Genomic DNA, 70899 nt, shown 5'->3' on the forward strand with positions numbered 1-70899 from the left:
TAATTTATATAGATGAACTGGGTCATGACCAACAGATGTTAAAAACAAGATGGCTCCTGTGAGAATCATGTGTGATATATGGAGAAATGTGCTATTTTGTCAACATCATCAGACGTCAACACCATCAAAATTTTTGTCTGATGGTGTTGACTAATGCCATTTTAGTGTCCAATTTAAGCATTATAATGTAGTTAAAATCAATAATATCACTTCCTATGCATTTTATTGCTATTGTAGTTTCATGTGTCGACTTCAAACTAGTTTTGATGTACAGTAGCCTACCTGAATGTGTTTAACTGAATTTCATTGAAGTTGCCTCTCAACCTGATATGTAATCGTGTTGCATGCTTATCCATAATAAAGAACTGATTGCAGAATGGTATGCATTTCAGGCTAGAATGGCTAGACAGAAGTTGTCAGTGGAGGAGCAAAAGAGAAGAAACAGAGAGTATCAAAAGAGAAGGAGAAGGAAAGAAAAACAGGGTTGATAAGGGCAAAATCAATGATTTGGAAAAGAGAGCAAAGAGGCAAAAGAGAAAGTATTGGAAACAGGCACAGAAAGAATCAAGAGATCGAAAGTCCGTTTCCAGCAAAAACAAGGACGACCGGATATCTGCTTTGTGCCATTTCCAGATATTATGGTTAAGCTGAGTGAGCCATCTTCCCCAGTTCGTATGAGCAGCACCAGGGACATATATCAAATATCTCCTGAGCTCATGGATTTCATTGAAGGGGAACACCTGAATCATCTCTTACCTGGTGTTTAAACTCAACTTCAATGAGATGCTCACATTGAATATATGCAATGATTTAGAATTAGTTTGTCAGTGAGATCTGTTTTTTAAAAGAATACAAAACAGTTTTTCAGTGCCAGTTATTTTTGAAAGAGTTGATTATTTGAATTAGATTCTGCACAAACTTGAGTTGCTATAGTTCACAATACTTTTTTTTTTCAATTTTGAGCCCTTTTTCAAGAAAATAATAATAAGGTCACGTTTTCTTCATTTATTCCAGTATTAGAGTTTTGTGAGAGTTCAGAAGACATTTTGAATGAGATTTTTCCAGTTCATGATCTGTGTGTGTCTGTTTTCATGTACTGCCGCTCCATGCACCGGCTCTCTTCTGACTCTCTCTCTAAGGCTCTGAAGTGCCCACGTTCAGAGTCCCCATGTGTGCCAAGTCTGATCTGATTGGTCGGCCTGTCGGCTCTGCCGTAATTGGTCAGTCGCTCAGCCACTCTGGCTCCGAGGGCCGGGGATCAGTAGATAGATCAGTGATGTCACACTGACAAGACGTCACACTAGCACATTTTTTTCGAGGGGGGCTAGAACCGAGCGTTACATGCAGCTAATGCTACAGCTAGCAGGAGGAGGTAGGAGAAGCCACGTTTCCGCGGACTTTGAATTTTTGCAAATAGATGTGCCTAAACATGCACAGGACACTTGGAAAACACACTAGAGCATATAAAACAAGAAAAAGCATAATATGGGCCCTTTAATATCAGATGTTATAGGCCTACATATAGGCTACACCATGAAGTCATGGCCCATGAGCAATATTCTCGGCAACTTTAAGTATAGAGGCAAAACAAAATTCATTACAACATGCAAATTGCCCTGAGCAGAATACGACCCTGTAAAACCGTTCTTCTCTGCTTTTGTGAACAATTTATTTCTGAGGAAAGGCCCCTTGAGATGTACATCTTGTTTTCAGGGGGTCCAAACAGAAGACAAATTTATAACATGCCATTTAACAGAGAAAGAAACAACGACAAAAATGGACAACAAAAAGCCACCAACCAAGATATAAAAAAAGTAGGGGATGAAAAACAAAGGGGGGGGGGGGGGGGGGGTTCATTGGGGAGAGGCAGGGTACACCTCGGACTGGTCACCAGTCAATCATACGGTTGATATACAGAGACAGACAACCATTCACACTCACAACTAACAGCAGTGTAGGGATGTAAAGATGTGAGGCAGTTAAATATCAATTCAAAGGTGTCAAGGTTCACATTGGTACTCTGAAAAATACATTTTAAACAGCAGAGGGAGCTGTCTATTTATGCTTCTCTTGTTTGAAGTCCTGCATCACTCGAGTGAGCATCAGCAGGTGCAGAGCAGAAGAAGATTTTGATATTGAGGACGCACCATCTTGGTTTAAATCGGAGGCGTGGAAGCATTTTGGCTTCCCCAAGACAGAAGATGAAAGAGGTGAGAAGAAAAACAGACGAGACAAAAACTGTGTGCAGATATTGCAAAAAGACGGGGAATTACACAAATAGCACGACCAACATGATGCAGCATTTAATCCACACCACAATGAGAAGCTTCAATCACCTCCCCTTGTTGAGAATAAAAAAAAAAGAAGGCCCAAACCACACAGACAAGCGGGTTTGCAGCCCCGCTCGCCAAAAAAATGCAAGAGCCAAAGAGATTACGAGGTGCCTTGGTGTTTTCATCAAAAAATTAAAGGAATCTTTTTCAGTCATCTCATAATTCTTCTTCAGTCTCATTTTGTAAAATACATCGTGAGAGAATCGTATTGTGAACCCAGTATTGTGAGTTGAGTTAATCCCTAGTAGGAAGTCAGAGTATGGGCACAGGGAGAACATGCAAACTCCACACAGAAATGCCCTGTCGAGCAGGATTTGAACCAGGAACTCTCTCACTGTGAGGGAATAGTACTGCACCACCATGCAGCTCTAGATCTGATATGCACAGGTAAATTATTCCAGACCACAGGAGCTTTGAACCTAAAAAGTTTTGGGCTATCAATCTCTCAACATGTGGAACAACAAAATACATCTGACTGTAAAACACAAAAAAAACATGTGTGTGTGTGTGTGTGTGTGTTTAATTGATACTTTTGATATTAATCTCCTTGTGCGCATGTTGTGTGATATGTGCTCAGGCAGCAGTGTTGGGGCAGGAACTACCGGATTACAGAGGGTTGGGTGTCTGAGGGTTCTTAGTTCAGCTGCAGGATGAATGACAGGGGGATGTTGACTGTTTGTTTCGCTTCAGTGATGGCTTTCTGGAGGTTGTTTTGTCATACCAGGGCTATTGTTCAGTGTCTTCGTTTAATGGTCAGATATGGAATGGATGTAGTGGTTATGATAGTAGTATTTGGTCCAATTTAATGCTTTGTGCGTTGAGCTGTATGCGTTGGGGTTGATGTATGAGAGTTAGACTTTGATTACTGTGGAGGATGATGCACCATGCTTTCAGCAGAGGGCGTCCACATGATTCAGTCTGTTATTGGCTTTTTCTTCCAGGTTATTGATTGGTCCAGGTCAGGTTATTTTGAAATGTTATGCCGATAAATGTTGCATCCTTGATGATTATGATTTTGTGGTTGTGTGTTGTTGATGTTATTGAACTGCATCTGTTTGTTTCTGGTGAGGATGACACATCAGGCCTACCACTAAAGGTTTGCGTGTGTGAAAACGTGTATAATCTTGATATCAACTGCAAAAAATGTGAAAACAGATCTACTAGTGGCACGCACTGAGGATTGCCACTTTTAAATGTGCAAGACAACACGCATTGCCAATTTAGTATGTTTGCCTTGAATTGTCAATAAATATGCATTAATGAGTGTTTTTACCCGAGTGTGTAAAACACTGGGAGGGGAAAATGCAAATAAGTTAGTAAGAGTACACAAATTTCGGTTTATCAAGCTTTAAAAAAAGTGCGGCGATCGTGCCATCGTCTGTATTTAATACCTTCAAAAGACGTGCTTACAATGTACTGATAGGATACTTTCAGGACTGCCACAAACAGTCTGGATGAGTACACAGGCTACAACGTCATGCATCGGCTTCTGCCAGGACTTGTGTGTAACATCACGCACTGCAGTGAGTAACAAAAAACGACAAGCCCCATGGTTCACAGAAAAATGTAAGAGTGGGGACGGAGAGAGTTTTAAAGAGGCTAGGCACTTCAGTAGAGCGGTGAGAGAAGCCAAGCAGCTTTACTCTGAGAAAGACACGGGCCCAGTCTGGAAGGGTCTCAGACCACTCACCAGCTACGAGCCTAAAACCCCCGACTCTGTGAGTGACCTGGAAAACAAACTGAACGAGTTTTGCTGTCGCTTTGAAAGACATTAGGACAGCCCAGAAAGCATCCCTCATAAGGTCTCCACTCCACAACTCAACACCCTCAATGGAGCAGGGGCTCAGGACTCTCTCCCCCACACCCCAGCGACACCTCTTTATGTAAGTGACAGAGATGTTAATATGAATTTAAGAGACAGAACCCCCACAAAGCAGCTGGACCGGACTCTTGTCTATCCTTCCTTGTACTGTGCTGATCAGCTGTCTTCAGTCTTCATAGACATCTTTAAACCCTCATTAGAGACATGCCACGTGCCGGCCCTTCACCATCATCCCTGTCCCCAAAAAACATGAACCACTTTTACACCAAGCAGTTCAGTTCAGTTCATCACGGCACGCATTTTGTGACGTTTCCACTATCAAAAGTCGGGAAAGGTCCCCAAATTACCGCCCCATACCATCCTACTTTTTGCTACCCTTCTGTTGGGGTGCCAAGTCTACCGATCCGACCCTAAAAGCTGGAGCTAAACACTGCAGTCCGTTGATTGGTCGAAAGAATCGTCACTTCCTGTGCGACAGCAGTAATAAAGGAGGGCTGTATTTTTCCTCGCGGCACACAGCCTCGCCTGGCTTTAATGACTTCAGAACCCGTCGACTTGACCTCTGTGGTGACGAAGTCTTTTGAGCGTCTTGTGCTCTCCCACCTCAAAGACATCACAGACCCTCTCCTGGACCCCCTGCAGTTCACCTACAGAGCCAACAGGTCTGTCGACGACGCTGTCAACCTGGCCCTCCACCTCATCCTCAAGCATCTGGACTCGGCATGAACCTATGCCAGGATCTTGTTTGTGGATTTCAGCTCTGCTGTTAGTACAACATTCCTGGCTCTCAGAGGTGTAAAGTAATGAATTACATTTACTCGCATTACTGTAATTCAGTAGTTTTTTGGTGTACTTACTACTTTTTAAGTTGTTTTTTAAATCTGTACTTTTACTTTTACTTAAGTAGGTTTTCTGTTTAGTATTGTAATTCTCTACATTTAAAATCACATTTGTTACTGAGTGAAAAAAATAGGGCTGTGTTGGCACCGAATTAAATGTACTATAGTCACAAGTATTGGGGTGGCTGGTTGTCTTAGTTTCAGTCACCAATCTCTTGATATAAGAATTTTGTGAAAAATCAATGGAGGATTTGAATGGGGAAATTTACTTCTGATTGGCCAATCCCCCTCACACGCAGACGCACAGCGAGGGGAGGAAAGAGAGGGTGGGGGGAATTTCTACAAGTACAAATTTGTTTTGCTACAGTATACACGCAATACACGAGTATTAAAAATACATGTGAGTAAATGGTGGATTACAAGTTTGCAGCTATCATTTTTGTATGTGTAAAAATGACTTCACTTTTTTTTTTCCATTCGTGACACCAAATTAATTTCACACGTGTGTGGATTTTTTATACAAGTTCACTTTTTTCCTTCAAGTTTTCACATCACATTCTACAAGCTCTCCTGTTTTGCAACATATCTACCTTCATAAAAGGTGCTAATGCAGGTGCCCAGCGTTATGCGAAGATGGCTGCTGTTATTGTAATGAAGAGGAGATGTGTTGGCACAATTAAAAAAGGCATAAAGAAATTGTTAAAAAAAAATTTAATGACTAAAACGTGCATTTATTTTTTGTATTACCACTCAATAACCTTGATGAAAAAAAAACACCATGGTTACTCTTTCATTTGTTGTGGCCTATAGCCAAAAGAAACTCAACATTCACAGTCACTGTAGCCTAAGAAAATGAACATTGGCATTGATGTCTTCCTATTTCCCCTTTTCCGCCAACAGTACATTTTTTATTTTGGGATTATTGGGGAAGTTTAAGAGGATGGATTGAGTGGGTTTGGGGAGTCTGAGGTTATTGTAATCTGTAGATGAGTCCACTATGCCATCGTTTGCCAAAGCTTTGACTACTGACTAATTAAAACATTTCATTGGCTCTTCAAAACAATGAAGCTCACACATCCTAAGTGCTCTGTATCTCCTGAACTTTCCTCATGGTGTCAAAGTATATCATACTTTATTAAACAAATCTTCAGCACACCATACGGCTATGAACACTAAAGTGTCTCTCTGTGTGAGTTTGTCTTTGTGAACATGTGTGTGTATTTGAGAAAGTGTGATAAGGAGGACAACCCTGTAGGGTATTTGCAAAAGTACACAGAATATTTAATGTGTCTGTCAGTTATCGTCAGAGAACAAGGAGACCTAGTGAAACATTTCACTGAGATGGTGAGATTATGATGAACATGTGATATTAACTAAGGGAACAAAAGCAGCCGAACGCTGTGCTTAATGTTTAATGTTTGTTTAATAAAATATGATAAACTTTTGCACCATGTGGGAAATTCAGGTGATACAGAGAACTTAGGGTGTGAGCTTCATTTTCCTAACTCAATAACCACCTTCTTAAATCTTTAGTGGAACTTTTCTCTGCTTTCATTTAGTCTTTTGAGTTTTTTTGACTGGAAGTCATGTAGGTTGAACTTTGAACATAGTTTTATATTTTCCAGTTCCTTCACTGAAAAGAAGAAATGCTAGGACACACATGAATTATAGATGTTCAAGCTCTCAGTATCACATGCAAACATTGAAAAATCAACCCAGCAAGCTGAGCTTAGTTCAGGAGAAGTTTTAGTGAAGGGGATACTTCAGTCTTTAAGAATACAAACTAAGACATTTCTGTTCATCTATGAATTTAATCAATATTCCTGCTATTGAAAAAAGCCCAGCAACACAGTCACCAGAGGAAAATGTTGGAATTTTACGTTTCTGCAAATTCCAGAAACGTTGGCCATGAATGTTTATTTAATTTCATCATTTAATTATTCATGTATAGCCTGTTTCCTCTAAGGTTGATAGAGAAAAACAGGATAAATACCCCAAACAACCTATGTGTTCTAGGTTCCTGTAATAATACCGTATTAGCCTAGAAGACAACTCAGCCTGTGTGCGTTCCTTTTAATTTTAATTTCAACAAACCCTAAGGGATTATGGATCACGGTCAAAGTGCTTATTTTCGCACTCATTTTATTAGACTACTTTAATATAAATGCATTCAAAAGCACATCGGACGTGTTGCCATAACGATGCTGAGACACTGAACGAACAGCTGCTGTAAATTGTTTTGTTTCTGACGTAAACAATGTACCGCTGGCTTGAGGAAGGACACATTAAGTTGAAAAATCATTTTCTCTCTCCACAGGGCATGTTGTATTGCAAAAACGTTTTACCCCTCTTAGTAGGTGATTTTATAAATGAATATTATCAACATTGGAAATTATTCATCCTCTTTAAAGGAATATGCTGCAAAGCCTTTGCAGAAGTTGTTATCAATGGACTTTGTATCTTCTTAAAGCAGTTGGATATAGATCACCATCATTTTTTTCAAAAGTATATCCATATAGGTCGCTAACCCCGAAAAATCATTTCATGACTTACTATTGGCGCCTGATGATTAAGTTTGGCCCACTTATGAAATTGTGTTGTATTACATTTGCGAGTAAACATTGTCCCCTAAAAAGAAATGCTCATGTTGTGTGTTATTTCATAAATATGTCAACGACTATGGCTTATAAGAATCAAGTCCAATTTCCAGTTATGGTTGGATGTTTAGAAAAAAACTGATCATCTCATGGAAAATGTAAAAGCAGTTGGGAACGATAAATTTGCACTTGCAGCACTATTCATGTGGCTCATTCTGTCTGTATGCTTGGTACAACATATAGTTAGTTGGTTGTGTTCTTGCTTTAAACTGTGACTTAAGAGGGGATCTTTGGAGAAATTGTGCATGGCTCCTCGAATTCATAAATGATGAGTATGAATTGATCAATGTAAAAGATGTAGCAGACTTCAGACCGTTAGACTTGCTGTCACCTTTCAGTGGAAACCAACTGCAAGTCAATTCAAGATACGAATTAGTTGTCTAAATTTGCATAACCGTGTATGTTGAAATGTGCCGCCTGCCTTACGGCCCTGCAGATTTATGACAGTGTGACCTGATGTCCTCTGCAGTATGGCTAATCATTTACATGTTAGAGAATTGTTCTGTGGAATGAATTGTTTGTCTGACTTTGAACTGGTTAAAGTGTTAGCAGTAAATTGGTAAATTTGTTTATTTTACTTGATTCAAATGAAAGTTTAACAAAAATAATTCAAATGCTTTAAATAAACATTTAATTGCATGAAATTGTTTATTTGTCGACATTCTAGTAGTAGCCTTATTTAGCATACAAATATTGCATCATACGATAGCCTATATTTTTAGAAAAAAAATAGATATAAACAACGCATCTGTGTTTTTATTCTGTGTTGTTTTTTACACATTTGTGTTTAATTATTAACACACTACATGTGTTAAAAGTGCTCACACACTGTGTTTAAAGTAACACAAAGTGTGTTGTACTAAACTAGACACACGTCTGTTAAAAATTGACACATGATGTGTTCCTTTTAACACATTTGTTTTAAGAATGTACAAAGGTTGTTGAAGATATTTATCCTTGTTTTCTCAATCAATATATATAGGAGGCTATACATGAAAAAATTGATTATGGCCAAATATCCTACTGACACACTCGATGTAATGTACAGTCAGCCTTTATGATGGGGAGAGGGGACTACAAATGGATCCATCTCATTGTAAAACAGGCTCTACCTCATGCCTTTAAAAGTTTATTATTTACAATTTTACATTATTATATCAGCAGAAAGTCGTTTCAAAGCTTACACCCACACTATTTCCCATCCTAATGCCCCAAAGCGCCACAAGCAGTCAGATCTACGTTGATATGCACGTTTCAAGAAATGTACATATAATATGTATTTATCATTCAGAAACGTTCATGGCATATGAATGTTTCTGGAATATGCAGAAATGTAAAATGCCAACATTGTCCTCCGGTGCCCGGCTGAGGCGACTTTTTTTTCTTCAATATCATAATCATATTCCTTCTGTTAAAAAAAAAGAGGAACATTTGATAAGTGATTTCAAATTTGCACATGAAAATAACTTAGTAGCCAATGGGGTTGTATGGATACACGTCATGAGATGATTGGTGGTTGAGGTGTAACAGGACGCTCTGAAAACATTTAAATTGCACCAATGTTCTCCACGAGGATATTCATAGAAAGATGGGTGGCATGACACGTCTTCTGCTTTTACTCTGTGCTGGTGAGTGGCTAACTTTTTTTTTTCATGTGTACTGGTACTTAACTGTCATAGTCAGCGTGCTTTTAACAGAATTCAACTTCCTCCAGAAAGCTAGCACACTTGATTTCACCATGTCCAAACTTTGAACAACAGTTATTCTCTGTGACAATCATTGTTCCAACTCACAGTCACCTGGTGGATCTCTCTTTCAGGTGTGACAGCGAGCACAGCTGTGGATCTACAGAAGAGAATTGTTGGAGGTAGACCATGTCCAAAAAAAACACGTGATTACCATGTTTATGTGGAAGGATTTGATGGGACTGTTCACTTCATGTGTGGTGGCTCTCTGATCAGTGACCGCTGGATTCTGACTGCAGCTCACTGCTTGAAGAGGTGAGAGAGAAAAAAAGACTAAAATGATATTCTCCTGTTAAAAAATGTACTGTGGTATTCCTGATAACATTCCCAACATGAAGATGGCATTGCTTATATTCAGTAATGACAAACCTCTGATATGAAAATGTGTTCTCAGTCATTCACTGATGTGTTTATTCACCTCTGTTTGTAGAGATGTAACTGCATATGTAGGTCCAGGTCTTATAAAAATGGATATCATACAACATGAGACCTTCAAAGAAAACGGAAATGGAAATGAACATGACCTCATGCTGCTGAAGCTACGTGACTCCACTCAAATTCAACCTGTAAAATTTCCAACCACTGCTGAATGTGCTAAACGTACCAAACTGTGAGTATTGATGTCACCTCTTTCATTCATCTCAAAACTCAACTTTTGAGGAAAAATAACAAAGCAAAACAAAAGTATGTGAAAGTTGTTAATTTAATTTTCTTGTTCTATTATATTTCAGACAAACAGTCGAGATTGCAGGTTATGCATCCAAGTTCAAGGGTCCAAATAATGAAAGAGGTAAAAAATATAAATATATAAAGCAATTATTTATACTTATCATTAATAAATGTACTCTTTTATTTTCACTACTTTTGCTTGTTTTCTTGGTAGAATTACAGCACTTTTAAAAACACATAATTATTTTTTGAACAAACTTAAACATCAAATATGTTTAACAGAAAAGTTTCCTCTTTCTTCTCAAACTCAACGCAGCAGATTCAAGCTCTGTTTAGTTCAGAAGACTTTTAGTGAAGGACATACTTTATTTATTAACTCTATAGGATACATGTTTGGATTCATTTAATAAAGTATTTTTAAAAATCTGAGTCCAATGAGGAGTTTTCTTAACAATGTGAACAATGATAAAGTTTTATTTTAATTAAATATGTTCTTTTTCTATTGTCATAGGAGATGACAGACCACAAACTCTGCAGTGTGCAGACATTCCCGTTGTCAGCTGTGAGACCTCTAGGAAGTGTTTGCAGGACAGTCTTCACCCAGATGACCTGTCCAGACTCTACCAACGCTGGTTCTGTGGACAATCTGATACAGTGGATATATCTCTAGTGAGTTTGAATGGATTTTAACTTTGTTTGTTTGATACAGTCATTGGGTGTTTGACCATTTTACTGATTAAAAGTTTTTCAATAAATGATACAGTTTAAATGTCGTCCACAGGGAGACTCTGGTGGAGGAGTGGTGCACGGTTCCAAGATTTACGGGGTCAATAGTTTCACGATGAATGGTACTCATGCTTGTGTTGCACCAGCTGCATTCATGGATGTCTGTCAACCGAGATACAAGGACTGGATCAGGAGGATGACGGGTTTGCGAACCATCTAACCCTCCATGTATGAATTTAGAGTGAAATGTCCCCTCATTCAAGAGACATTCACATGAATTGGAGTAGTGAGTTTCTTTACATTTTCAATTGATAAATGTTAATTTAATAACTATTAGGCTTAAAGTTTTTATTATTAAGCCCTTCACTCTGCTAATGTTGCTGAGTGCTGTGCTCTTGATGGATTAATGTTGGGTCTTTGTCGATATAAATAACAAAGAGTAAGGTCTTTTACCTGCTCCTGTTTAAATGTGTCTCGAGATAACATTTGTTATGAATTGGTGCTAAACAAATAAAGATTGACTGACTGATCAGATAAATATAATTACACTTTTAAAACATAACTATCAATATATTATCACCTGTTCAGATTCATACTGTTATACTTTGGGGGGGGGGGAGAAAACATGTCTAAAATTGTGTATTTTGCTTGTAACTATTTGGTCTTGTTCTCAATTCTTTAAGAAATAAATCAAACGTGACTCCTTTTTAACAATTGTGAATTGAAAATAAAATGAAGATGACTCACAAATCATTGTCAATGTTTTTATGCTTTTGGACACTTTGGGTGAAGATGAAACAAGTTGGGGAAACACATAAAATACATATTTCTGTTTCCGGTCACAAGAAAACTACAATAATATTAAGGAGATGATCACACACTTGTAATATCAAACGCATGTCCATACTTTTAACTGAGATAATGACACCTTTGGTAAACTTGGACCTATTTTTGTCCGAGTCTCTGTTGAGCTGTTGTATGACCTGCACACATGGGACCAATGAGAGTTGGGGTCCAGCGAGGTTTACCTGGTCGGTTTGTTTGAAGACACTAACCTGTGCGCCATCCACGCCAAGAGGGTCACCATCATGCCCAAAGACATCCAGCTGGCCCGCCGCATAAAACTCCATAATAAAGAAAACAAAGGTTCTTTAAAGAGCCACTTCACCCCACTGAAGAGCTGCAGGTCTCCGCCACAACACTACAACTGTTCATGTCATTACACGGAAGTGGAAACAATCATACAGAAGATTTTGTACATGATATTAGATTCCCAGCAGCCATCCTTTAAACTCATTCATTATCAGTTTTCTGCAATAAAGGGTAGATTCTTGTCACTATTTTTAAATAGCAAAATATACATTTTGGACATGATTGAAACAAAATAAATGACGTTACATGGGGCACTTACACTCTATTGCTGCCCCCGGCCCCAATGTAGAAGACGAGACTTCTGCGGCTGTCAGACTTCTCTAGTACCGGGGTTAAGAGGAGAAATTAGGTTAAAGAAAACTTCAATCCGTGACTCTACAAAAAAAAAGGCCGAAAATGACATAATTTGTGATTTAAACCGTTTGGGTTAGACATTATGATGTAATGATCTATTGTAAAGTGTTAGTTAAATGAGTGTGAATAAAGCTCTCTAGGTGATGTGTGTGGCTCTTAAAAGAGCCTTTTGTTTCGTATCCAGGTGGACTGACAGGTTTAACCTCCGAAGCCGTACAGGGTGCGGCCCTGTCTCTTCAGGGCGTACACCACATCCATGGCGGTGACGGTCTTCCTCTTGGCGTGCTCGGTGTAGGTGACGGCGTCACGGATCACGTTCTCCAGGAACACCTTCAACACACCGCGGGTCTCCTCATAGATCAGACCGGAGATCCGCTTCACACCGCCACGGCGAGCCAGGCGACGGATGGCGGGCTTGGTGATTCCCTGGATGTTATCACGGAGGACTTTACGGTGACGCTTAGCGCCTCCTTTACCGAGTCCTTTACCTCCCTTTCCGCGACCACTCATTTTAATAAGACGATAATTCTTCTAGAGACAAACTAACTCTGAACTTCAGAGAGTCTGGATTTAAATCCTCCGAGCGGACGTTGAGGAAGAAAACCAGCTCGAGCTCAGCCCGCCACTTTTCTCTTCCGATATCAAACCAGACAATGTTAGCCACTGCATATCCGGTTACAAACTGAAGCCTTCAAAATAAAAGCTCCATAATTGGCGGTACTTCGTACTAACTTTCTGTAGTCCATCCATGAACTCTTTTCTTCATTTATATATTTATGTAGTGCCATACTGTTTGGTCCTGTGCCTTTGGGTAGTCAGATTCTGTCCTTGTTGTCAAACATTTAGAAGTGGAGTTTAAATTAAGTCTTTGTGACTGTTTGATGAATGAGGAAGAACCTAATTTAATACAAATCAAAATAAGATGGCAGTGTTTAATCTGTATGTGGAAATGATATGTCAGTGAGATTCAGTTAAATAACATTATTATTGTATTGAAGATAAAAAAGAAAAATTGTAAATAAAATTGATTTTGGCACAAGGACGTGATATGGATGATCAGTGATTCTGGCATGAAACTCAAATACATTTAACTTTACATTAAAATAATTATATTACTCTGCAGCCTTTCATTTGTACACTGTTTTTAAAATGACTTGATCAGTGTTATTATTACATCTATTTACAGTATCTGCTGACAGTAGCCTACAGGGTATTTGTTATAATCTCAGCACACTGTAACTGTGATCACGGTTCTTCTCCTCCCTGGGAATTATGTCTTCACTTGTTTGGTTAGGAAAACTTCAAGAACTTCAATAACTAGTTTAAGCCTTGTAGAGGAACAAACCCCCCCAAAAAGGCAAAAGTTTAATTTTTTAGAATGAAATAGAAACAATGTCATAGGTGATAATATTGTTGAAAGCAGCGGGTTGGCTCAGAGTGTCATCATATAAATCATATGTAAGATAGAAAATATGAGACAAAATGTATTAGGAGTAACTATAAAATGTTGAATTATATATATATATATTACAGAATACAATTATATTGTGTCTTGTTGTTAAGTCTTAATCTATTGTTTGTGGCCACCTCCTCCCATTGTACCAGGTCACCCTGAAATCCTGGCTGCACTAGTTTCCTGTTAGGGGCTGGTGACAGCATAGGGTCAAGTGAAAAGTCAAATAACTTGCTTTTATGTTGAGATAACAGTCTAAAGAAGATACAAATGACACATTTTAATGTTTGGTGTCCTTACTTAAAAAATGACAGACTTTGAATACATACCTTTTGAATTTTTGTTTCAATTTCCGCCAAAACTACATGTGTGTTTAAGTGTGAAAAATTAAAAATGGTTATGATAAAAACTTTGCATAATTGTAACTAATAACTATCTGTGAACATCCTGTCCACATTTGGTGAAGTTCTGATTGTGATTCCCAGAGATACATGTGATAAGGCTAGAGCAGACCCTTTTGGAGAAGCCCTAATTTGACCTATTTTCGTTTTTTGGTAAGATGTATAAAACATCCAAAAAAAGTTATTTTGCAGTAAAATATTTTTATACAACAATCCGTTTCATAAACTAGACATGTTCAAGTTATGAAAAAATATGGTCGTGCTTTGTTCTACCTCGGGTAGGGCGATCAACTTTTAGGGGCCCAAGTTCCTCTACTATTAGATCGTATGATGAATAAAAACTCCATGTAGCCTGTAAGTAATATACTGAGCTATTCATATGTGTATTTATTGATTTATATTATGCGCTTTCAGTCAGAGGTCCGTAAAGCGCATCTACCTAAACAACCAGTCTACAGAAGAAGTAGAACATCTGAAAATTTAAACCCTTTTCTGTCAGCCCCGAAAGTATTTTAAAACCTGATTTGAAGACACTTGTTATTTACTGACTACCTAATTTTCACACTAACAGGAAGAAACTCGATAGGATGTGTGTGTGGCTCTTAAAAGAGCCTTTGTGGTGTTGCGTTGAATGCCGACTTATTTGGCCTTGGCAGCTTTCTCGGCCTTCTTCGGCAGCAGGACAGCCTGGATGTTGGGCAGCACACCGCCCTGAGCGATGGTGACGTTAGTCATGAGCTTGTTGAGCTCCTCGTCGTTGCGGACAGCCAGCTGCAGGTGACGGGGGATGATCCTGGTCTTCTTGTTATCACGGGCTGCGTTTCCAGCCAGCTCCAGGATCTCAGCCGTCAGGTACTCAAGCACCGCCGCCAGGTAGACGGGAGCTCCGGCGCCGACACGCTGAGCGTAGTTCCCCTTCCTCAGCAGCCTGTGGACCCGGCCGACAGGGAACTGAAGCCCGGCCCGAGATGACCGGCTCTTTGCCTTTGCCCTGGCCTTCCCGCCGGTCTTCCCTCTTCCAGACATGTTCAATATGAATTTATCTTCTGTAAAGAGAAGAAATGTGAATTATTTCATTACCGTCGACTCTCTGCTTATATATTCTTACAGCTCCGCCTAGCTGACACGTTATTGGTCAAAGCTAGCGTATGTTGTATCGTCCAATCAGGAGCGGAACTTTATTATGCAACTTCCGTATTCGCTTCTGGGAGATTTTCAAAATACAGGAGGCTACTAACTTCTAAATGTAAAAGTGCACTTTCTAACATATTTGCTTTTGTTTTTTATTATAGTCAGACTTGCTTCAATATACAAAATAAACCAATAAATATAAAAAATAAACCATAATAATATTAAAATAAAGAGAGGCCGTGTAGAAATGAGACAAGTTCAGATAGGCTACAGATACAAGATAAGGTATTGCCCAGTTGTACAGTTGGACTCTTGAACTGATGATTGTATGTTTATTTCGAAGCACAAAAGACCATATAAACCACTCAAACCCCCGCAAGAGCTTAATGCCTCTCAGGGGATTGCTGAACAATAAACATTTGACTTGTTACCGTTCATTTTAGCTGTTTACATTTAGCCTATTCCTTTACTTTTCTGTCCCTAACAAGTTCATCTTTTCATATTCAAGCGCCTTGACAACGTTCCTTAAACCGGAAGTTTATTAATTCCCTTCAAAATAAAAGCTATTCTTTGTCCAAACAGGAAGTAAAGTAGCCTTAGCTTGATGGCATGCAAAATTCAAAATAAAAGACGAAATATATTGACAACAAACATTTTCTTGAGAAAATCTCTTGATTTCTTGGCTAACTCTAAGTGAGTTACACAAGTAGCCTAATTCCTCTCTGCTTTTTTAATAATTAGTGAGAATAAATTCGACTGAGAAATAAGTTGTTTTAAATTAGTTGTATGGATGAACAGTCATACATCATCACTGCAAATCTTTTACCTATAGGTTTATTAACTGAGTCAAGTTTCATTTTCGTTTCCCCTTCGTCATCTGAGGTATCGAAAGTTACTGCACTTCAGCATGTGCTGAGTTCAAGTGCAAGTGGGAAAGTCGGAAAATTTAAGTGAGGCAGTCTCTACATGTCTTGCTTTGATTTGTAAGCGGGTTTTTTTTATTTTATATTTTAGCAGCGAGTAGGTGAATCCAATAAAGCGATTCTCTAAGTTAAGGTTGATACATGAAAATGTTTTATATGAGTGGATAAAATACTACATTTGTCTTTACAGTGCTATAGCCTACATTGTTTATCTTTTTACATTGGATAATTGAATTTTTTAAATATAAGCCCCAAAGCCAAATGTTGATACAGCAGGTCAAGGTGAAACTTTATTTCCCACTGTTATTTACATTATTTAAGTTCAATGGATAAAAATGTATCATAATGACTGATTTTGGAAAATTTTTAATTATGAAAATGTTCGTTAACACCACAGATGTGAATAAACTGAAGTTGAGGGGTACTGGAAGTCAAATTTGTTCAGAAATTGAGGAAAATAAACTATTTATTTGACACAACTATCATTAAGCACACGACTGGTAAAACCATAAACTGTAGCCTAAATCTAAATATTAATGGACGAGGTCTGAGTGACGTCAGCAATCTGTTCCTGCAGGGCGCTCTGGAGACTGATCGGCAGCAGCCGCCATGCTGGAAATCCTGTCTCACCCTAACTTTCAGTCACCCTAATGACAGACTGATGAACCCCTGTACAGTGTGTGCCCATGATGACAATAACTAATCAGATCTATTTTTTTTGTACCAGGCTGTAAACATGTTAATGTATCATTTATTTTTATTCCTCTGGAGGTAACACTGGAGGCAAAAGTCAGGGGAGAAGAAGAGTCCATCGGGGGTGGCCATCTTCTGTGAATCTTGTATCTATCAAATGGGCATGGAAAAAACCATTGTCGACCGTAGGCTCTCGATCACATCTAAGTCACCGACAGTGGCTGACAATTTTTTAGCAGTAGCGTACCTTCACTTTGCATACCTTGATATACCAAGTACACCAGTAGCATATACAGCGTATTACAGATTCCATCTGGACCTTAGGGAACATTCATAAAACCCTGTCGTATGATCAATAATACATTTAAGACAATAACCTAATATAAGAATTCCAGTATGTCATTCATTTCCATGGAGAGTTCAATCAGTACTTGATATCATGAGCTGCGCTCCCAAAGCCAGAAAGCAAAGATGTCATCAATTTTGGAAGTGCTCCAAAGAAGAGGAGATAACAGATTTTGTGGACCCGCAAAATATTTGTTTTGTTTTTACCCAAAGAAGCTTTATTCTGTTAAAGTTTAGTCAGTTCTGAAATAAAAATGTTTTAACCTTGATGCTCTTACGTAAGATCTTTCCAAAATCACACCATTGTTGTTAGATTTAAGCGAGAGTTGTTCATTTTGTCTAAATCAAAGTGGTTCCTCTCTAATATCATTGCTGCATTTATCTGCATATTTTCAAATGGACGAATGTTGGAAAAACATTTTCCAGGGACTTCCTTTGGAAAGAAGGGCATATTATGCTGAAACTAGTGAAAGTGGCTGCACTTAAATGACTCCAGTGTCCTGCCAGCTTGTGAGGAACGTGATGGTACCCTTTAGATACAATGATGTCTTAAACTGTTGTGGTAATTATGTCAGAAACCTGATGGCACAACAACAACACTTGTGGTGGCACAAGGCCCGAGTCACTTTGCTTCAGAGCCCTTCAGATGATTACACACCTCGTACTGTCAGGGCGGACTAAAGGAAGGACCAAATGCAGTGTGAAAGCATCCCTATCTTACATCTTGGACATGAAACTGGTGGGAAAGCTGATCTTCTCTGTCCTACATTTTTTACTTCTTTAAATCTAATCTCATTTACCAAGCTGTAATGTTGGAAAGAGAAATGAGAATAGTCAAGAGAAGCAATGTCCCTTTCATCTGGTTACATCTCAGTCCCTAATATGAAATAACAATACAGGACAGTCAGTTTGAAAAGGGCACACACAGAGAAACATGTAATGCATTTATGTTTCTACATGTTTCTATTTGTTATACACTTCTGGGGATCACATGATTAAATGTTTTATTGAAAGTGTAACTTTAAGTGTCAGTATCAGTTTGACCTTGAGGATGGAGTTACTCCTCAACCCAGCACTTTACTGAGATACACTTTCTTTTTGTGCTACAAATACAGCACAACGAAATCATCCTGACACATTTATCTGAAATAAAATCATTTCTTAATGGTGCCGTATTAGCTCAATATTGTTCAGGTAATTTCAAATTGAAATTTGTACATCACTATTATAAGAATATAACAACTGTCAGAAAATCAGAGTATCCAGTCCATGAAAAAAGTTTATATAAATGTATACCTCTTTTCAAACATAAAGCTTATGAGGTGATCTTTTCTTTTTACAGGGGAAGCACACAATTCAATTCAACTTGCACCAGAGTTAGCCAATAATTTTCATCTAATTACATTTTCTAATACTACAGAATATGTAAAAAATAAATCCATGTGGACATTAACCTTTACAGGACATCACAACATATTTTAAAAAATCATGAATATGAACACACACCACATAAAACAGCACCATAAAAGTAGATCAGCATGATAAACAGTATCTGTAAGGCAATCATTGGTGATTACAATTTTGTGTTTAATGGTTCAACCTGAACAAAAAAATCATAATGAGCACCAGGTCCATTACAAAGCTGAAAATATAACTTTGAAAGTTCAACCTCTCCTCTCTTTACTAATCTCTGGTGCTCCTCTAGCTGACTCCTGTTTCATGAAAGCTTGTTGATTTGTTTTCACATCACTTTCATTTCAGCATAAATCTTACTTAACAATTTGTATTTTTAATTGTATTTCCACAATAATGGGTATGATATGCAAACTTTTTTTTATTTTCTTATGGAAGGCACCTCTCGACCCCTGTCTCAGTGACCCCCAGGGGTCCCGACCCCCACTTTGGGAACCACTATAGCCTATAGCTACTCTACAAGACAGTCTTGAAATGCTTCGGAATTTCTTGCTCTTTGGGAACAAGTTTGTTTTATTTATTTAACAAGTGTGGTCGTGTAAAACCATTTTAACTATCATCACAGATCCAAACAATATCCTGAACTCACACAATAAGAGTTGAAAGACTTGACGCGATTGTAATATTTCCCGGCAGCACTTGAATGCAACATCAAAAGGGCGTTCCACAACAGATTCCATCAACACACCAGGTGTACTCGTCATTATTTACAGTCCATGGTGTTATCATGGTGCAGCTGATCTGGTGGGGAGACGGCTCCAGTGGACAGTTCGGTGCTCAGACTGCCCTCAGCCCGGTTTCCTGGTCTGTCCCCAGGGGCATCACCGACATCTGCTGCAGAGAAAAGCAAACTTTATTCCTCACCAAGGATGGATGGGTTTTATCATGTGGTCTCAAACCCCAGGGACGAGTTGTACGAAAGAAACGTAAACATGCCAATACTCCAGGTAAAGTTTGAAATACTTCTTAGTAGACAGAACACCGCTTTGCAGCAGGAAAAGTTATTAAAAACTATTTCTTTTCTTTTTTTTTGAGTAGGGTATAGTAGGCTATTCGGCTACAAGTTTAGTATCAGACACATAATGACGGAGACGTAGTCTACTTTATTTATTTTACAAAAGTTTTTTATTTCAGAGTATTTTGAATGAATTGTTGTTGGGCTAACTTCTATCTCTCTGCTTTTTTTTTAATAATTAGTGAGAATAAATTCGACTGAGAAATAAGTTGTTTTAAATTAGTTGTATGGATGAACAGTCATACATCATCACTGCAAATCTTTTACCTATAGGTTTATTAACTGAGTCAAGTTTCATTTTCGTTTCCTCTTCGTCATCTGAGGTATCGAAAGTTACTGCACTTCAGTATGTGCTGAGTTCAAGTGCAAGTGGGAAAGTCGGAAAATTTAAGTGAGGCAGTCTCTACATGTCTTGCTTTGATTTGTAAGCGGGTTTTTTTTATTTTATATTTTAGCAGCGAGTAGGTGAATCCAATAAAGCGATTCTCTAAGTTAAGGTTGATACATGAAAATGTTTTATATGAGTGGATAAAATACTACATTTGTCTTTACAGTGCTATAGCCTACATTGTTTATCTTTTTACATTGGATAATTGAATTTTTTAAATGTAAGCCCCAAAGCCAAATGTTGATACAGCAGGTCAAGGTGAAACTTTATTTCCCACTGTTATTTACATTATTTAAGTTCAATGGATAAAAATGTATCATAATGACTGATTTTGGGAAATTTTTAATTATGAAATTTTTCGTTAACACCACAGATGTGAATAAACTGAAGTTGAGGGGTACTGGAAGTCAAATTTGTTCAGAAATTGAGGAAAATAAACTATTTATTTGACACAACTATCATTAAGCACACGACTGGTAAAACCATAAACTGTAGCCTAAATCTAAATATTAATGGACGAGGTCTGAGTGACGTCAGCAATCTGTTCCTGCAGGGCGCTCTGGAGACTGATCGGCAGCAGCCGCCATGCTGGAAATCCTGTCTCACCCTAACTTTCAGTCACCCTAATGACAGACTGATGAACCCCTGTACAGTGTGTGCCCATGATGACAATAACTAATCAGATCTATTTTTTTTGTACCAGGCTGTAAACATGTTAATGTATCATTTCTGCTGTTAAAAAGTATTTCTTACCGGTTGTGTGTACGTGACTTCTAGCGTTCCTGGAGCCAGCCACAAGCACGCACACTGCAGGATTTTGCACTTCTGCAATGGCTTCCTTTTTCAAGACCGGAGGTTGCGTCTTGGTACAAACACTTGATGCCTAATTTAGATTTGTATTTAAGACAAATAGGGCTGCTCAGTGTAGCATCGTTTTAAAGCTGTTCACACACCAAAAGATTTCAAACATTTGTGTTTGTTTTTCTCTCTGTCATCCTGATTCAGGTCGTGTGGAGGGTCTGGGTAATGTGGTGTCTTTGGCTTGTGGTCGGGATCACTGTCTGGCTTTGAGTGCATCTGGACACGTGTTCTCCTTGGGGGACAGACAGCTTGGCATGTTACCCAATCAGCAGAGACCAAGGCATGATCTCAGTCGATATATATCGAATGCATAAACACTTTTACCGAAAAGCCTCAGGAAGCCTTTTATTTTATATTTGACTTATTCTGTCTAATCAACATGCAGCCGGGTACCCACACCATTCCCAGTAACAGTGATCCAAGTGGCTTGTGGAGACGTCCACTCTTTGGCGCTGACTAAAGGTAAGACATTGAACATAAACATTTGAGTGGTTTTATAGTGGTGGCTCTAGTTTAACACCTTGTAATGTGGGATCTTTTGTTTTATAGCTTTGACTTGATTTTGTGTTAAATTGTTAAATCCAATTCATGTTTCTACCATCTGCTTTTATAAGTTACCATATCTTAATCTTACTATCTGAAGTTATTTGTATTTCCTCCACCATTTCCAACTTCACAGGAGGAGATGTCTTGTCATGGGGTCATAACAGCCATGGTCAGCTGGGCCTGGGGAAGGACGTGTCACTGAAGGACAGACCCGTCTTGGTGAGAGCTCTGACCGGTGTAGCGGTGACCCAGGTTTCAGCCGGAGCGACCCACTCCTTCTTCCTCACACTGCCCGGCCTGGTGTACTGCTGTGGGGCCAACGAGTCAGGCCAGCTGGGACTCGACAGGGTGGATGAGAAGGGTACCAATAATCTTCCTTCACTTGGTTACAGACACACTTGTTCAGGATTATTCCTAAAGGTGGAGCACATTGACTATGATCAGACTATTTCTACACGTGTCAGTCAGCACCACCTACAGGCAGAGACAGTCACAGATTTTACTCTAATACCAGCTGGCTGCTGAGGTCTCTTCTACAAGTAGCTGTTTGTTGTGTTTGTTTTTTTATGTGTTTCATTGAACATTTAGTAAGGATCAATAGTATCAGGATTATATTATTGTGTCAAACTTAACACAGCTTTCTCCACTCTTGAGTTACAGTTTTATTCTGGTAACAGAGTGATCTTAAATATACCCAGAACTATTTTTATGTTTTTTTAATGGGCTTTTTATGCCTTTATTTGAGAGACAGGACAGTGGATATAGAGTCAGAAATCGGGCAGAGAGAGAGAAAGAGAGGAATGACATGCGGGAAGGATTTGCTACATCTAATCAAAGTGCAACCGATGCAATTTGTATGTTGTTCTAGCCATGGGTAATTTGCCTTCCTTGTCCCTGGTTAGTCAGTTTTTGCTGCACCTGGGTCTCTGGTGTCTGCAGCTCCTTCTTGCGAGACATGTTTTTTCTTCCTGCACATAGACTCTCAGACTTTCACCGCTTTATTCTTGTTGTTAAACTCGAGCAGGGAAAAATAAATGTCGGTATTTCGGAGACTGAAAGCTCACTGCTGAATGATCACCTGCCTTTTGTTTACAGCCTGTTCTTTCTCCCAGGATGTCACTGTGCTGACCTTAGAGTAACCTCGTCCGCTTGTTGTCGGCTGTTTCACATAAAGTAACTAGGCTAATTTGCAGTCCTTGTTCCTGGTCAGGCTTTTAAGAAACAACACGTGATACAATGCTGTAAAATAGACATGAAAACTGACTATTTCACACCAGACGGGAAAGTGTTGTTTAGGTTATTTTTCTAATGATCTTTTGACTTAGTGACGTGTGAATAATAATGTTTCCACCAGAGGCACATCAAACATTCTTTCCATCTCATGTTAAATGTCGTCATCACAGGCAAGTTCAACATCTGTGTGGCTCCTGCCCTCAGACCTCTGGATGTGTCTTTTATCAGCTGTGGAGAGGCGCACTCTGCCGTGTTAACAAAGGTACAAACCTCACTCCACGCCTCACTCAGATATGCTGTACATGTTCAAAGTTATCACATTGTAAAGATAACTACAATGTAAGGTTTTCTTTTCCAATGCTGTGATTTTCTAGGACGGCAGAGTTTTCACCTTTGGAGAAGGAAGTAACGGTCAGCTCGGTCACAACTCCACTGACAATGAAAAGGCTCCTAGATTGGTTGACGGTCTGGACGGATCTGCCGCACAGATTTCATGTGGCAGGTAAAAAGAAATGAGGAGGATGAATCACTGAAACCGTTTGATTTAAAGGAGACTTTGTAAATAAAGGTGTTTCAGAGTTTGCCATGTCTACCTTGAGATGTTGAATTTGACATTAAAGTACGTGAGATCGACCATTAATCACTAAATAACCTTTCCTGTTCCTGACGTCCAGACGTCACACCCTGGTGTTGGGCTCCTCTGGCCGACTGTGGGCTTTTGGTCATGGGGCAAAAGGTCAAATTGGGACTGGAGGAACAGGTGATTGTCTGACGCCCACTCAAGTACAACTTCCATGGACCAGTGACAATGGAGCCGCCAAACCCGAAGGTATGAATGTATTTATAGATCAATGCACTCTGCTGTGATTTTATAGGAGGAAAGTGACAGAACTTATCAGCATTGTAGAGATGAATTCAATAATAAAGCAGCGCACTTCCTACTGCTCCTCTGAGGTGGCTGCCAAAGATGATTAGATTATAGTTTTCATAAAAAGAGGGTCTTGAATCTTGCAAAGTTCCCCAGAAATGTGCATCAGCTGGGAGTAAAATCTGTGAAAAAACAGTGGTATCAAGTAATTTACCATGTTGTGGTATGAGTGTAGACGGCTGGCAGATTTACATAACGTCTCTTTAATAATCTGTAATAGTCTTTTTCTTTATTTCACTTTCATCTGAATCTGCAGACCTGAAAATATCGACTGGTTGGAACACAAACTTTGCTTTCTCGTCACCCACGCAGGTAATGTGTTCAACTCTCAGAACATCTGTTGTTTTTTTCAGATAATGCACATTTTGTGTTAAAAATGATTTATCTCTTACGTTTCCTTGTAAACAAAGCTGATGATAATTTGATTGCTGTAAGAATATATCATCTGTCTGTATTTCAGAGCTCGGACAGAGGACAGATAACAGGAAGGCTTGATGAGACAAAACTGAAACAATGGCTGTCTGCGATACCGGAGAACGCCGAGGCAAAGAGGTCTTTATCCAGAATGTTATCTTGTCTGTACAACTACCAGTTACTCGTTATTACTATCAAACTGCATCGAGAAAGTCAATTCAGCGTTACTTTATTTGCGTCAGTCTTCATATTAATGAATACATTATTTAAGGGATACTTCACCCGTTGAAACATGAATGGGTCATATATGTTGTAGAAATATTCCCACTGAAGCTAGGGCTTTATATACAGACATATTTACTTCAACACATACGGCCGTTTCCTCAACTTAGTCAGAGATTTCTTCTAGAAGGAATCAGCATCTTGGAAATTCCTGGCAGAAAACAGACTCTGTGTCTGTGTCCATAGGAAAACAGTGAGAGCACAGACACTACCAGTCCGCCCCAGCTCGAGCCGGCTGAGTCGGCAGCAGCTCTCGAGTCGCAATGTAGCGGCTCGTAGAGACAGCCACGAACATCCGATTCGAGCACAAGACCTTCAAAATCCCCTTCATCCATATCAGTTTGAAGTTGAAACATAATAGGTCCCACCCACTGATCTGTGATTGGTCTGTAGCTTCAGTGGTCGAAAATATGAGGAACTAGCGTTGTAGTTTCATCTCGCTAACCACAACAGCCAGTGATGCACAAATCGTCTTTTTGCGTCACTGGAAGCTCCTTTTCAGACTCAGAAATACAAAGATTTCCCATCTCAGGGGAAAATGAGGACGGGATGCACGACCATTCAAAAATACTACCAGGTTTCTAATGATACAAAGATTAATGCAAATGGGTGAAGTATCCCTTTAGTGTTGCTTTGACAACTCGCACATTTCAAATAACACTTTAGTCATTTTCAATATGTAGGTATTTCACCGATTAGATCTCTGAAGACCACAGACTCAACAGCATGACGTCAACATCAAACCTGTCTATCAGTCTATAGTCCAGCTTACACATCGTGATGCAGGCCGTGTTTTAATTTAAGCCTTGTCTGTTTGGAGTGTCTCCTCTTTGGTCTGCAGAGCTAACGTGAGCTGCTCCTGGGTATCTGCGGGTGTCGGCTCTCTGACAGAAAGTTTAGTAGAAGCGTGTTGTTGTTGAGCTCGGTGCTTCGTTCTTTTGAGATAAGTTATCCTTCCTGCACACAGACTTTTTCTGAGACAGAGCGCTCACGGCTGAACGTGTTTGTTCACTACGTGCAACGTTCTTTCTGGATGCTACTGTGCTGACGTTAGAGTAACCTCGCCCGCTTGTTGTCGGCTGTTTCACATAAAGTAACCAGTAACGTGGACTTTTAAATGTCAGTCATTGTAACAGCGTTATTGAATCTGGAAAGTAATTAATTCATTTATGAATTCACATATGAAAAACGACTCTGGTGTGTACCTAAGGTATCTCTTTCTTTCTTTATTCAACAGAGAAATATGTTCAATGTTTTCTACAAGTTCCAGTCTTGTTGCAAGTTTCACAAAGACAAAGTGAGTCGATTATCAGCTGCAGCGGTTTGTGATGTAATGTACCAAATCAGTTCTGATGTTCAGAAAGAAAACTTAAAAAGTAAATATGTAACCTGAATGTCATTAACTCTTACCATTTTAACTTTGTTTTAATACTTTGCTCTTTGTCAGTAGGTCTCCAAAAACAGCAGGTGCCCTGACTGTGGACCTTGAGGCAGCCAGCAGAGCCTTCAACCAGCTGCTGGCAGTACCATGGATCAAACAAACAGTTAAGGACATAGATTGTTTTTCATCGAGAGACATAGGGCACACTCACACTAGGCAATCTGTACTGTGCCAAAGCAAATTTAACACCTAAAGTCTGGTTCGTTTGACTAGTGTGAGTGCTCAGTACTTCTCCTTGGCACTATTGGAAGAAGTGTGCTTCAGCACTGTACACAAGCACAAGCACAGGTACACAATGTGAACATGAAGTAATCGATCTCTGCCTCCATTATCGAGAAATCCAGGAGTGTTATGGCTGTATCTGATTAAAATGACTTAAAAATAGCCACAAAATGCAGTCTGTGTTGTTCTCCTCTGAGAATGCGGACTCAACCACGCTACCTTATTTATTTATTTTTTCAATCTGCCTGTCTTGTAAACTAAGCACGCTTCATGGTCACATTAAGCCATATACTTTATGTGTTGTATTACAATGTTATGTACAAGAGGTAGGGGCAGTGAGAGGGTCACACTAGCAAAGTTGTCCCGTACCGCGCCGAAGCACGATTGGCCCCCTCCCCATTCCCCTGCTGGCCTGCACTCACACTGCTCCAGAACTAACTGGGCCTGAACACGGTTACCTCTTGTACATAATGTAGGAATACAACACATGCATACGTCATCATGAAGCATGCTTAGTTTACAAGGCAGGCAGACTCAGATTTATTTTTTAAAAAGGGACGCACAGTCAAGTCTGCGTCCGCACATCAGACAACAACACAGAGAACATGACAGATACTTAATTGACTTTGTTTATTTTGAGTTATTTTTGCCAGAACACTCCAGAATTCTCCATATTGAAGGCTGTCATGTTCTGTACCCATTGTTGATTGTGCTCGCACATGAACTGTACCGTGCTGAAACATACCTCTTCCAAGCATGCCAGGGCCAAGGAACTGTACTGTGCTTGAGCACAGATCAGAGCACTCACACTAGTCAAACGATCTGGACTTTAGGGTGAAGCATGCTTAGGCACGGTATAGATTGCCTAGTGTGAGTGCGCCCTGAGTGCAGTCCAACGGGGGAATGGGGAGGGGGGGCAATCGTGCTTCAGGTACCGGGCAACTTGGCCTAGTGTGAGTGCACCCATAATCAGCAGTCTCGATTCTCTATCAGATTCAGAGGACCTCATTGTTCGAACAATTTACCCAATTGTATTAGAAACAGCACCAGCCTCAACTTACTTAAAAAAGAAACCATTTATTTCCTGCTTGGCCAATTAACCAATGCGCCATCATAATCATTCTCTGCCTTAAGAGCTTATTTTCCTTTTTCCCCTCTTCTTTAATTTGTTTTGCTTTCTTTTACACCTTATTGAGTATGTGTTCTTGTTAGCTTTATTGTTTTTGCTTGGACTACATTAATAATATGTCTCTGTGTTACATGTTTCTCTTTAGGAGGGCCACTCGACGAGCCCCTCTGGGTTTATTTGGCTCCTCCAGCACATTTCTTTCAAATTGTATATTTTGTTAATTAACTAATCATTATGTACTGTCTGTTTTTCCATTGATCTATTGTGTTTTTTTGTTTTGCTTTGCTTTTTAAGTGCAATAAAATAAAAATAAAAATTATTTTAAAATCGTTGTGACTTGAAAGGCTCTGAGATTAAAGAAAGGCAGTAGCCACAGGTTTATCCCTTTGCAAACACCTTTGCTGTGTAAACATTGTCAGGTTATCTAATAATGCTCATTTCTTTTCAGGTAACCTTAAACAACCTGGTTGAATTACTTTGGGCTTCAAAAAATGACATCCAGTCTTTGGAGATCTTGATGGTTCTGCTGACATGCCCTCTCCTCCAAGAGGGCCTTGCTGTCTTTTACATCGTGCTGCCTTTGGCCCAATTTATCGCAGATCTGAGTTTGAAGAATCGCAAAACACTAAGTAAATAACTTTTGTACTTTTATTGTCACGGGTTTGGTCAGATGTGTAATGAATCATGAGCTTACTGTCAAGAGTTAAAAAACATAAAGTTACACAATCAATGTTAAATACAACCATGAAAAAGAAAAGATTGAATATTTGAACTGTGATGTAAAGTTTATATTTCCCTCCATGTGCTTAGTATTTCTAACACATCCTATTACACAACACTTTTTTAAAATATACTACATAGTTATAATAAATCATGAGTTGTTAAAACTGATGTTTCCTTCTGAATAACTTTAAAAAGCGTGAAAATTGGACTTGATGTTCTCTTATTAAATACAGTGTCGGTGTTATTTTGTTTTTGCAGAGAGCTGGTGGTCTTCCCTGACTCGGACCATGATTACGAAGCACATCTTGGTGTTTAAAAACGCCCTGAACTTCTTGGGCACAAACCCTGACAACTTGACAACTTGTGACCAAGAAGTCAGTGTCCTGCTGGGTGCCCTCAAGCTGCTCTACAAAGTCAGTGTTGTGTTTTAGTGTCAAGTTTTGAATTTGGTATCAACTACAACTGAAAATAAATTATCTATGTAAAGTAAGTAAGGGGTGTCATAGAATTAAACCTCTTATCCTCACTGGATTAGAAAAGGGGCTGAAAAAATAAGAGATGAGATTACTTTTTAAATTTTTTTCAGTCTGACTTTTTATATATTTTCTCTGAGCGCTTTGAGTTATCAGAAAACTATATGCGCTCAAGCCGTTCAGTCATTAATATGTCTTTTTTTTTTTACAGGCAAACAAAGACGTGTTCCCTCTGGTTCAGAAGGTGGAGGTCTTTGACAGCTGTGCTGACATCTTGAAGGTACAGAATGTATTAGGGATAGACTAACAATTATCCTGCAGGTATACATTAATGCTACAGCATTTATCTTAAAACATATTTTAACTGTTTAATGTTTAAATATTTTACCTAGCTGTCTGAGTACTACGGCTTCCTGCTCACATTGAGACGCACTCACCTAGTGGAGGACACCTTCAAACAACTCGCTGCAGCCGACCACTGGGACTTCCGCAGGGGGCTTGTGGTAAATGATGAAACAAAAGTTTGTGTTTGTGATTTAAATGAAGGACTGGATCCAAGAGCAACACAATAAACACAGGAGCTGGTTTATGGTCCAAAAAAAACAAAGCAGTAATGGTGGATAATCCAGAGGTTGTGGCAGACGGGCGGACAAAAACACTCAGGCAGGAGAAAAAAAAAAGACAGAAAGAAAAACGTATTAATTTAAGGGACAGACTCTAGCTACCACTCAGGGTGAGTAGACAATGTGTCAAAGAATGGAGGACAGGCCATGGTTTAAACACTGCAGACTTGATTATAGATGGGATGCAGGTGTGCAGTAAGGAGGACGAGGAGGAGAGGCTTGACAAGGTAACGGGAAGGCAGGACTGGAGAGCCTGCCACACAGACAGACAGACAGGCAGACAGACAGACAGGCAGGCAGGCAGGCAGGCAGACAGGCAGACAGACAGGCAGGCAGACAGACAGACAGAAACAGACAGACAGACAGGCAGGCAGACAGACAGACAGAGAAACACACAGACACACAGACAAACAGACAGACAGACAGGCAGGCAGGCAGGCAGGCAGACAGACAGGCAGGCAGGCAGATAGACAGACAGGCAGACACACAGAGAGACAGACAGACAGACAGGCAGGCAGACAGACAGACAGACAGACAGACAGACAGACGTTTGGACGCCCAAAAAGCGGTATGTCTCTCTCTCTTCTGCTCTTGTCCTGTACATGTGTAATTTATGTTTTCAGACCAAAGAATGATCTCATCCAGCTTTCATGGAGGTTTATTTATCAACCCTGATAGTCATTCAGTTGGTTCAAAATGAACTTGGGCAGGGTCTTTTAAAATATATGGTTTGTTCCCTCCTAGGTGCAGTTTAAGGATCAAAATAAGTTGATGAATGTCAACATAAGGGACCTCTTCCTGCACGTGTTCGATGAGCTGATCGCTCCCGAGTCTGAAATGTTCAAGTACAACGAGAGCAAGACTCTGCTCTGGTTCCCTTCCAAGGTAAAACCAGGTGTTAAATTCTTGCTTTTACTGAATGATCCCATTTGTAGCTGACCAGTACATTTAAAGAATTTCTGACTTTAACATACAATTCTGCAAATGACTGCACATGAAAGTGAGAATTAAAAATGATCAAGTAAAACTCTACCTTTAACTGATGACTGACGCCCCATCGAACAGTTTTGCTCCGCTCTGAAACTATGCTGTAAGGGTTTATGTCCTGTTTTCATTTAAAACCTGGAAGCTCCTTGATTTATTCAAAATCCTTGTCTTGTCTTCAATCAAAAAGCCAAAAGTGGATGAGAAGACTTACTTCCTCTTTGGCATTCTGTGTGGACTGGCTCTCTTCAACAAGAACATCATCCACCTGCCTTTTCCCCTGGTTCTCTTCAAGAAGCTGCTTTGCTTCCAACCCTCGTTGGATGACCTGAAGGAGTTTGACCCTGGGATGGGAGAGTAAGATTCAAAATCATGCTGCAGAGCTTTATTGTTTATGTTTTTACCTAACACTGTGAAGAGAACAGTTACATATTCTTTTCGCTGTGTCATGCAGTTTTAAGTTATTTTATTTTGTTATTGTGTCTTCAGGTCTTTGCGTTGCATGCTTGAGGACTACACCCCTGATGAAGTGGAAAGCCTATACATCACTTTTAATGTAGGTTTATTATGTCACAGAATGACGGCTAGTTTTTATTCCATATTATCACCCAGTGTTTTTACCTGGACTTTACCCAGTTTTGATCATATTCAGGATATGGTGTTTACATGCACACAGAGAAACCGGGTTATTCGAGCGGCTTTAGCTCAGTCTGTGGGGACCTGGGTTGGGAACCAGAGGGTCACTGGATCAAATCCCGGTGCGGATCAAGTCGTGCCGAGGTAACCCTTGAGCAAGACACCAAACCCCCAACTGCTTGAGCGCTCTTTCATGTGCAGCCCCCCCCCCCCCCCCCCCCCCCCCCCACACTCTGACATGTCTCCATTAGTGCATGTCCAGAGGATCCTGTTCGTGCATGTGTGTGTGTGCAGCATGACTCAATAACAGTGTAAAAGAAATGCCCCCTTGTGAGATTAATAAAGGACATCTTCTTCATATCCCTGTATACATGATTAATACTAGCATACCAGTTTTTGATTACTGCGCAGTAGCCTGTGATGTTTATTTTTTAAAACATGAAATGCAGCAATTTTGAAATCTGAGACGGATGAGACCACCTTGTGGGCTTAGCACTATTAAATCCAACATTGTGTTGCAGAAACCAAAAGACAAAACTCAGTTTCTTCATTGCTCCAGAAGTAAGACACTCTAGTTGCCACTGCCATGTTTGCCTTGCTGAAAAGTCACTTGGCTGAGGCAGGAGTCAGCTACTGTCAGAATCCAGGGTAAGGCGTATGCCCAAGTATCCCGTTTTCCTTCTGAGCTCTTCAGGTAGCAAAATCAGGATTCTGAAAATCAGGAAATTATGCTCAAAGACAAAAACAGGATACTTGAAAAACCCGATCCATTCATGTACCTGAAATACTCCAATCTGACTGTAACTCTTATTCCTTGCAGGTGACATGGGATGGTGAGGAAGTTGAGCTTGATCCGACAGAATCTGAAAAACCTGTCACAGCATCAAACAAGTATGTTTATACAGAACTGCTGTCTATAGATTGTCTACAACACAACCTTTTGGGATGCTTTACTTTACTGATCATTTGTTTGAACAGAAACTGTACTAGTTATAAAAACAAAAAAACTTCCAGCACTTGGTCATAGCAGCTTTTGTGATTTCAATGATTTTCTCTTTTTCCAACTAGAAAAGAATTCGTAAACACCTTTGTTGACTATGCCTTCAACAAATCAGTGGAGAGGGTGTTTGAAGAGTTCAAGAGGGGGTTCTTCAAAGTGTGTGATTACGACGTGGTGGACTTCTTCCAACCGGAGGACCTGCGGGCTGTGATGGTGGGCCAAGAAAACTACGACTGGGATGTGTTCAAGCAGGTAGGCTTAAAGACAGCACTTTAAAGGTCCCATAACATGCAAAATAGACTTCACCATGTTTTTATAACACTAATCAGTGTCACTAGTCTGCCTACAAAACCCCCAGTTATAAGAAAAGTCCATCGTCATTTATCCGCTCCACTTTTCAGAGAATGTGTGCTCAAACAGGCCTTTTGGAGATTTTCCCTTCACGACATCACAAAGGGCAGTAACCCCTCCCCCAGATGGGTGTCACTCCCACAGCTAGGTGTTTGTTCTGCCCTCTGAGTCTGCCTTCTCACCGTAAACAATAGGACATGTTACAAGAAAGCCGAAGGCACCTAAGCCCTTCCAGAGAGGGGGCGTGGTCAGACACAGCTCATTTACATTTAAAGCTACAGAAACAGTCTGTTCTGAGCAGGGCTGAAATAGAGGAGTTTATAGGCATGATCAAACACAGGATCAGAGTGGATATAGACGAAGAAACTTCACACACATGTTTTGGGGAGCTCTGAGACTCATTTAAACTGGTTGAAGAGGAAGATAATATGTGACCTTTAACGAGGACATATTATCTCCCTTCTCCACCTTTTCAAACAGTCTCCTGTGGTCTAAATGAAACATCTGTGCTGTGCTTTGGTCAAAATATAACATGAATCAAGCACCAGAGGAGGTTTGTGACCCTGTATAAACCAGCTCTCTCAGAACACTCCGTTTTCGTGTGTGTGTCTCTTTAAATGTAATGACCCCCCCTGAGTTTTCCCAGGAGACATCACTCCTCTGTAGCGAGACTAAAAATGGTGGACCTGCGCAAATGTTATGCTCTAGGCTGGGGGTGGAGTCCATGGGTGGAGATACCAGGGGAGGCGAGGGTATCTTTTTTTACCAGAATCCCACTGTGACGTCACAAGGAGAGAAAATTTGAAACGGAGCATTTTTCTCTGTGTTGTAAGACTTAAACAGACCTTAAACAAAGGACTGGATGGGTTTATTTCACATTTTGTGGGTCTGTGTGAGTGCGCCTATGGTTACTGTTCACCACTGTGTATTGTTTGTAGTCACTGGAGTTAAGAATGTAAAAGCACCAGCATGGCCCTTTATGAACCTTTTATTCCATTTCTACTTATATTTGTTTATATTTTTTCAAACAGAACACAGTCTATGAAGGACTCTATCGTGCTGAGCATCCAAACATCGTTACCTTCTGGGAGGTGTTTGAGAATCTGACAGCCGAGGATAAGAAGAAATTCCTTTGTAAGTGTTACACGTGACAGTGATTATCATCATTAATTCAAATTGAAGAAGATCAACACGATCTCCTTCTTATTTTTGTTTCAAGTGTTTCTAACCGGTTGCAACCGCCTTCCCTTCCTGGGTATGGAGAGCATCAGGATGAGAGTCGCTGTCCTTTATGATTCCAATGAGACCCATCGGCCAGAGTCCCAAACCTGCCATAATCGGCTACTACTGCCCCTCTACCGGAGGAACCCGATCAAGGAGAGGATGCAGACCAAGCTCCTGCAGGCTATTCATCACAAAGGGGGCTTCGGGAAAAAAGACACTGCAGAATAAAGTTATGAAGGCTTATTTTAAAAGATTGCACATATTTGACAGTTCTTGTTTTTATTTCTTAAACCTGCCAAATGAAACATCTTTATTTTATACTATTTAAATATACACTAAGTTAAATTAATGCTCTAGAGAGGTTTGACAGTATCATGTTTTCTTTTGGTTCTTTTCTTGATTTTTAATCTCTTTCAAAACTTTCTGGTTTTACATGTCAAGTTGTTGACGATGTACATAAAGTCACTGCTTCATCTCTGCTTTAGAGTTTCAAAAAAGAGCAGATATTTTGCTGGCTAATACTTATTTAATTTACTTTAATAATCCCAGAGCATTGAGGCCTGAAATACACACATGCACAAACTATGGACATGCATTAATGCAGAGATGTCAGAGGGAGCTGCTCACAGGGAGCCCTCCTGAGCTGTAGGGGGTTCGGTGCCTTGCTCAAGGGCACCTCACAGTACTCAGGACGGGACCTGGCACTTCTTCAGCAACCAGACCAATTTGCAAATCGTGATCCAACCCAAGTCCCTACACACTGAGCTACTGCCACACTCAGTTTAGTCATTATACTCTGCTATTCTTTAAGAATGAAATACAATGTGACTCCTTTTACCAGATTGTGAAATGGAAAATAAAATGAAGATGACTAGAGATGGGATCTTATATCAGTGTCCGGTATTGACGTAATTTAGGTATGGCACATCAGACTGATGGCCTCAATCCACATCACTGATCTTTGAAGACGTTCAGACTGAACTATAAGACGTGTACACAAGTCGTCTCCATGACGACGTTCAGACAAGATGGAACAGCTCCTATATGATCAAAAGTGCAATTCTTACAATTCAGTTTAAAAGCTTTACTTTGAAAACCTGACAGTTGTTGCTGCTTCCTGTTTGTATGTGAAGCCAGCACAATGCAATGCAGGGTTTACTGTTGTGTAACCTCACTCATACCAATAACAACAAAATGATAATAAAAACATCCCAATCAGTATCTGTATAGGATTGGAACTGAAATTCTCTAATGATGACTCACAATCCCATTGTGATTGTATTTAATGCTTTTGGACTCTTGTGCAGTTAAATAAATTCTGAAAACACTGCTCACATAAAATCTTCATCTCACCATATATTGAAATGTTAACCTTTTTTTATTTTTTTACCAAAAATGTTCATATTTTTAAATGAGATATGTCCACTAAAGATGAAACAAGATGGTTATTGACTAATTAAAACATTTCATTGGCTCTTCAAAACAATGAAGCTCACACATCCTAAGTGCTCTGTATCTCCTGAACTTTCCTCATGGTGTCAAAGTATATCATACTTTATTAAACAAATCTTCAGCACACCATACGGCTATGAACACTAAAGTGTCTCTCTGTGTGAGTTTGTCTTTGTGAACTTTCTGGAGTTATAGTCCATCCATGAACTCTTTTCTTCATTTATATATTTATGTAGTGCCATACTGTTTGGTCCTGTGCCTTTGGGTAGTCAGATTCTGTCCTTGTTGTCAAACATTTAGAAGTGGAGTTTAAATTAAGTCTTTGTGACTGTTTGATGAATGAGGAAGAACCTAATTTAATACAAATCAAAATAAGATGGCAGTGTTTAATCTGTATGTGGAAATTATATTTCAGTGAGATTCAATTAAACAACATTATTATTGTATTGCAGATAAAAAAAAAGATAGATCAAATTGTAAGTAAAAATGATTTTGGCACAAGGACGTGATATGGATGATCAGTGATTCTGGCATGAAATTAAACTTACTTTAAAATAAATAAATGCGTTATTAAAACGACTTGATCAGTTTTATTACATCTATTTATCTGTTGATAGTAGCCTACGTATTTGTTAACATCAGGACAGTGTAACTGTGTTCACTTCTTTTAACATTCAAACTTATTAAAACCACCTACTGACACCAGAATTTCCCAGTATGGAGTCCATAAAGTGCATCTACTTAATCTCCGATTTCTTCTCTGATCAAAAGGATGTGTTGTTAGTTTCGAAACTAAAAGTATGTGAATACTCTAGTTTACAGACATTTTAGTTCGTCACTGACTGTATTAGATTTCTACATTAGGAGGAAGAAACTCCGTAGGATGTGTGTGTGGCTCTTAAAAGAGCCTTTGTGGTGTTGCGTTGAATGACGACTTATTTGGCCTTGGCAGCTTTCTCGGCCTTCTTCGGCAGCAGGACAGCCTGGATGTTGGGCAGCACACCGCCCTGAGCGATGGTGACGTTAGTCATGAGCTTGTTGAGCTCCTCGTCGTTGCGGACAGCCAGCTGCAGGTGACGGGGGATGATCCTGGTCTTCTTGTTATCACGGGCTGCGTTTCCAGCCAGCTCCAGGATCTCAGCCGTCAGGTACTCAAGCACCGCCACCAGGTAGACAGGAGCTCCGGCGCCGACACGCTGAGCGTAGTTCCCCTTCCTCAGCAGCCTGTGGACCCGGCCGACAGGGAACTGAAGGTCTTTCCTCTTCCAGACATGTTCAAGATTAATTTATCTTCTGTAAAGAGAAGAAATGTGAATTATTTTATTACCGTCGACTCTCTGCTTATATATTCTTACAGCTCCGCCTAGCTGACACGTTATTGGACAAAGCTAGCGTATGTTGTATCGTCCAATCAGGAGCGGAACTTTATTATGCAACTTCCGTACTCGCTTCTGGGAGATTTTCAAAATACAGGAGGCTACTAACTTCTAAATGTAAAAGTGCACTTTCTAACATATTTGCTTTTTTGATTATAGTCAGACTTGTTTCAATAAACAAGGAATTCAAATATAAAAAATAAACCATAATAATATTAAAATAAAGAGAGCCCTTGTAATTTCGTGAAGATTTGTTCGATAGGACGAGATATACTTTTTTGATCCCGCATTCGGGGAAATTACCTAATTTCAGCAGCTCCATGTCATGGGCAGGGATAATGAAGAGATGATGATGGACAAACTACTGAAAAAACAATGAAATAAGATTAAAAAAATATATAAATCTAAGAATATACACTGCATTCTTGCTTTATGGAAGAGAACAGTTTTAACACAGATAATTGCTTAATGTTATGATAAACAGTGTGCAGCATGTTGGTGTCACAGGCAATACTAGGAATACTTTGCACATGAAAAAAATATTTTTAGAGCCATGATTTTACAATATAGATTAATAGTGATACATCATAATTATGCAAAATATATATAAAACAGAAGTGTGAATATATACAACAATATTAAGATAAAGTCCATATGCATATGCTTGGAAATAAAAATGATTTGATTAGATTAGAAAACTTTATTGATCCCCAGCGCGGAAACTCATTTGTCACCTGGTCAGTTCATAAACACAACAAATAATATTGACAGTACATCACAGTACACAACAAGTAAATAAATAACAAACACCACTGAAACCATTTGAATGATCATGTGCAGCCATGAGTCAGAAACACAACTAAAAATGTTCATTAAAATATCAGACTGCTGCAGGAACAAAGGAGCTCCCGAGGCGTTCAGTGGAACATTGTGGCATCACTAGTCGCTCACTGAAGGAGCTTCGGAGTCCGTTAAAAACACTGTAAAGGATTGCCTTCAAAGATCAAAACAGTTTTAAGTTTGGTCCTCATTCTCAAGTGAGTCTGGGGTAATGCCAATCACTTTATTGATCCTGTTTTTATCATCAACACAGATGCTGCCACCCCAACACAGCACAGCATAAAAGAGGACACTAGCCAAGATTCCCTGATAAAAAAAAACATAAGACATAAGACAGAAGACTCTTGCTAATTTCAAAGGATCTCAGCTTCCTTAAGAAGAAAAGTCTTGACTGTACCTTCTTGAAAACAGCATCAGTATTCTTTTTCCAGTTCAATTTACTGTCCAGGAAGACGCCAAGGTATTTATAAAACTGGACAGTCGATCTGCTGACCCTTAAAGATCTGATGTCCTCGGCCATAATCCCCCACATTATTGATTCTGGCTGACTTTTTGGACATGTGAATATGTCTCTATCACCATATGATAAAAAAAACCATGTCTCACACAATGTAATTTGTCTTCATCACCCTATTCATTTTGTCAAACATAGTCATGAATATCCTGTAGGTGAGGTGAAAAAAATGAAAAAGCTTACAGCACCTGGTATTCCCAGGCGGTCTCCCATCCAAGTACTAATAGTACTTGGGGCGGCAGTAGCTCAGTCTGTAGGGACCTGGGTTGGGAACCGGAGGGTTGCCGGCTCGAGCTCCGGTGCGGACCAAATATGGAAGTTGGTCTGGTAGCTGGAGAGGTGCCAGATCTCTTCCTGAGCACTGCCAAGGTGCCCCTGAGCAAGGCACCAAACCCCCTCCCCACCATCAGCTCAGGAGCGCCCGCTGTGGGCAGCCCCGTCACTCTGACATCTCTCCCTTAGTGCATGTCCATAGGATCCTGTTTGTGTGCATGTGTGTGTTGCATGACTACAGAGTGTAAAAACTGAAATTTCCCCTTGCAGGGATCAATAAAGGTTAATCTTCTTAATCTTCTTAACCAGGCCCGACCCTGCTTAGCTTCCGACATCGGACATTTTTAAATAATTTTTTTAATTATCATCAAAAACACAAATTACATTTTCCATTTCAGTTTCCTTCATGTTTTACATTCTTTTCCAAATAAACAACAAACAATAAATCAAACAAACAAAAATCCCCACAACTATCATAACTGACTTATACACTCATTTTTTTTCCTTTTTAAATACACAATAAATTCAAACAAACAAAATCAAAACACCAGTCATAATTAAATCATACCTTCCCCCAAATCAAGAAATTCACACAATAAATACATTCCCAAGTGAACCAAACACAAAAACCCACCATTCTCCTTCTGTATCTTCTCCCTCCCCCATCCCTCATCAGAGTCACCCTACCCCTGGTGTCACCCTCCCTCACACTTTCCTGACTGCTGTCTCCCTCTAGTGGGACCAGCAGTCACTCCACCACCTCCCACCACATTACAATATACAGGCACCTATCAATCCCACTACTATCATACTTTGTCCTTTTGTCTTCCCATCTCCCATCCCTCCTACATACTTCACCATTTCACAAAAAAACAGACAACTATAATACTCATACAATACTTAAGTTGTACGACATCACATTCAATTCCTCCTTCGCAATGCATTTATACTGTCCCTTTCCACTCAACCCTGTTCTTCCCCTTGGTTTTGGCACCACCTAGTGTCCAGAAATAATCCCTACACCCCAATCTTGTTGTCCACTCCCCCTCCAAACCCACTCCTTCCATCCCTATCCATAATCCATCTTCACCTGTACCTCCCCCCTCTTACCCAACTCACAGATCTTGTGCCCTAACACAAACCACTCCTGAAACTCCTCATTCTTCAGGAATTTCTGGCCCAGAAAAAACGTCCTATACACTACCGACCTGAAAATGGACCATACATCAACCTTCCTATTTTCAAAATGTACCAGGTTCCTCCTACTCCACACTGCGTACCCGGCATGACTCAACATAAAGTTTAATAAATATGCACTACCTACCCTCACTTTCCCCCCAACTCCCAACACAAACAACTCCCACCACTCCCTTTCTGTGCTTGTTACAATTTCCCATTCATTCTCTAATAATGCCTTAAATTTCTGGTGAAACCTCTCCAACTCGTTGCACTCACAAAATAAATGTGTACTGCCCTTTCTGCACGTTCCAATGTACAGGATTTGACAGCCAGATAACACTCAAACAAAAGTCCTCCAATGAAAACACAAGGCTTGTCTTTTCTTGATCTTACTTGAGTTCCTTTCGTTTTGTTTTGTTTTGTTTTGTCAGATAACAAGTATACATTTACAAAGTATAAGCATTGCTATCTAAATTCAAGCAAGTACAGAAATGCATAAAAATGCTAATTCAACCCAAAGCTACATGCTATCATAACCATGAGGAAAACAGTTAGCTACTACATTTAGCATTAGCTAAGAGCACATGTAAGACAAAAACAAGTAAAAGTTTCTGACTTGAATTTTGTGTTAATATCTCGACATTTTTATAATGAACTGAACATAAAACTTACAGACAAATGGTCTCCAAGGCAGAAACGTAGCAGAAAAACCATTCAGCAGCATCATGCATCCTCTGTCTCTCTCTGTCCTTCTGACTGCTTCACTGCAGCATGTGACTTAATGAACAAACTACCCACAATGACCAATAGATGGCAGTATATACCATGTAAAAATGAAATGTTTTTAATCTTTTAAATCTAATTTTTTATGACCACTTATTTTAACATTTTTAACTTAATTCAAATTACTGACTTCAAAATAAAGGCAGCACACTCCCCGCTTGATATAACAACATTATATCACTACAAATACAACAAGACTCAAAAGGGAATGTCTTCAGTTCGAAACAAGAGTCCTTTCTCTAAGGCTCTGAAAGAAGATTCACAATTTCTAAGACTGGCCTTAAAAACACCTTTGCCGTCCCATCCCGCACAATGCGCACTTCCACCTTGCGCACCTTCTTGTCACTGCTTGGCAAAGCCTTAATCACCAGTCCCATGGGCCATTAATTTCTGTGGGCCTGGCTGTCTTTTAGCAAGACAATGTCTCCTTCCTTGACATTTGGTTTGTCTTTTGTCCATTTTCTGCGATTCTGAAGAGTAGACAGATACTCCCCTTTCCATCTTTTCCAGAAGGTGTCGGCAAGACTCTAGACATGCTTCCACTGCTTTTTGTACAACTGAGGTACTCCAAAGTTTCCAGAGGGGGCTGAAATAGTGCTCACCTTCTGAGTAAGGAGCATTGCCAGGGTGAGTACTTCAGGCATATCTGGGTCAGTTGATATAGACACAAGGGGTCTTGCATTTATAATCGCCATTACCTCTGCCATGAATGTGCTCAGTACTTTATGAGTGAGAAGTGTTGGCCCTGTCTTAAGCAACATTGCATCCAGTATGTGTCTGGAAACTCCGATGAGCCGCTCCCAGGAGCCACCCATGTGAGAAGCATGAGGTGGATTAAACACCCAGGAGCATCCTTTGCCATGGAGGTAGGTCTTGACTGCGGAGTTATCTGTGTTTATGTCCAACTCCTTACAAGCTCCAACAAAGTTAGTCCCTCCGTCTGACCTGAGAAGTTTTGCTGGACCACATACAGAGAAAAACCTCCTTAGGGCATTGATGAAACTGTCTGTGGACATAGTTTCAATCAGTTCAATATGAACTGCTCTGGTTGACAAGCATGTGAAGAGCACTGCCCAGCGCTTGCTGTCAGCACTTCCTCCTCTGGTGCGACGTGTCATGATAAACCATGGCCCAAAAACATCAAGACCAACACTGGTGAATGGAGGTTCTGGAGTAAGCCTGTCAGTAGGCAGATCTGCCATCTTTTGGTCCTTGAGCCTCCCTCAGAGTTTGCGGCAGATAACACTTGTGGATTACAGAAGACACCAGACGTTTACTCCCAACTATCCAGTATCCAGCTGCTCGGATAGCTCCCTCTGTAATGTGTCTTCCTTGATGAGCTACTTGTTCATGAAAGTGTCTCACAGGTAGTGTGGTGATGTGATGAGTGTGTGGAATAATTAGTGGGTGCTTTTCTTCATTTGAAAGATCAGCAGAAGAAAGATGACCTCCAACATGAAGTAGACCATCTTGATCCACAACTGGATTTAGCTTCTTGAGTGTGTTTTGTTTTTCGCATGTCTGTTTACCTTTAAGACTTTGACCTCTGATGGTTTGTGAACTGTCCCCAAGCACACTTCTCCAACAATGACCCATCCTAAGTCCAGTCGCTGTGCGTAGGGCGCATTATGGGGCCCGTTGATCTGCTCTCGAACCTTATGCACCCGAAGGATGTCTCTTCCTAAGAGCAGGAGGATCGGAGCATCTTTGTCTACAGGTTGAATCTTGTTAGCAACTGACTGTAAGTGTGGGTGATGTTTTGCAATCTCTGGCGATGGAATTTCGGTCCTGTCGTCAGGTACCATGTCACACTCAATTAGGGTGGGTAATGGTATTTGTAGCTTACCATCCATAGACTCAATAATAAAGTCAGCAGCTCTTTACCTGAAGTTTCTGATTCCCCAGAACAGGTTTTCAGGGTGTATGGAGCAGGGTTGGCTTTGACTTCAAAGATGTTGAAGAATTCTGTCTTAGCAAGAGATTTATTACTTTGTTCATCTAACACAGCATACATCTTAATTGCCTTCTCTTTTTTACCTGCAGGATATGCTTTCACCAAGCAGATTTTGGACCATGAGCGCGGGCTGTCTGCATTTCCACAAATGTCAGTGAACTTTGATGTAACAGAAGGAGATGAAGTGCCACCTTTCTCCCCGCTGTCATCTTTCTCCCCACTGTCATCTTTCTCCCCGCTGTCATCTTTGTCAGCAGCTACAGTCTGTGTCGTTACAGGAGGGGGACCTGGATGCAGGGCGGCAATATGTCTGTCACTATTGCACTCAAAACACTTTACAGTCGCCTTGCAGTCTTTCGCCATGTGTTGTGTAGATCCACAACATCTCAATCAGAGATGTATATCTCTGAGATATGCTTTGCGGTCTTCCAGGGATTTTTCTCTGAAGGGTTTACATTTTTTTAGTGGATGAGGATGGATTGGACACTGACGTTCTGGATCATCCAATTTCTTCAGACCAGGACTGGACTGGATGCCTGATGATTCTGCAGGGATGTCTGTTTTGTGTACAGTCACAGAAGCTTTACTGTTGAACTTCTCTGGCCTTTCTGTTCTCGGAGAGACATAACTGCTGGTGGTGGATAAAGTAAAGCTAGGATCATTTTTTATCTTAGCCTGTTGACGAATGAACTTAGAAAACACACAAAAGGGAGGAAAAGATGATCCTCCTTGTATTTGCTTCCAAAGCTTACCCATTTTTCTTGGAGATAATGTGGAAGTTTTTCTACAATTTGTTTTATTCCGCGAGCTGTATCCAAATATGAGAGGCCAGGTAGAGTACCATCTTCTTTAGCACATTCCAGCTCCAGCAAAATGTCACCTAGTTCTCTTAGCTTAACATTATCTTTATTGGTCAGCCTCGGGAAGAGTTCAAGCTTTTTAAGCAGTGCTTCTTCAATGACCTCTGGTGTACCATAACACTCTTCGAGACGTTGCCAAGCCATGTTAACACCAGCTGCAGGGTTAAGGACATGCACAGCACAAATTCTCTTTGCATGTTCTGATGATTCAGCTCCAAGCCACTTTGTCATCAGGTCCAGCTCTTCTCTGGCTGAAAGATTCAAGTCTCTAGTTGCACTCTGAAAGGAAGCCTTCCACGACCAATAGTTTTCAGGTTTGTCGTCGAATTTCAGAAGACCTGTAGACACCATTTCCCTCCGGAGAAGATATCTTGCGAAGTCTTGTGCACCTTGCTGTTCATTTAGGTTTCCTATTTCAGGCTTAGGGATGTGTTTTTGAATACTATGAGAGTATGTTGGACATCTTGCAGAGTATGTTGTTGGCTCTATTTTTATGTCTTCATGAACTTGTTGCGTGTTTTGGATATCATTGTAAGTGGCTGGTTTAGCATCTGATATTTCCAATTTATCAATTATTTTTTCTTGTGACTCCAGTGATTCATGTATGGGAGGCAGTTTTGGAGAAAACCATTCACATTGCTGTTGAATGTACTCACTGGTTCGTTGAACTGCACTGAGGGGCTCTAATTCAACACAAGGTTCCTTGCTAAGCTCCCCACTTTCAACTTCGACTTCATCATAAACTGTAGCTTCAGCTTCAGCTGCAGCAGCAGCTTGTTGACACTGAAGAAGATGGAGGCTTGCATCAAAATCAGCCTTCTGCTTCAGCAGGCTTGCTTCCAGGTCTGCTCTCTGTTTCATCATGTTAGGGTTAGGGTTTCGTAGCTGAAGAGACTGTTGATGATGAACGCTGAGAGGTTCTTGTTGTTGCTCTAGATAACTGTGACTTTGCATCAAATGCTTGATGGAGCTTTGGCTGATTTAATGTTTGTTGCTGTCCGCTAGCTTCATTTTGTAGCACAGTGGTGTAATCCTTACTGTAATTCCGTCTAGAGCGTAGACTCATGTTTGCTGAGTATTGTTTTCTAATGCTTAAGCCCGCTGTACTATTGTCTTTTTACTGTACTGCCCTTTCTGCACGTTCCAATGTACAGGATTTGACAGCCAGATAACACTCAACCAATAAAAACACAAGGCTTGTCTTTTCTTGATTTTACTTGAGTTCCGTCAAAATCTCATTAGAATTAAAACTACGAATACGATTTTGCAAAAAAAATCAGAAAATTCACTGCAGACTTTTGAACATTAGGTCCTTAGCATCCAAATCTCTTTTAGTGAATGATCTGATATCAGATCAGCATATTGATTTACTTTGTTTGACTGAAACCTGGCTGTGTCGAGATGAATATGTTAGTTTAAATGAATCCACTCCTCTCAGTCATTTTAGTACTCATAAACCTTGAGACACTGGACGAGGTGGTGGAGTAGCAGCTATTTTTAATTCTAGTCTTCTAGTTAACCCTCGACCAAAGCTGAATTTTTCTTCTTTTGAAAGCCTTGTTCTTAGTCTTTCACATCCAGTCTCAAGAACCTTTCAGCCAGTTCTAGTTGTTGTAGTTTACCGCCCTCCTGGCCCATATTCTGAGTTTCTATCTGAATTTAGTCCTTAGCAGTGATAGAATAATTGATGTAGGTGACTTCAATATCCATGTGGATGTTGATAATGATAGCCTTAGCACAGCTTTCATGTCATTATTAGACTCTATTGGTTTCACTTAGGGTGTAAACGAACCTACTCATCGTTTTAACCACACCCTGGATCTTGTTTTAGCTTATGGCATTGAAATCCAAAACCTTACAGTTATCCTAGAAAATCCTCTTCTATCAGACCATTTCCTTATTACTTTTGACTTTGTCTTACCAGAATTATCTCTGCTAAAATGTGCTCTCTAGAAGTTTATCTGACAGTACTGTAGCTAAATTTAAGGAAGCTATTTCAGCTGCTTTTGATTCAGTATCGTGTTTCAACCCAGTTGGAAACTCTTATGATAGCTTTAGTCCCTCTCAGGTGGATAAGTTTGTTGATAGTGCAGTGGATTCGCTGAGAGTTACTCTTGATTCGATTGCTCCCCTGAAACAGAAGGTTATCAAACGGCAGAGACTAGCTCCATGGTTCAACTCAGAAACCCGTACTCTAAAACAAACGTTGCGAAATTTTGAAAGAATATGGCGCTCTACCAAAACGGTGGAATCTCGTTTATTCTGGCAGGATAGTCATAATAAATATATGAAGGCTCTACGTCACGCTCGAACTGCCTACTACTCCTCTCTAATCGAGGAAAACAAAAGCAATCCTAGATACCTTTTCAGCACTGTGGCCAGGTTGACAGAGAGTCATAGCTCCATTGAGCCTTGTATGTAAGACCTAATCCCAACCAAGCTGTTTAAGGAAGTATTTCCCTTAGTTAGCAACTCTATATTAGATATGATCAATATGTCTTTACTGGCAGGCTATGTACCACAGTCATTTAAAGTAGCTGTAATCAAACCTCTACTCAAAAAACCTACTCTAGATTCAGGAACTCTAGCTAACTATAGGCCTATATCCAACCTTCTTTTTATCTCAAAGATCCTGGAGAAAGTGATAGCTAATCAGCTGTGTGACTTTCTCCATGACAACAGTTTATTTGAGGAGTTTCAGTCAGGATTTAGAGTCCACCATAGCACTGAGACTGCACTAGTTAAAGTTACAAACGATCTACGTCTAGCTTCAGACAGGGGACTTCTCTCTGTGCTCGTCTTGTTAGATCTTAGTGCTGCTTTTGACACTATTGACCATTAAATCCTATTACACAGACTAGAACAATTGCTTGGAATTACAGGGACTGCTTTAAGTTGGTTTGAATCCTACTTGTCAGACCGATCTCAGTTTGTACATGTTAATGATAAGTCCTCTATCCACACCAAAGTTAGCCATTGAGTGCCACAAGGTTCAGTGCTTGGACCAATTCTCTTTACATTATATATGCTTCCTCTGGGAAATATTATGAGGAAACACTCCATACAGTTTCATTGTTATGCAAATGATACTCAGCTTTATGTATCAATGAAGCCTGATGGCACCAGTTAGTTATGTAAACTAGAAACGTGCCTTAAGGACATTAGGACCTGGATGACCAGAAATGTTTTGCTACTTAACTCAGACAAGACTGAAGTTATTGTGCTAGGCCCTAAAAACCTCAGAGAGACTTTTTCTAATGATATGACTGTCCTTAATAACATCAGCCTGGCATCTAGCACCACTGTTAGGAATCTAGGAGTTCTATTTGATCAAGATATGTCCTTTAACTCTCACATCAGGCAAATTTAAAGAACAGCCTATTTTCACCTTTGTAATATATCCAAGATCAGGAATATCCTGTCGCAAAATGATGCAGAAAAACTAGTTCATGCATTTGTTACCTCCAGATTGGATTATTGTAATTCTCTTTTGTCAGGGTGCTCTGGTAAGTCTCTAAAGACTCTTCAACTAGTCCAGAACGCTGCAGCTCGTGTACTGACTAGAACTAGGAAAAGGGACCACATTACTCCTGTGTTGACTTCTCTGCACTGGCTCCCTATACAGTCTAGAATATAATTCAAGATCCTTCTTCTCACTTACGAAGCTCTAAGTGGCCAGGCACCATCTTATCTTAAGGAACTACTAGTGCCGTACTACCCTTCAAGAACATTACGGTCCCAGAATGCAGGCCTGCTAGTGGTACCTACAGTCTCTAAATGTACTATGGGAGGTAAAGCCTTCAGTTATCAGGCTCCTCTCCTCTGGAATCATCTTCCAGCCGGGGTCCGGGAGGCAGACACAGTCTGTATTTTTAAGAATAGAGTTAAAACTTTCCTTTTTGATAAATCTTATAGTCAGATGCCAGGTGCCAATGGTGGTGTGGTGAGCCAGGTGGACGTTGGGGAGGGTGGAGCAGTTCTGGGTGTCCATGTTAATGTCATGTATAACATGAGGTGGAGTGTCTGTACGAGGCAGGAGGGTGGAGATCACAACCCGTGATTCTGGAAACAGCCATGAGGCTCTCTCTGCTACCTTAGTGACTGCCTGGGTGGTGTCTCTGCGCAGGGAGTGTAGGTCGTTTGTCCCTGTGTGGATAATGATGATCTAGGGACAGCCAAGAGAGTCTCGTTTTAGAAGCTCTAACGCATGTCCTGTGTTCCTGCAGCGTCTGGACACAACATGTTGGCCGGGAAAGAGGCGTCTGGGCTCAACATATTTCCCATTGGAGTCCATCAGTAGTACCACATGTGGCTCTGGCTTGGCTGGTACTGTGAGTGAAGGTGTAGAGGAGGGGTCAGCCTGGGCAGCAAGGATGGGGTCTGTGTCTGAGAGGATGGCTGAGGGGTCAGGGGCAGGGCTGGGGTTGAGATCTCGTGTCTGTAGTCTTGGGGTGGGGGGAGAGAGCTGTGTTTGTGAGTCTACAGTCGGGATAAGGGATGAGGGATGTTGGAGAGGAGTATAGGGGTTCTTGTCCTGTATCTGGCTCTTCATGTGCTCCAGCTGTCTTCTGAGGCTCCTCTCTCTGCTCTCTGTGTCCTCCTTCATCTTGGTCATCTGGGCACGCAGACTGGTGTTCTCCTCTTGGAGGGTGTATGTGGTCACTCTCAGGTCGTCGATGTTCTTTTGATGTTCCCTTTTCATCTTCTGGAGCTCTTCTCTCAGTTGTTGGATGTTATCGAGTCGTGGGAGTCTGGTCTGGATCTGCTCTCTGAACTCTGTGAAGTCCAGCTCCAGTGAAGAAAGGCTGACTCTTAGTTTTCCGTCAGGGTTGAGGGCTGAGTGCAGTGAGGGTCTTTGTTTGTTGGTGGATCTTTCTCTTCCTCTTGTTCTGACTCTTCTGTGTCTGCTGGGTCTATGGTCTCTGTCTCTGTTGTTGAACTGGATCTGGTTTTCACTTCTGTTTTCAACTTATGAAACATATTCTTAAATATGTTCAGATTATTGGGGGTTCCCTGGATCAGCACCATACCTTTAGTTTTGTAGTAGGTGAGGGTCAGTATGGGGTTCTTTGTATCCAGTCCTTCATCCTGACAGATGGTCACTCTGCCACCACGGCCAATTCCCTCTTTGAAGGTGTGCTGGCAGTTGTTACAGACAACATTTCTCCACAGCTCTGTGTGCTTGATGTGGAAGATCAGGTTGTTCATTATTGTTTTGCCGTTGAGGGAAGTGTAATCTGCGTACAGGCACTCTGGGTTGTCTTGTAGGGTCTTTTCTTTATAATTCTTCTTGTACACTTTTACACTGAGACGGATATTCAATGTCTCTGCATTCCGTTGTCTCCATGGTAACCAATGAAAACAACTGTCAGCTCCTTGTTAGCTAGCTCTTTATTTTGGGTTTTAACTTCAGTTTTAAGTTATTTTCTTTAAGATAGGTAAATGTCCTTCTTTTTACAGAGAGGGTCTCCAGAGAGGGTCTCTGCTGAAAACAGGATGGATGGCTTACCATTCCTTACTTTTTCAGTCTCCAGATTGTCAGTTGGTCAGCTTAGTTCAGTTGTCCACTGAGGCAGAGCAGATCCAAACGGTTAGCTAGCTTTCTTTTTCAGACTTCTGTCTTTAAAAAGACTTGAAGTTGTCTTCAGAGTACTCTCTCTCGCTATCTCTCGCTCTCTCTCTCTCCTCTCTCTCTCTTTCTCTCTCTCTCTCCTCGCTCTCTCCCTCTCTCTCCTGTCTCGCCTCTCTCTCTCTCGCTCCCTCTCCCTCTCTCTCTCTCTCTTTCTCTCTCTCTCCTCGCTCTCTCCCTCTCTCTCCCTCTCTCTCTCTCCTCTCTCTCTCTTTCTCTCTCTCTCTCCTCGCTCTCTCCCTCTCTCTCCTGTCTCGCCTCTCTCTCTCTCGCTCCCTCTCTCTCTCTCTCTCCTCTCTCTCTTTCTCTCTCTCTCTCTCTCTCCCTCTCTCTCTCTCTCTCTCTCTGAGATGGCGGAGTGAGTGTGGAGATGAAAGCGTTTTGTCTGGAAGCGTGAGTGAGTTTAACTTTACTTAAGCTTAATTTTGTTTGTTAATGTTTTTTGTTGGTTTGTTGTTTGTTAGAATAGTTTAAGTTAGAAGTGTGTCGGTTAAGTGTGAGGGTTTGTGGCGTGTGTGGCGTGTGTGCTAATTTGGACACCATTCCAGAAGCTGAGGCTACAGTTGAGTTTGAACGGCTGTCTCGCCGACATGGCATCAAGTTGGTGCCCTCGGTGCAGTGTGGAGGAAGCCGGGCTGGCTGTGGGGAAAGTGGTGGGCTGTGAGGCTGTGAAATCGGCCTCCAGAATGAACGGGGCCATTGTAATGTTTTTGGATACCACGGCGAAAGTCGGTGAGGTGGTAGAGAAAGGTGTCGTTATCCATGATACATTTACTTCTGTTCTCCCCCTCGCGTTAACCCGTCCACTAAAATAGTTATTTCTAATGCATCCCCTTTCATTAAAAATGAGATGCTCATGAAGGAGTTATCCCGGTACAGGCAGATTGTTTCACAAATTAAAATGGTGTCACTCGGATGTAAGTCACCAAAGTTGAAACATGTTGTGTGTCACCGTAGACAGGTGCACATGGTCTTAAAAGATTCTACAGGTGATCTGAACCTGTCTTTTTCTTTTTGTGTGGTGGGGAACCGTCACAGCCTGCCCGGTCCGAGGCTGATGCTGGCGGGGCTCTGCCGGCTGCAGATCGCGCTCAGGTGTCTGAGTTACCAGAGACTCCACTCCTAGAGGTGAGAGTCCCGAGGGAAGTCTCCTCCTCAGATGAGGTGATAGAGTGTAGTGCTCAGACAGTGATTGAGAGTGAGACTGCAGAAGCAGCAAATGATAAAAACGAGAGTGAAAATTGTGTGGAAACGATGAAAGCAGATGAGTCTGTGTGTGAGATTTTAGATGAAGACATGTTGAGCGATGATGATGATTTGAAAATACCACATAAAAGAAAAAACAAAAGCTCTAGCAATTCCATCTCTAAATGTAAAACCCTGAGAGGAGTTAAAAGCAGCCAGGAGGGGGACAGTGATGTCCTCCTCGGGGCGATGGTGGCACAGTGGTTAGTACGCGCACCCCATGTATGGAGGCTGTCGTCTCAAGCGGGCGGCCTGGGTTCACATCCCACCTGTGGCTTCCTTCCCGCATGTCATTCCCCACTCTCTCTCCCTGATTTCCAACTCTATCCAATGTCCTATCTCTCCATTAAAAAAGGCCCAAAAAGCCCAAAAATAAATCTTTAAAAAAAAAAGTCATGTCCTCCTCTCACAGGAGGAGTCTCGTTTTCTCCTGTTTAGATAAAAAAGGTTTTTTAGAGCAAACCAAAGGACAGAGACTCGTCACAGACGAGGATCACTTCTCAGATTTAAAAATGTTTTTAAAATCCGCTAAATCCCTCACCAGAAAGACAGGCAACTCAGAAGACTAGTTGTCTGATCAAGAAATATAGAGACTGAGAAAACATATTGTCAGAGTGAGAGCCCAAATCATCCCCAATGATGATGAGTTTTAAAATCTGCTCCACTTTTATTCTGACCTGTTTTAGCACACTCTCTTTTTTATCCATGTGTGATTTTAATCTCAGCAGTTTAAACCTGAACAGAGCCAGGGCTGATTTTAAAAGGGCTGCTCTTTTTAAACTCATGGAGATAAAGAGGATAGATGTTTTGTTGTTACAGGAGACCCACAGCACAGGAGACCCACAGCTCGCTCAGCGAGCAGCACCTGAGCGGAGCAGCGAGCAGCACCTGAGCAGAGCAGCGAGCAGCACCTGAGCAGAGCAGCGTACTACGGTGAGCGTATTGCATAATTGCTTGTTCTGTTCTCCTCTGCACTGTGTTACTGTGTACCTACTCTTAGCTTAGCCTAGCAGTTAGCTTTACAATGGCTTCTTTTTCTGTCTCTCCCTCTCCTGCTCTCTCTTGCTCTACGTGTCAGATGTTAAGTTATTCCTCGTCCTCCTTTAGTGATAATGATACTTGTAAGAAATGTAGTTTATTTTTAGCTTCGGAGGCGAGGGTGTCTGAGTTAGAGAGACGGCTCCGCACCATTGAGTCGGAGTCATCGTATGCAGCAGTAGTTAGCCAGCCACCTGTAGCCGGTGCGGGCCGACATAGCTTGGCTTCCCCCCCGGTAACTCCCGAGCAGCCGGGAGGCAGTGGCTGGGTTACTGTCCGAGGGAAGCATAGTCGAAAATCGAAGCACACGGTTCCCCACCAACCACTTCACGTTTCAAACAAATTTTCCCCACTCAGCGACACACCCGCTGAGAATAAAACTCTGATTATTGGAGACTCCATAGTCCGAAACGTGAAGATAGCGAAGTCAGCGGGCATAGTTAGGTGTATACCCGGGGCCAGAGCGGGCGACATCGCATCTCATTTAAAGTTGCTGACAAAGACTAAAGGTAGATTTGATACAATCGTAATTCATGTCGGCACAAATGACTCCCGACTACGCCAGTCGGAAGTCACTAAGGTTAATGTGGAGTCGGTGTGTACTTTTGCTAAGACGATGTCGGACTCCGTAGTGTTCTCTGGACCCCTCCCAAATCAGACCAGTGATGACATGTATAGCCGCATGTCATCACTCAACCGCTGGCTGTCGAGGTGGTGTCCAGCACACGATGTGGGCTTCATAGATAACTGGCAGTCTTTTTGGGGAAAACCTGGTCTGCTAGCTAGAGACGGCATCCATCCCACTTTGGACGGTGCAGCTCTATTATCTAGAAACATAGCAGAGGTTATTAGTCCAAAACCTTGACAACAACTCAGAGTTCAGACCAGGAGGCAGAGCTGCAGTCTTACACACTTCTCTGCGCCTCCCTTAGATCTGTCTCCCAGTCACTATAGCTGTAATTCTGAATCGAACTGTAGTTATACTATAGGTACTGTGTCTGTCCCCCGGCCCAGACCCGTTTTTATAAGTCATCCAAACGGCGTGAATCATCAGAATCTGATTAGAATCAAAACTACGAATACGATTTTGCTACAAGATCGGAGGATTCACTGCGGACTTTTGAACATTAGGTCCTTAGCATCCAAGTCTCTTTTAGTGAATGATCTGATATCAGATCAGCACATTGATTTACTTTTTTTGACTGAAACCTGGCTGTGTCGAGATGAATATGTTAGTTTGAATGAATCCACTCCTCCCAGTCATTTTAATACTCATATACCTCGAGACACCGGACGAGGTGGTGGAGTAGCAGCTATTTTTAATTCCAGTCTTTTAGTTAACCCTCGACCAAAGCTGAATTTTTCTTCTTTTGAAAGCCTTGTTCTTAGTCTTCCACATCCAGTCTCAAGAACCTTTCAGCCAGTTCTAGTTGCTGTAGCTTACCGCCCTCCTGGCCCATATTCTGAGTTTTTATCTGAGTTTGCAGAATTTTTATCAGATTTAGTCCTTAGCAGTGATAGAATAATTGTTGTAGGTGACTTCAATATCCATGTGGATGTTGAAAATGATAGCCTGAGCACAGCTTTCATGTCACTATTAGACTCTATTGGTTTCACCCAGGGTGTAAACGAACCTACTCATCATTTTAACCACACCCTGGATCTTGTTTTAGCTTATGGAATTGAAATCCATAACCTTACAGTTTTCCTAGAAAATCCTCTGCTATCAGACCATTTTTTTATTACATTTGATTTTGTCCTACTAGAATTACCTCTGCCTGGAAGAGGTGTGCTTTCTAGAAGTTTGTCGGATAGTGCTGTGGCTAGATTTAAGGAAGCTATTTCAGCTGTTTTTGATTCAGTACCGTGTTTCAACCCAGTTGGAAACTCTTACGATAGCTTTAGTCCCTCTCAGCTAGATCAGTTTGTTGATAGTGCAGTGGATTCGCTGAGAGTTACTCTGGATTCGATTGCTTCCCTGAAACAGAAGGTTGTCAAGCGGCGGAGAGTGGCTCCATGGTTCAACTCAGAAACCCGTACTCTGAAACAATCATCACGGAATTTTGAAAGAATATGGCGTTCGACCAAAACGGTAGAATCTCGTTTTTTCTGGCAGGATAGTCATAGAAGATATATGAAGGCTCTACGTCACGCCCGAGCTGCCTACTACTCCTCTCTAATCGAGGAAAACAAAGGCAATCCTAGATACCTTTTCAGCACTGTAGCCAGGCTGACAGAGAGTCATGGCTCCATTGAGCCTTGTATTCCTCTAGCCCTCAGCAGTAATGATTTCCTTAGCTTTTTCAACAACAAAGTTCTAGACATCAGAGACAAAATTGGTAACCTCCTGCCCTTACCTGGTGCAGATACGTCTGATACGGCAGAGACAGTTCCAGGACCAGATATTAGTCTCGACTGTTTTTCTCCAATCAACCTTTCTGAGTTATATTCCATTATTTCTGCATCGAAACCGTCAACCTGTCTTTTAGACCCAATCCCAACCAAGCTGTTTAAGGAAGTCTTTCCCTTAGTTAGCAACTCCATATTAGATATGATCAATATGTCTTTACTGGCAGGCTATGTACCACAGACATTTAAAGTAGCGGTAATCAAACCTCTACTTAAAAAGCCTACTCTGGACTCAGGAACTCTGGCTAACTACAGACCTATATCCAACCTTCCTTTTATCTCGAAGATCCTGGAGAAGGTGGTAGCTAAACAGCTGTGTGACTTTCTCCATGACAACAGTTTATTTGAAGAGTTCCAGTCAGGATTTAGAGTCCACCATAGCACTGAGACTGCACTAGTTAGAGTTACAAACGATCTACTTCTAGCCTCAGACAGGGGACTTCTGTCTGTGCTCGTCTTGTTAGATCTTAGTGCTGCTTTTGACACCATTGACCATCGGATCCTGTTGTACAGACTAGAGCATTTGCTTGGAATTACAGGGACTGCTTTAAGTTGGTTTGAATCCTACTTATCAGACCGATCTCAGTTTGTACATGTTAATGATGAGTCCTCTATGCACACTAAAGTTTGCCATGGAGTCCCACAAGGTTCAGTGCTTGGATTCTTTTTACATTATATATGCTTCCTCTGGGAAATATTATGAGGAAACACTCCATACAGTTTCATTGTTATGCAGATGATACTCAGCTTTATGTATCAATGAAGCCCGATGGTACCAGTCAGTTATGTCAGCTAGAAACATGCCTTAAGGACGTTAGGACCTGGATGACCAGAAATTTTTTGCTACTTAACTCAGACAAGACTGAAGTTATTGTGCTAGGCCCTAAGAACCTCAGAGAGACTTTTTCTAGTGATGTGACTGTCCTTAATGACATCAGCCTGGCATCTAGCACCACTGTTAGGAATCTAGGAGTTATTTTTGATCAAGATATGTCTTTTAGCTCTCACATCAGTCAAATTTCAAGAACAGCCTACTTTCACCTTCGTAATATATCCAAGATCAGGAATATCCTGTCGCAAAGTGATGCAGAAAAACTAGTTCATGCATTTGTTACCTCCAGACTGGATTATTGTAACTCTCTTTTGTCAGGGTGCTCTGGCAAATCTCTAAAGACTCTTCAACGGGTCCAGAATGCTGCAGCTCGTGTACTGACCAGAACCAGGAAATGGGACCACATTACTCCTGTCCTGGCTTCTCTGCACTGGCTCCCTATACAGTCTAGAATAGAATTCAAGATCCTTCTTCTCACCTACAAAGCTCTAAATGGCCAGGCACCATCTTATCTTAAGGAGCTACTAGTGCCGTACTGTCCCTTGAGAGCGTTGCGGTCCCGGAGTGCAGGTCTGCTGGTGGTACCTACAGTCTCCAAGTGTACTATGGGGGGTAAAGCCTTCAGTTATCGGGCTCCTCTCCTCTGGAACCGCCTTCCAGCCGGGGTCCGGGAGGCAGACACAGTCTGTATTTTTAAGATTAGACTTAAAACTTTCCTTTTTGATAAATCTTATAGTTAGGGCTGGTGCTGGTGTAGACCAGCTCTTAGTTATGCTGCTATAGGCTTAGACTACCGGGGGGAACTGGCACCTTGAGCTCCTCTCTCTCTCTCTCTCTCTCTCTCTCTCTGCATATACAGTACATCATATTACTGCATGTATCTATCTATAAATCTCAGTCACTAACCACCTACTTTCCTGGGAGCTCTTGAGCTCTCCTAGGCTCCTCAAGATCGTCGGTTGACGGCTTGCCAGAACAACCCCCACCCCACCACTACCCCCTCCCCACCGGATCGTGGGTTGGCGGCCTGCCAGAACAACCCCCCACACCCCCTCCCCTCCCCACCGGATTGCTGATGGACGGTCTACCTCCCCCCACCCCCTTGCTCTCTATCCCTCTTCCTGCATCTTATCCCATCTCTCCCCCTATCCCTTTCCAAGCCCGGCGCAGTCTAGGCCTGTGAAGACTGTTTCGTCATGAGCCGGGGATCCGGCCGAAGATTTCTGCCTTTTAATAAGGCAGTTTTTTCTTACCACTGTAACTTTTGCTGCTTTGCTAAAGTGCTCATTATGGATAGGCCGGATTTTTGTAACATAGCAATAAGTAAGGTCTTTTACCTGCTTTTTGTAACATAACAATGAGTAAGGTCTTTTTACCTGCTCTTTTGTAATGTTAACAGACAATGAGTAAGGTATTTTACCTGCTTCTTGTAAAGTGTCTCGAGATAACACTTGTTATGAGTTGACGCTATACAAATAAAAGTTGATTGATTGATTGATTGATAATGAATGTGAATGGAGGCAGGCTTTTAATGGGGAGGTCGTTTTAAGTCACAAGTCCAGTCTTAGTGGAGGGGTGGGGAGTTTTTTGCCAGTTTCTTTTGACTCATCCCAGGTGTTTTAATGAAAGTAAAAGCAACTTTTGAAAAAGTGAAGCTTGTGTTTTTAAATGTCTATGCACCAACCAAAGGGTTGGACAGGATGGCATTTTTAAACATTTTAAATGATACTGTTAAAGACTGTAATGATGATGTTTTTAGGAGGTGATTTGAACTGTACTGAAACACCTCTTTTAGACAGGAATCATTTAGAGCCCCACCCTGCTTCCTCTAGCAGGATCACACAGATCATTCAAACACACCAGCTGTGTGACGTGTGGAGGGTTTTTAACAGTTATCACAGACAATACACCTAGACAATACAAAAGACAACTTTTTATCATTAGCTAGACTGGACCGCCTCTATTGTTTTAATCATCATTTAAATATTTTTAAAAGATGTCACATTCAGCCTGTGGGTTTTAGCGATCACTTTTCCTGTTCTGTTTTTATTAAAAACATTTCTTTAAAGAGCGCCTATTGGCATTTTAACACCGCTCTTTTAAACAACCAGGTTTTTAGAACTGCTTTTAAGTTTTTTTGGGAGAGCCACAGAGAGCAGGCCTGCCTTTCCCAGCATTCAGCAGTGGTGGGATTTTGGGAAGACTCAAATTAAACAATTATGCCAGCAGTTTACTCGCAATGTCACTCGAGACTTAACCCGATCTTTGAGAAATCTGGAGTTTGAGGCGGAAGAACTGCAGTCTTTAGCAGAGTCCTCGGGAAATGGAGGGCATTTAGACTCCCTCAAACACAAAAAGGCAGCCTTAGCCAACCTGCTAGGCGTGTCGGCACAGGGGGCTCTGGTCAGGTCGAGGTTTATGAACATTTCACAGATGGACGACCCATCTCAATTTTTCTTTGGGCTGGAGCAGAAAATAGACAAAGGAAGATCATTCATTGCTTACGTGCGGGTAGTGGCTTCGATATCTCAGACTCGTCTGAGATTAGGAAATTTGCTGCTGGTTTCTATAGAGACCTCTTTAGGAGTGAATGGACAGATAATCCAAATGTGCACAGCAGCTTCCTAGCAGGTCTCCCTCAGGTCAGTACAGAGGCAAACTCGGAGCTGGAGGCAGAGTTAACTCTGGAAGAACTGTACACAGCGATGATGAGTTTGCAGAGCGGCAGAGCTCCGGGGATGGACGGCCTTCCTGTAGACTTCTTTAAATCGTTTTGGTCCATCATACGACCAGACCTGCTACAGGTCGTTAAAGACAGTCTTCAGAAGGGAAGACTCCCTCTGAGCTGCAGGAGGGCCGTCATCACCCTGCTGACTAAGAAGGGAGACCTGCAGGAAATTAAGAACTGGAGACCGGTGTCTCTGCTGTGCACGGATTATAAGATCCTGTCCAAAGCTCTGGCCCTCAGACTGAGAGAGGTGATGGCGTCCATCATTCACCCTGACCAGACCTACTGTGTGCCTGGCCGGCTCATAAGTGATAATATCACTTTAATTCGAGATGTTCTGGCGGTTTCCAGTGAATTGGGCATAGAAACTGGTCTTATTTCCATAGACCAGGAAAAGGCTTTTGACCAGGTTGAACACCAGTACCTGTCAGACTTTAGCCGGGTTTGGCTTCAACCCTGGGTTCATAGCCAAGATCAGGGTTCGCTACAGTGACATTGCGAGTATTCTGAAGATGGTTAAGTAATGCTTATTCAGAGCATTAATAAATGGTTAATTATGGTTAAGTAAGGTTTATTCAGAGCATTAATAAATGGTTAATCATGGTTAAGTAATGCTTATTTGGAGCATTAATAAATGGTTAATCATGGTTAAGTAATGCTTATTCAGAGTATTAATAAATGTTAATTATGGTTAAGTAATGCTTATTCAGAGCATTAATAAATGGTTAATCATGGTTAAGTAATGCTTATTCAGAGCAATAATAAATGGTTAATCATGGTTTAGTAAGGCTTATTCAGAGCATTAATAAATGGTTAATCATGGTTAAGTAAGGCTTATTCAGAGCATTAATAAATGGTTAATCATGGTTAAGTAAGGCTTATTCAGAGCATTAATAAATGGTTAATCATGGTTAAGTAAGGCTTATGGTTAGTTATGGTTAAGTAAGGCTTATTCAGAGCATTAATAAATGGTTAATCATGGTTTAGTAATGCTTATATAACATCAACAATAATGATAGGTCAGGCTGTAAGTTAAGAACATCTACATGAAGATAAAGGAACAATCTAACGTCTACATGAAGACCATGGTGTGGTCCACTGATCTCAACCTTTACCAACAATAAGTCATCAGTTGGAGGATGGACAAGTAAGTGAACAGTCATTTACCTTAAATAAACATGAATAAAAACAAACACCTTTGTCTTAATGACATGACTTAGCATGCATCTTCATGAACATCTTTATCAAGCATTTAGTAATATTAGTTAATAGGTTTAATTAACATGTAAACCCTTAATTAATGTTAACAAGAGCCATCTGTTAAGGGTTTCTTAATGTTCATTGTTGTATGAATTTACTGTTAACTAAGGCTTATTACTGTATAAACAAATGTTAATAGCATCCTTAAAAATGATGAAATAATGTATTAATACCTTAGTCAACATGAACACCCTTAATAAATGATTACTAGACACATTAGTTAACTGTTAGTAACCATTAGTTAATGCTTAATGTATCAACTAATGGTTATGCACCCTTATTGTTAAGTATATAAGTTAATATCTATCTATATCTATATAAATATAGATAATAATAATTATCCCAAAAGTTTATTTGGAATGAATTTGCCTTGGCAAATCATTCAGTTCAGCCTCATGGAGATAATTGAAATGTTATAACATACCTTAAAATATTAGAAAAAGAAGTTACTGCTTTAACACACTGCAGGTTAACAAAATGTACCATTTTAAATATTATTTTTAAACATTACCTGACATTAATATAAACACTGAATTCTTAACCCTTTACTCAAGGGTTACATATTTAGGGTACTTAGAAAAATGAAAAAAAAAAAAAAAAATTATTTCTTTCTTTTTACTTTTCGGGAGTTCATGGGCTACTTTCAAATGCCTTTTGAGTGTCCAAAGAAAAGGTAGCTATCGGGGGTGTCTTCATTGCGACTAAGTTGCATAAGAAGTAATAAGCGTCTGATATTATCTGAAGAAGACCTTCCTTTTATAAATCACACTTGGTCTGGGTGTATTAAGTGTTGCAGGATAGTTTCTAACCTCATCAATCAAAATAAATCAAACTGACTGATCTGTAACTTCCTGGGTCTGAGGGATCTGTATATTTTTTAGCAATAGGGAAATCAGGGCTTCATTAAATGTTTCTGGTAATTTGTTCAGTGTGAGGATGATTCATAGACTTGGATAAGATTGAAGCCAAATTGTCTGCAAACTTTTTATGGTATTCTGAGGAGAAACCGCCTAGCCCAGGTGATTTCGGGTTCACTTCTGATTTATAAAGTTGGTTATAAAAATCTGCAAATACCTCTTTAATTTCCTTTAAGTGTCGTCAACTCCCCTTCCTCATTTTTAACCGCTGGCAATATTATTACTAATCAGCTTGTGATGCAACTGTCTCGCAAGGAGTTTCCCAGATTTTTCTCCACTCTCATAATAATGACTCTTAAGTCGAAACAGTGCCTACTCTACTTTTTTTCTTGTATATTTAATTTATCTGAAATTTCAGGTTTCACACTTGTTTCAGTAAGCGATCAGTAAAGTTTTCGGACATAATTTTAACTAAACCAGCACCTCAGAATTTGGATGTTTAACATGTATCTGTGATAACGACAGATCTTTGTATTAGTTTTTTTTGTCTTCCACTCCTCATGATGTTATAGAAGTAATAACATTTGATGTTATAACGAACTTTGTTAAAAGAAGACAGATTTGAATACCTGCCCATTCCTCCCCTGGTTATCCTTCACACCACAACTGAATTTCTCTCCGGTGGTCATCATTTTTGCTAATCCTGACCTGTTCCTGGTCTCTTTGATACCTAACAGGATCATAATTGGAAGCCAGTGGTCCGTTGTATGCATAAGAATAAAAAACTCTCTTCATTGACAAAACTGACATGTTTATTAATGCTAAGGTGTTACGTTACATCCTGTTGCCTGCGACACTAAATTTAAAGTAAACACACAAAATGATTCCAGAATTCAATGTAGAGTGCTAATTCATATATTTTGTTGACAATATATTTTCTAAACCATTTTCCTGTACACTGATTAGGGTCTCCAACCTACAAGTTTCCCTTTAAGAGCTTGCATACTCTACCAAAGGTTTCTGTCTACACAACAAAGTCCTCAGAGCACTTAACAATAGAAAAAAATCTTCACATTATTCAAAAACAAAAAAGTTCAGCTTCTTATTATACTCACAAAGGCAAGATAATTTAAAATGTATATTTTAGGCTATGACAAAACACCAAAACTGACATTACAAACATTGCAAATTATGTTGTTCAATAAAAAAAAAGTATTTGTTCTCGGTGGGCAATTCAAAGGTTAGGTGCAGATTGTTTCTGTAATTTGCTCATTTGCTTAAACCCAAAACCAGCTTTAATGGAATAAATGGTGAAACTATAAGAAGAGAAAAACACACAAAATAAAGACACATCCCTTCCTTTGAATCATTCCAGTCAAGCTGTTTTGTCATCCTAATCATAACAAATAAAACCACAAGACAAAAAGCTTTTGGTTTCAACATACGTAAGTATTACCAAGTTCAACATGATGTAGGGCCCTTATGTAAGTGACAAGAACCTTTGAACTGTACAAATGGTTGTGGTTTGACCTGAAAATTTTCCAAACATTTGGAGTATTTCTTTTAGTTTAGTGAAAAAGTAAAGAGGCAATATGTCTTGGGGAAATAATTTACGATAAAAACTTTACATTTATAAAGTGTGTGTTGGTTTAGTGATAACATGTAAACACATATTAGAACCTATTAGATATAATAAGCCAAACAAGATAATATTGTTGTGCACTGCAGCAAAAGCCAGTGTCGACTATTTATTTGGTTGATCCTTCAATATTTGCTGGAGCCTTCAAGTTGCCTCCCATCTGGAGCAAAAAAGCTGTCCTATTTGACTAAAGTAGGGAGCTGATTTCTTGATGGTTTTTTGGATAAGTTGGCAAAATCAAAAATACTAAATATTGCCAGTATTATCCATCACATTCCAGAACCTTAAATTCTCAGCTTCTATACTACAATACTATATTTAACACCTAACATTTCACAATTCTTTTTAATGTTCAGTTTTTCATTTGGCTTTAGAATATAGACATAACCGTAACTTTTTAGGGGCCAATTAGGTTTCCACTGGCCCATTGAGAGGTTTCTTTCATGCAAAGAATCCAGGTCTGGATTGACTTGACAGAGGATATTAGCAGGCATAACCCACATTTCTAAATGTTAAAACTGTGATACAGGTAAAAAAAAGACTCAGATGGCCAGCTGGAGTCTGGTGAGGTTCCTCTGGTGCATGTTGTGGTGTCTCACCAACTCATCGCTGCGGGCAAACTTCTTCTGACAGTTAGGCCAGCGGCAGTTAAAAGGCTTCTCACCTAAAAAGAGGTGGAATGAATTGACATGATGGAAGATAGTCAAGATAAATTGAAGAAGAATTTGAAAGAATGGGAGGTAGAAAAAGTATGAAAGATGGAATTTTGTATAGGGGCAGGTCAGATGGAAAAAAAATTAAATCAAGTGAAAAGACAGGGCACATGAGAAATATTAGAATAAAATTATTATATAAAATATGAATCAAGTATTAATGAGTTGATTTGTAACGCTAGGTTGTAAAATAACTATCAATACACCATACATCTTTCATATGAACATCCAATGGATGAAGAGAAATGGGAAAAATTGTACGCACTTGTTTTACCTGTATGAGTCCGGTTGTGTGTCTTAAGGTGGTCAGATCGTGAGAATTTTCTCTGACACGTCTCGCATTGGAAAGGTTTAACTCCTAAACAAATATACAGTAATCATGCACACACAAAATTCAAATGTTAAAGATCGCACACACACACACACACACACACAAACACAAAGATATAATACAGTAGAACAGAGACTTGCAGAAAAGCCACACAGAAGTATGACCATTCATAAGCAACTAAGATTTCACATGCCAAACTGTACACAAAAAAACACTTATTTTCAAAAGACAACATTGTCATCAAAATGCTTGTGTCCAACCTGTGTGCCTCCTCTGGTGTCTTTTGAGCTGGTCAGAGCGAGAAAACCTCCTGCCACAGTCTGTAAATTCACACTGGTAGGGTTTCTCCCCTGATCAAAGACAAATTTAGAAATAGAAAGGTCATTGGAAATGAGTTTGATACTCTTTAGGAACCTTTTTAATCATTGAAGATATCACAGTATTTCCATACTTGGAAACAGGCTTACTTTTTGGTTTTATTAAACGTTTAAAAAAAAGTTTCATGATAAAAACTTAAATAGCCAGATCAAGCGGGTTGCCCTGCTGCGGACACAGAAGCTTCAGTGTTCAGCCAGCACTGCATCTGTCTTGAAACCTTACTGTGTTCTAACCTCTATCCTATTTTAATAGCATCTCTCCAATATTTTTCCTAATTTTGCCATGTTTCTGGTCATGGAGCTTATAAAAAATGTTTTTTAGGTCAGGTAGTTTAAAACATTATGTACAAAAGTCAATTATGATGCAGTGCCCTGTTATAGATCATTTTGATGTGGCTGCTGGTAAAGGTGGAGCAAATCTTGACAATGTAAGTACTGCCAGGAAAGTTAGATACTTATTAAAGATGGAGTCAGTAGCTTTTCCCTAAAAAAATAAAATATAGAATTAAACAAAAGTAATGGCACTCAAACATCACTGTGGTTATGACAGGAAGTTTCTGGGCGGAAGCTGGTGTATTTCACGAAGCCAATGACAGTGTGCAGGCGAGTTTAGGAGTGGATACAATTAAGCAATTAGACGCGATTCAATATGATGGACGTGGACATAGCAGCAAAGAAGAGAAAATAAAGTGAGGCGAAAGGGCGAACGGATAAAGCTTGCCAAAACGAAGGTGCCCCTTGGGTAAACTTTTACCCACAGATGCAGAGTTGGCCTTGTCTCTGTTGGACAGGCAGGTTCCAAACACCGTCGATTAGCTTGTGCTAGTTTGCGGCAGCTTGCAGTGAACATCCTGCAGTGAGTGTGCGCTTCTTGAGGCGATGAGCCCAAGAGGAGGGGCCCAGTTTGAATGGTGTGTTTAAAAGCTGCAATGAACAATACTACCAACTCCACCTTCAATATTCTGCTTGCAAATTACATTGAAATCAAAACTGCTAAGTTAATGAAATGTAAAATTGTGTAATGTTTATCACCATAATATTGATAGAAGTACTGAGTCACATCAAGTAAATCTCTTTATTTTTCTTGGTTTCACCTGTGTGCTTGCGACTGTGCATCTGTAAATGGGAAAGCTTGAAGTAGCGCTTGTTGCATCCAGGGTAGGCACACATAAAGGGACGCTTCTCGTTGCTCTCTGACCGAACTATGGCTTGAGGTAGGCTGGGCCCCCGCTGCATATCCTGTACAAGCACACATACAAATCTTTCATTTGAAGCAAAACCACTTTTCTTTGACATCAATTATTAATTATTATTACTTAAAGTATTAAAAGGCAACTATTCAAAAGGTGTTTTAAAAGTTCCAGATCCCAGGCTGACAAAGACAGATCTTCTTGCGAGGGCCCTCACAACAGTCTGCTGCATATACTAGGTGAGGAATTAAAAGAAATAACAGATTATTTAATCAATAAAAATCACATTAGGCCTTCTACATAGTTGATCTTAGTTAAACCCTTGCTTTTGTTTCATTCAACATACCAAATGTTCCCTTTTTTCTAGTTGTCAACACAATATTACATTCCAGCACTTTTTCCAGGCTTCCCTTATGTTGTCTTCCTCAACTGTTTCCATCATGCTTCCCTAAACAAATACTTCATTATTTTTAAATAATTTTTTTAAACTATCACTTTGAAAAATGTGTAGTAAAAATCATGAATATATAAGTCAAATTTATCCTACTCATGCCATACATCATACCTCAAAAAGGCCTCTCTCTACAGTTGGTATAATCCAAAAGTCATGAGTGGGTGTGCACAGACATGGAGGCCACAGGGAGCTAAGAGTTTCTGAAGTAGTCTAATCAGCAGAGCATCAACTCATTACAATGTGTAAAGAGGAGATATTATAGCGTACAAATACTTAAGGATCAGCTAAAGACTTAGAGCCTTCCCTCATTCAGCCCTGGCTTACTATAGCTAAAGTTAGCTACAATCTGAGGACAGGGCAACATTTTCTATCAATTCATATTTACAGGATGCAGCAGAAATCTCTAGCTTCCAGAACAAATGGAAGAAACCCCCAGAGGAAGGTTATTTTTGGGAAGTTAATATTGAGTTATGCTATTAATTAATTAAAAGGACCAAGATAATTCGTTTTTGCTTCTCTCTCTCTAAACTTTTTTTTTTCAACTGTCCACAACCATCTTCTCTTTATGTCCTCAATGTTGAGCATAATTGCAAAAGAGACTTTAAGAAAAGGCCACTAAGAAGAAATCAGACGATTTTTGAAAAAATATTTTTACAAAATCTTTAAAACTCATACACTTGGTTCTTACTAAAGTAACCTGCCTGTAGTAACAAAGAGGAAGTTGTGTTCATTGCCATGGACCGCAAAATGCACTGAGAATTGATAGGTCCAACCCAATAATCACGCCACACAAAAAAAAGAAAGAAAAAAACATGCACGCACCCGGTCCAACCAAGGGGCAACCTCCGGTCTCGAAAAATGAAGCCAATGCGGAAGTACAAAAAACTGCAGTTCCTCGAGGTTCCACTTCAGGCTGGCTGCAGAAGCACCGGAAGTGCCATAAAAAAGCCCGTTTTTACCACAGGAATTAACATGTTTACAGCCTGGTTCCAGTTAAGATGTTGAAAATAATGAGTTTGTGTGATGTTAGAAGCTAAAGGTTCACCTCGGTGGTTAACTGTAAATATGGTTATCTGACGTTATGATGAATGTTATACTCCACGTAAATGTCGACATTAAAAAACAAACTTTGTGTAGTAATTATCCGTCAGTACTTAACATAAACTTAACTCAACTGAACCTAATATGCTGTAGGTTATAGAGGATGACATTAATGTTACATGGTTGACGTAGTGTCTCAAGATTTGTGCAAAAAAAAAAAAAAAAAAAAAAAAAAATTATTTATTTATTTTTTTGAACTTGACCTTCAAGAGGGGCGGGGTGGGCCGTTGGGGGGCGGGCCGCCCCCCTAATATAATGGTAGGGGAAACACTGTATTACCTTAAAAAAAAAAAAGGCAAGCAGATATATATTTTTTAACTGATCAATCTGATCCAACTAAACACATCGTTAAACACAGAATTCTGAAAAATTTCAATGGAAAAAACTGAATTGAGAAAATGAATAAAACAGAATCAGTCACAGTAGTGTTTTTATTTCATTTTAAGAAGTAGGGTGAAAAAAACCACTCAAATAGCAATCATGTTTTGTGTAAATGTAACATATAAGTACTTTGGTGAAAAGAGCTAATGACCTGAAACATATTACATAATTTTTTTCGTCATTGTCGGTTCTTATCAGCTTTCTCCACAGAGCCTGTTAGCATAGCTTCCAAGCAATATGGCGGACGTTAAGTTTCGTTTCAGGGAGTGAGTTCCCACCCACTGATCTGTGATTGGTTTGTAGCTTCAGTGGTCAAAAATATGAGGAACTAGTGTTGTAGTTTCACCCTGCTAACCACAACAGCCGACGATGACGCACAATAACGATTTTTGCGTCATCGGAGGCTCCTTTTCATTCTTAAAAATAGCCAAAAAAGTTGGTAGAGTCGTCGCCTCTCAACCGGAAGGTCGAGGGTTCAATTCCCAGCTGGGTTAATGTCCAATGTGTCCTTGGGCAAGACACTTAACCCCTCTGCTTCAGTGGTGGTGTATGAATGGGATTAGTTACTTCTAATGGATGATACTACATAGTGATCTCTACCATCAGTGTGTGAATGTGACTACTCAAAGTGCTTTGAGTAGTCAGAAGACTAGAAAAGCATTATATAATACCATTTAAAAATACAAAGATTTCCGTCTCAGGGGAAAATTAGGGCGGGTTGCATAACCGTTCAAAAATACTACCAAGTTTCTAATGATATAAAGCTTAATGCAAATGAGTGAAGTATCACTTTAATTCAAATGTTAGGACTTTTGACTCGACTTGGGACTTGCCTTTCTTTACTTGGGACTTGACTCGGGGACATGAGACCAAAGACTTGAGACTTACTTGTGACTTGCAAAACAATGATGTTACGGACCGTTCTTTGGGTTTTCATTTCTTTATTTCTGCCATTTATAAAAAGAGCTGGTTGTAGACAGGAGGTGTGTTATCAAGTTTTGTTGTTTGGGTGGAAACTAAAAATCCCAGTGCTGACGGCTCCTGAAGAGGAAGACAACGTCATTTCCTCCCAACTCTTGATGAGAGGCAGCCGATTGGGCATTGGACACACCTGTGCAGAACACTAAGATACAGTCTACAACCAGCGCGACACACACTCCTCTCGCTCTTCACAAAACTCCGAAATCATACAAAAATCTGAACTCAAAGGAAAAGAGAACGGGCTGGTGGCTCAAGGAAGCTGACGACACGGTCCGTTGGACCGAGGTGACAAGACGCCTTCAATCAAGTAAGCGCAGCTGTCTGGCTTCCACTCGCCTCTTGTTTATTAACTAGCTCTTAGTTAATTTCCCTTGTTTTTATGTTTTGTTTTGGTTGCGGCATAACAATGACTTTGTCCCACCTCTGGTATAAAGTCAGGTTTAAAGGGGCTTTAAGGACATATTGCACTGCATGCAAAGGTTATTATTGCCTGGTTCCATTACATCCATTACATACAAGTTTTGGAACTTGTGATCTTTGGTTACCACCCCTTGCACAAAGTCCAACGAGTCTCTGATGACTTTGCATTTTTTGCCAATGTCTAACAAACATAAATTTAGACAAAAAGGAAAGCAATTGTCATAAATGGCCGCAGGACTAGCTTATCCCGTTTAAAGCTTACAGCAACTACATTTAACTACATTAGATTTTATTGTAACGCCAATTTGAGAAAAATACTGCCTCAAAACAGCTCAGATCCAGTTTTAAGACTACCTTACACCAGTCTCTGTGATATTTACTGCTTTTGTGTTTCCGAAAAGAGCACATAGCATTTTAAGCATTTTGAAATCCACACAGAAAAAGCATGTTTGTTAGTTTTGTCTAATCCTGAACCGAGTCCTTCAATAGTCCAAAGGCGACCTTGCGCTTGTGCGCTTACTACCAGAGTAAATACAGCACTCACTGGAGCAGTGGATTTCTGCCACACTAGAGGGAGCAGGGTCGGTAGCTGGTGAAATAGAGGAGTGTTCAGTTGGAAATTTGTAGTTAGGTTGGCCAGCAAAGGACGTGGGTGGTGTGCTAGCATTTTCTGTAGCATATAGTCTGGGTAGCTGGAGCAGTGACAGAGCAGGCAGAGCAGCCAGTGTTGACTGGAGGCATTGCAGAGGAGCAGGAGCTAACATAACTTTGAGCACTGACGGGAGAGTCAGTGTCGCTGGCAGGCTCTGGAGAGACCCGCTGGAGGAACGCAGGCAGCAGCACACTGGCTAGCTGAAGAGTCGGCAAACACTTCAGCTTTTCTGGAGCATAATTAGTTAAAGAGAGAAATGGCTGTTTGACTGATTAGCATATGTCTGTTTGACAGTAGAGGGCAGTAGCATTGGGGTGAAAAAAATGTTAACGTCACATGACAAAATAAGCCAATAGATTTTAGAAAACCAAAAGTAGGTCTGGCCAGGACCCTACTTACACCACTGGTTCCACGGTCAATGGCAGGTGCTGCTAGTTAGTTTATGTAGACATCAACAAAACTGATTAATTGACTGGACTTTGGCGGTCAAGCGTGCCTTGTTTGAGTGTGCCCTCAGATTTCAGGATAATCCTCACAGTGACGTCATTGTTGCACCTGGAAATAGCAGTCTGGATAGGGCTAGTATTACTTTTGACATTCAACAGTTTAATGTTTAATACCTGTAATGAAAACCAAATCTACCAAATCTGTTAACTCATATTATGCAGCTTTAAAATTATACTTCTAAAGTATTAAGCATGAGAGTTTCTTTATTCTTTCAAACATACCTGTATGCCTCTGAAGACTCCATGTGTGTGTATGCGGTACTGTGTGCTGCAGCTGTACACCATGGGGGAGTTGGGGTCACTGTCATAGCCTGTGGCATGGCTTTCAACACAAAATAGAGAGAGATTGAGTTAGATTATACAAATAGTAAAAACATTAATCAAATACAAAAGTTGTCTTCCTGAGAAATATTCTTAACACTACAACAGATAAGATGCATGAATTGAAATATCACTAATCAACAGAGAGTACAAACACAAGAAAATATAAAAATACTTCACTAGTGTAGTGCGTTTATGGTCCTCCAAAGCACTTTTCATTTCTTCCATTCAACCTTTCATACACATTTATTAAGAATAAGGTTTCAACCTGCCAATCAGGATCTATTTTATTTCTTTAGATTTAGGGACAGCCCAAGGACTTCAGAAGCCTGGGATCAAACCACAGATCTTTGGATTAGAGGACTACCAACTCTATCTCACACTAGGCCCAGTATACCGTGCCGCAGCATGATTGTCCCCGCTCGAAATTCCTCCTCTGGCCTCAGCTAAAATTGCTATAGGACAAACCAGGCCGATTTAAAGTGTGATTCAGAGTAATATATTTACAAAAAATTATAATAAGTCAGCTAGTCTTTGATTTTTTATCATCTATTCAAACACTCAGCTGCAACATCCAGATCATCTGTTCCTACAAATTCACTTTCTGTGATCATCAGCTGACAGCATCTTTTTCCTTTGTTACCTGGGCATCGAGTCCCGCCCGGTACCGCCCCATCTAGTTTATGGTTGGCTGGCTGCCTTGGGCAGCGACATCAGCACCTTGCTGAACAGCAACTAGGCTGAGATGTTTCAGCTCACAAAGCGGCTGAAAGAACACAAGTTTACACAACAAAAAGATATTGAGTGCAGCCGTTGCTCAAAGCTCATGCTGCTGATTTTACTCTCTCTTCACTGGGAAAAGCTCTGCAATAAGATAAACACACCAGACACTCACACCTGGGCAAACTTTGCAGCTACCTTCAGGTATGATACCATTTTATCATGCGCCTTAATCTGCCACTGCAACTCCAGTGTTAGTACAGCCACCACCAGTGGTAGAAGCCTCTACTCCAACTTGGCCTTTCCTGCCCATTCAGCCTGTCCCTGCACTTCCAAAACTAATCAACGATAGTGAAAGGGAGTTCACAGACTTGAAAATGGCATTATAAGTACTGAGTACTTATGGAGCAGCTGGTCCTGGAGGAAGCCCGTCTCATTGCGCAGTTCTGCCGCCACAGCTGCCATGTAGGCGTTACACCGGCAGTATGGACAGCCTCATCAGTTAGCCCAAGGTGAAATATCTGCCATCTTGAATTCCACAGATGTCAAAGCAGGGTTTCCAAGGTTTTGCCCTACGTGTTGACCTCTTGGTAGGGATGCTCACTTCTCTGGAGGGTCCTAACGGGTCACAACGGGTCACGTGGATAGACTTATAAGTAAGCTTCCAAGACCAATGAGGGACAGCTTCATAGAGCACCTGCAGGCATGTGGTCGGCTGCACACACAGCCATACAATCTCAGAGACCTTTCAGAGTGGCTCAAGGTGAAAGCTGAGACGAGGACTATCAGCCAAAATGTGTCAACGAAACCAGACAGAGAAGCCGTTGTTGCCAAGAAGGTACAAGATCACAGCTGCACCACAGTTAAAGATGCAGCCAGTGACAATCTACCATCGTAGTGACACCTCCAAGGTCGAACTTGCACCGCCAAAGTTCAAGACTAGAGTTTGTCTCTTTTGTAAGAGTAATGATCATTATCTATACTAATGCCCGAAGGACACGACCCGGACACCAGATCAGATCAAGACCTGGATCACAGAGGGCAAAAGATGTCAAAGATGTGGTCAAACTAGCCATACAGCTGACGCTTGCACTCTGAGGAAGCCTTGCAGTGAATGTTAGAATGTTCACCTTCAAGTCCTGCATGCTATTGCTCAACCCAGTTCAGGTGTCTATTTCATCACCCCACTGGAGGGAGTTTCACTGACCCCCACCAAACGGGTTTCTGGTGTCTATCTGAAGGTCGTTCCTGTCATTGTGAGTAATGGGAAGAAATCATTGCATACTCATGCTATTCTCGATGATTGCGCTGAACGGACCATCCTTAGCTGAGCTTGGCTGGGCACTGCAGGGTCCCGACAAACTAAAGCCTGTTGAAGCATCAACCAGCTGCTACTTCACCTGTCATCCTCCTGGAGGAGCGCACTGTACTAGTGAGAGATGGTGATACTCTTAGATTCGCAACGCCACTGTTGCGCACCAAGAATGCACCCATTGATGCAGTAATGCCTGCGCTGCGTAGGACGGAAAAGACCGGGAGAATTGGGAGGGGAGACAATTGTGCTCACACAGAAGACAATCCAGAAATGTGAACCAAGATCCACAAATATTAAACAATCGAAAAAGTAAATGTTTTTTGTTAATTCTTCATATGTCAATAAATGTGTTCACATAGTAGCCTAAACTTGCATATTTGCTAATCTCTGTATTTTTGTGGAAATTACTTCACAAAAAATATATATATATAAAAGAATGCTTTTGAGGATGCCCCACGTTTCAATTCTCCCATGTATTTCATTCACTCAGTCGGAGCAAGAAGAGAGCAGCGGGAGAGGGGAAGACAACAGGAAACGTCGGAGCAGCACGCTCATACCGCGATAGAAAACAGCAAGGCAATTAATACTATGGCTCGTTTTCACCCATCACCAACAATAGCGTACTCCCATCATCCTCATCTGCACCTCCGTAAATCTCCCTGGTTATTTCTCAATCACTCTTCACCTGTCACCTGATTCTGAACAAGGGAGACGGTCACATCCCTCAAACCATCAGCCAACACCAGCACTGGATTCCAGACTGACTGGACTTGACTTCTTGGACAGTCTGACTGACTGACGTGAGGATGCAACAACTGATTTATTTTTTTCACCGAAAAGGTAAATATTTTTTTTCAGTTCAGTTTTTTTACATAAACTGAACTGAATATATTTTTTTCCCCTATTGAACATGTATTTGTTGGAACCCAAGGGGCGACTAGCTCTCCAGTGGAGTGAAGCTTTCTTTTTTAGAGCTCCCCCTGCTGACTGGCTGCAGTATAAGTCATAAACCCCACCTCCTCATTGATAACAGATGGGATGTGGGTCAAACTTTAAAGTTAAAATACTCGTCACATAATTTTCTTCCAAACCTAAACTCTGCTAGTTAGTTATTATCATACTACATTGAGTTCAAGTGGTCTCTTTTATGTGACGTTTCTTTTAAGTAAGTTATTTGAGGTTGAAAAACTGTTTTTTACGTCATATTTGACGATGATTGAGAGCTGCCGATCTTCCGTAGTTCTCTTTGGAAATATCAAAGCTACGTAGCGAAGGAAAGCCGAGGAGACATTGAACTTTTCCGCTCCGTGTTTGTCTCTCTTGGACTGACAAAGTGAGTTTTTCTGCTGTAAACCAACCTGACCTGTGGGATGTATGGAT

The 70899-nt window shown here is 40.5% G+C and overlaps 6 protein-coding genes, 1 long non-coding RNA gene and 1 pseudogene across 9 annotated transcripts in view; 2 read left to right on the top strand and 6 right to left on the bottom strand.

Annotated features, from left to right (window-relative positions):
- The first annotated feature begins 9135 nt into the window (after positions 1-9135).
- Positions 9136-11432, top strand: LOC132973367 (trypsin-4-like). Its single transcript, XM_061036799.1, has 6 exons — positions 9136-9279; positions 9471-9651; positions 9827-10006; positions 10128-10186; positions 10577-10734; positions 10847-11432. The coding sequence occupies exons 1-6, from the start codon at positions 9240-9242 to the stop codon at positions 11009-11011; spliced, it is 783 nt and encodes a 260-aa protein (XP_060892782.1). The 5' UTR covers positions 9136-9239; the 3' UTR covers positions 11012-11432.
- A 109-nt stretch (positions 11433-11541) lies between these two features.
- LOC132973369 (histone H4) lies at positions 11542-13010 on the bottom strand. Its single transcript, XM_061036801.1, has one exon. The coding sequence runs from the start codon at positions 12805-12807 to the stop codon at positions 12496-12498; it is 312 nt and encodes a 103-aa protein (XP_060892784.1). The 5' UTR covers positions 12808-13010; the 3' UTR covers positions 11542-12495.
- A 1629-nt stretch (positions 13011-14639) lies between these two features.
- On the bottom strand, positions 14640-15266 carry LOC132973368 (histone H2A-like). The gene has a single exon (XM_061036800.1). The coding sequence runs from the start codon at positions 15175-15177 to the stop codon at positions 14791-14793; it is 387 nt and encodes a 128-aa protein (XP_060892783.1). The 5' UTR covers positions 15178-15266; the 3' UTR covers positions 14640-14790.
- Positions 15267-19217: 3951 nt separating this feature from the next.
- On the bottom strand, positions 19218-29297 carry LOC132973370 (uncharacterized). Its single transcript, XR_009672994.1, has 2 exons — positions 28809-29297; positions 19218-19550 (listed from the first exon to the last, which is right to left on the bottom strand). It is a non-coding gene; the product is annotated as an uncharacterized LOC132973370 (long non-coding RNA).
- LOC132973366 (E3 ISG15--protein ligase Herc6-like) lies at positions 19360-34767 on the top strand. Of its 2 annotated transcripts, none has more exons than XM_061036797.1 (22): positions 19360-19663; positions 21125-21260; positions 21366-21442; positions 21660-21887; positions 22930-23021; positions 23134-23261; positions 23434-23588; positions 23944-23999; positions 24148-24239; positions 25621-25680; positions 25831-25927; positions 27624-27804; positions 28157-28311; positions 28583-28651; positions 28764-28874; positions 29739-29879; positions 30169-30335; positions 30468-30534; positions 31435-31505; positions 31683-31866; positions 32997-33099; positions 33185-34767. In XM_061036797.1, exons 1-22 carry the CDS (start codon positions 19360-19362, stop codon positions 33415-33417), a joined length of 2907 nt encoding a protein of 968 aa, XP_060892780.1. In that variant the 3' UTR covers positions 33418-34767. The 2 variants fall into 2 exon arrangements, with proteins under 2 accessions (XP_060892780.1, XP_060892781.1); XM_061036798.1 differs by having other exon boundaries at positions 25834-25927.
- Positions 34768-35105: 338 nt separating this feature from the next.
- On the bottom strand, positions 35106-39983 carry LOC132973502 (histone H2A, sperm-like). Its single transcript, XM_061036991.1, has 2 exons — positions 39897-39983; positions 35106-35903 (listed from the first exon to the last, which is right to left on the bottom strand). The coding sequence occupies exons 1-2, from the start codon at positions 39981-39983 to the stop codon at positions 35577-35579; spliced, it is 414 nt and encodes a 137-aa protein (XP_060892974.1). The 3' UTR covers positions 35106-35576.
- Positions 39310-41106, bottom strand: LOC132973614 (uncharacterized; annotated as a pseudogene).
- A 17980-nt stretch (positions 41107-59086) lies between these two features.
- The window catches only part of wt1a (WT1 transcription factor a), a 36410-nt gene continuing 24597 nt past the window's right edge, over positions 59087-70899 (bottom strand). The window contains exons 5-9 of one of the 2 annotated variants that reach the window (XM_061036803.1): positions 67386-67485; positions 62573-62717; positions 61362-61451; positions 61036-61128; positions 59087-60721 (exon numbers count right to left, since the gene is read on the bottom strand). In XM_061036803.1, coding sequence (XP_060892786.1) covers positions 60600-60721; positions 61036-61128; positions 61362-61451; positions 62573-62717; positions 67386-67485 — 550 coding nt within the window. In that variant the 3' untranslated portion in view covers positions 59087-60599. The remainder of the gene's footprint in view (positions 60722-61035; positions 61129-61361; positions 61452-62572; positions 62718-67385; positions 67486-70899) is intronic. The other variant, XM_061036802.1, reaches the window with a different exon arrangement.

Source organism: Labrus mixtus, chromosome 4 (genome assembly GCF_963584025.1).
Source record: "Labrus mixtus chromosome 4, fLabMix1.1, whole genome shotgun sequence".
In the NCBI taxonomy this organism is placed as follows: Eukaryota; Metazoa; Chordata; class Actinopteri; order Labriformes; family Labridae; genus Labrus; species Labrus mixtus.

Coding starts and splice junctions, on each gene's coding strand:
- LOC132973366 (XM_061036797.1), top strand. CDS start 19,360: ATGCAACATCAAAAGGGCGTTCCACAACAGATTCCATCAACACACCAG. Junction 24,240..25,620: donor GAGAACGCCGAGGCAAAGAG/GTCTTTATCCAG, acceptor TTTATTCAACAG/AGAAATATGTTCAATGTTTT. Junction 31,867..32,996: donor ACTGGGATGTGTTCAAGCAG/GTAGGCTTAAAG, acceptor TTTTTCAAACAG/AACACAGTCTATGAAGGACT.
- LOC132973368 (XM_061036800.1), bottom strand. CDS start 15,177: ATGTCTGGAAGAGGGAAGACCGGCGGGAAGGCCAGGGCAAAGGCAAAG.
- LOC132973367 (XM_061036799.1), top strand. CDS start 9,240: ATGGGTGGCATGACACGTCTTCTGCTTTTACTCTGTGCTG. Junction 10,187..10,576: donor GGGTCCAAATAATGAAAGAG/GTAAAAAATATA, acceptor CTATTGTCATAG/GAGATGACAGACCACAAACT. Junction 10,735..10,846: donor ATACAGTGGATATATCTCTA/GTGAGTTTGAAT, acceptor TGTCGTCCACAG/GGAGACTCTGGTGGAGGAGT.
- LOC132973502 (XM_061036991.1), bottom strand. CDS start 39,983: ATGGGACTGGTGATTAAGGCTTTGCCAAGCAGTGACAAGAAGGTGCGC. Junction 35,904..39,896: donor TGCGGGATGGGACGGCAAAG/GTGTTTTTAAGG, acceptor CATGTCTGGAAG/AGGAAAGACCTTCAGTTCCC.
- LOC132973369 (XM_061036801.1), bottom strand. CDS start 12,807: ATGAGTGGTCGCGGAAAGGGAGGTAAAGGACTCGGTAAAGGAGGCGCT.